At 37.7% G+C, this 72089-nt stretch overlaps 5 protein-coding genes across 6 annotated transcripts in view; 3 read left to right on the plus strand and 2 right to left on the minus strand.

Moving 5' to 3' along the window:
* LOC104086813 (uncharacterized) overlaps positions 1 to 5552 on the minus strand; it is a 13271-nt gene extending 7719 nt beyond the window's left edge. For both annotated transcript variants that reach the window (XM_070192339.1, XM_070192340.1), the window contains exons 1-3: positions 4895 to 5552; positions 2833 to 2933; positions 2150 to 2247 (exon numbers count right to left, since the gene is read on the minus strand). In XM_070192339.1, the coding sequence (XP_070048440.1) occupies positions 2150 to 2247; positions 2833 to 2933; positions 4895 to 5396 (701 nt within the window). In that variant the 5' untranslated portion in view covers positions 5397 to 5552. The remainder of the gene's footprint in view (positions 1 to 2149; positions 2248 to 2832; positions 2934 to 4894) is intronic.
* Positions 5553 to 9250: 3698 nt separating this feature from the next.
* LOC104086814 (uncharacterized) lies at positions 9251 to 9829 on the plus strand. Its single transcript, XM_009591157.1, has one exon. The coding sequence runs from the start codon at positions 9251 to 9253 to the stop codon at positions 9827 to 9829; it is 579 nt and encodes a 192-aa protein (XP_009589452.1).
* Positions 9830 to 18097: 8268 nt separating this feature from the next.
* On the plus strand, positions 18098 to 38202 carry LOC138903353 (uncharacterized). Its single transcript, XM_070191316.1, has 3 exons — positions 18098 to 18236; positions 37394 to 37740; positions 37831 to 38202. Exons 1-3 carry the CDS (start codon positions 18098 to 18100, stop codon positions 38200 to 38202), a joined length of 858 nt encoding a protein of 285 aa, XP_070047417.1.
* A 261-nt stretch (positions 38203 to 38463) lies between these two features.
* LOC138903354 (uncharacterized) lies at positions 38464 to 46894 on the plus strand. Its single transcript, XM_070191317.1, has 4 exons — positions 38464 to 38643; positions 38721 to 38728; positions 38843 to 39419; positions 46664 to 46894. The coding sequence occupies exons 1-4, from the start codon at positions 38464 to 38466 to the stop codon at positions 46892 to 46894; spliced, it is 996 nt and encodes a 331-aa protein (XP_070047418.1).
* A 10965-nt stretch (positions 46895 to 57859) lies between these two features.
* On the minus strand, positions 57860 to 59099 carry LOC104087464 (dof zinc finger protein DOF5.4). The gene has a single exon (XM_070191828.1). It carries the CDS (start codon positions 58998 to 59000, stop codon positions 58110 to 58112), a length of 891 nt encoding a protein of 296 aa, XP_070047929.1. The 5' UTR covers positions 59001 to 59099; the 3' UTR covers positions 57860 to 58109.
* Positions 59100 to 72089: the final 12990 nt, after the last annotated feature.

The following is a 72089-nucleotide window of genomic DNA, read 5'->3' on the forward strand; positions in this document are numbered from 1 at the left end:
TTTTATTTAGGAGGCAAATCTCCCTGTTAGGTTGAAGCCTCTACAAGGTCTTCATTGACACGAAGGGGCACCACCAAATTGTTACAACACATAAAGGAATTATCCCTAAATTCATGAATTAGTATTATTATTTTTTAGTATGTGCTAAATGCTAATATATACTGAGTGAAAAGCCACGTAAAATAGTGTTTAGTGTATACATCTGATCACTAAAACTCAGTTCCTTTCATGATAGGAGACTAAGAAAGTTCATTATGCTTTTTACATCATTGACTTTACTCACTTACAGCAGAAGCCAAAAGGGAAGTAATATGTACTTTAATCTGAGAATATTCTCAGCTTTGCTTTCAGAAACCCTCTGATCCTCTCTTTCGACAGAAAATGTCCCACATCTTGCTTCACTCCTTGCCAGATTCTTTGTTGTACCAGGACAGCATTCAATTCTCTACCGTTATGAGCATATACCACACACTAAATGTACCGACCAAGAACTGAGACAGTTGTGAGGCCATGTGGCAGTGAATGAATTGCTGGTTCACAGATTGTATCGGCCTCAGATAAATGGCATCTATTGCATAATACCATTCTCATATTCTGAAGATTATCTTGTGTGAGAACAACCTCATGCATCAAAGTCCAGCACATTCATTTATTATTTTTAGAAAGAAAACTAGTAAGTCCATTTTAATTGCTCTTGCAGTAGCCCATTCTTTAAGGTTTTTGGTCAAGGTTGTCTTATCTTAAGAGAGATCTACTTTTCATTAACATTGAACGATTATCTCATTTTGGATATTGAAATTAATAAGAGGAAGATCAGTTAAATGTGCTAGATTGAGCTCTAACAAATCTTTACTTGTGGCTTAAGCTCAAGAATGAGTTTTCAAAAAGACATTCCTACATGTCCTGAACAATCAATAGAATGAGTGGGATGTAATAATATCTAGGCTTCTGGTGGTGTAAAGCAGTGAATATCTTTCGGTGAGATACACCTTCAGATTTACCAACGAACTAAGAAGCTTTATTTTCACACTCACATCCTTAGTATTTATTACCACTGGGACAATCACGCCCTCTGTTATTCTACTTTCTTTTTCTTACAAATTTCCTTCTTATCAATGAAGGAAAATGAGAAGAAACGGGTTTAAGAAAGACAACTCAGCTCGTTTCCAACTAGCCAATAGATGCCATGAGCCACACAAGTTCAGAGTCTACCCCCACTTTCATTCATTGCCCGGTAGCAACAGATATCTGGAACATTTTCTTAACCATTTTTGGATTGAAATTGGTCTATGCCTATTCAGTCAGAGAGGTCTATGAAGCATGGGGTCTCAGCAGAGTTGACAAAAAGCCATTAAGCACATCTGGCTTCAGAGGCGTATGTAGTGTTATAGTACCGGGTTCATCTGAACTCAGTATTTTCGATGCGGAGTATAAATTTAGTGTAAAAATTTAAAAAAATTATAGCACATAGTGGGACTGAACCCATAACTTTAAGCATATAATAGGTTAAATACTAAAAACCTTAAAGGTTGAACCCATAGAGTTTAAATCCAGGGTCCGCCTCTATTTGGCTTATGGTGCCTGCCTGTTTTTTTTGGTGTATCTGGATTGAAAGAAACCCCAGATGTTTTGATGGTATTTCAACTTCTAGAAGCAACCTGAAAGCTAAATGTTTGGTTAGCTTTTTAGTTGGGTGAATGTTTTCCCCGTAAATAACTCTGATATGTTTTTGGATTTTGTCAGCTCCTTAGCCTTATGACAATTTTTTTGTATTAGAGCTTACATTTTCCCTCTTTTGTAATATCTGCATCTTCTTGATGCCTTTCTAATGACATTTTACTTACCTTCTATGTTGTGCGGACTCTCCAAAACAGCTGCCGTATCCGTGTTGGATCATCCAAAAATACACTACTTTTGGAAGTCTCAGAGAGGCTAAATTCCATTCTTAATAAACTGTCAAAATATTCACCCCTTAATCCTGACTAAATTAATTCAGCTCTTTCATACTGAACCTATACCCAATTATAAAAGCCAGCATGTTTCTGCATAACCTCACGATGTACTCCAAAAGTACAGATAGAATTAGGTCGGTTTGCGTAAGGAGATCACCATATAAAATAAAATGAAAGATCTCCAGTGAAGTACTTACGGGGCCACATGACTGTTAACTAGAATAAAGTAGATTCTCCAAAACTTCCGCTCCCTCATTATGCGTGGGCATAACTCATACCTTAGTTTTGAGATTTCCTGCAAAAACACCACATGTAATGCTCTTACTAACAATGGCAAATTTGCAAAAGGCACAATTTTATCAGACAATAATTGCACCATTCTGAACAGCCTTTTCCCTTTTCATAGACGTCAAAATTAAAAAGATGTGGTTCATTAGCAAAAGGCAGAATAGGAGATTACAAACTATTCAATATTTCAGTGTACACATCTGCTGAAAGACCAGAACTCAACAAAAATTGTGATGTACCATGAACTTACAAGAGAAGCTGACCAGGACAGTCAGTAGACCTTCTAAACTCAGAACACCAAATAAAGCAACAGATATTGAGACAATAGGTTGATGGACAACTTAAAACTAGTGTAATTATCTTTATATCGAATTCACTAATATGTTCCGACCTTTATTTTATGAAATGAGACTGATTAATATAGCTGACTCCAAGCTAGTTTGGAATTGAGACTTAGTCTATTGATCAGCCGACGCTGAGAGGGTGAATAACACCAGAAGTCATGCCCTCTTTAAAAAAGTCTATCAATCACCTGACCCTGAGAGGGTGAATAACACCAGAAGTCATCCCCTCATTTTTTTAAATGTCATACCTTGACAGATTGAAGAACAAGTTTTGCGTGTTTTTCCTGAAATTCTGTAAGATCCTGCCGAACATTTGAGACTGTAGGAATATCAGAAATCACTGAATCATCTGTGCACATCCAAGACATACTTCAGTTAAGCTAGTTTCTTTTGAGAATAGGTGACTCAAAAGAAATAAACAAGGAACATGTGATTAAGCATAGAAAAATCATTAGAAATTGTAAAAGGAGTCACAATTTTATGATAAATAATGAAAATAACACTGCATGTGAGAGCTTGCTAGATAAAGGAGGAGGATTGCGGTAGGTTGACGGTCGCATAAAACAAGTCTATTTATGATAAAGTCCTCATGATAGCTTACTGAATGGGAATTAAACGGGTCCAAATGGAGTGAAATGGATATTGAGGATGATAAATGAGGGAAATCACAATCTTTAACAAGTATGCTGCCAAAAACTAAAAATGACGTGCTCTAGAAATTATTGCAAGAGATGGGGATCTCAAAAAGATATGAATTCTGTTTTTTTTGTTTTTGTTTTGTTTGCACAGATATTGATGTTTGCTGTTAGAATTCCAGAAATGAGACTAGGAAATAGTAGCTTCTAATACACTTTTTCTTTAACTAACACTTCATGATTTAATCTAAATCGACAAGAGGGGGTTGCTCTAGTGGTGAGCACCCTCCACTTCCAACCAAGAGGTTATGAGTTCGAGTCACCCCAAGAGCAAGGTGGGGAGTTCTTGGAGGGAGGAAGCCGAGGATCTATCGGATACAGCCTCTCTACTCCAGGGTAGGGGTAAGGTCTGCGTACTCACTACCCTCCCCAGACCCCACTAGTGGGATTATACTGAGTTGTTATTATTGATTTAATCTAAATCCTCCCTATACCATTTTAACCTTGAAGCTCATATAAGAGGTGCAACCAACAGTGTCCAACTGCCCATGCCTTGAAATGTTTACACTTTTCAGGCATATATCCTTGTAAGGTGGTGGACAAGGTCTTACCCGATGCATACTGCTAATAGAATTAGACTCTTGCAGAACAGAAATCATCATGTCATGTCATCTGAGACAACAGTTATCCTCTTCAAGTACTCTGGGCTAGAGATAAAGGAGGGAATACTTCTCCGTGGACTTGACATGTTCCACTTGCAATTTTCGCAGGGTGCTTTATCCGGAAACAAACACAATGACATCTATATATCTCATCACCGAGAAGGATGAGTTTGATTAAGTGCACTGCTTTGCTTGACGGAACCATTTGAATGTTAAGAAAATGTAAGAATGGTATGCAATTCGTTGACGAGACTAATAGTTGGACCTGGTGAAGTGAACCTCAGTCATTCATCTATTGTAGATCTAATTTGCACGGTTAGGTTATAGATGAACCAATCTAATGGATTTCAAGGTTAATGCTAAAATGTAATACCACTTTTAAAATTCAAACAAAATGTGCCATCACTCTCAGCATTCTTCAAATGTTAACCCAATGATCTGAATATAAGTTTTTCCTTAACCTAGGAGGAAAATATTAACAAAATCATTCCCTGAACATACTTGGTTTGGCTCTATACACCCTGTCATCATTGCACGTGAAGAATTATAAATGCAGTAATCTCAAATATATAGAATGAAGAGATGACTGACAACAATGAACGTAGAGGTTCAAAAACAATTTGAACATGTTCTCGCCACTTTAATACCCTGAATAACTAAACAACACCTAGTTTCTCTAGAATTCTATCTCTAAAGCTTCTAGTTCCTTCTATTTAATTCTTCGGTCATAAAACATTTTATATGTCTAGAGTTATAATTCCACAAATAGCGAATCTTCTTCGCATTCCCTCCTGTCAGAATTATTAGATTGAAATTGTGACATAGCAAAATGTAATATCTTCAATACTGTGAATTTCTCTTTTACATTTAGCACAGAGAACTCAGTGATCCAATTTTCTATTAATTTTCCTTCTTTCAGCAATCTAATTGAACTCCGAATTGAAAAATATACTTTTTCCAGTACAAGAAATACTACACTTTCACCTCTAATTCAGAAATGTACAACAAATTACCTTCAAGTGGGAAATCCTGAAAGGTATTAATGGTAATCCCCTTAACGAACTCTCTCAAATCATCAGTAACTCCAAATTTCTCGAGATCGGCAAGCGTAGGGGCAGATGACGCCGTTTGAGGAGCAGCCGACGACGAGTCAACAATGTGAGAAAGCGCAGCGGAAGGGATTTGAAACTTGATCTGTTCAGCGCGTTTGAGAGCGTCGACTTTGATCTGATCGGCGCGTTTAGAAGCTTCAGATACGATAACATCGGCGCGTTTGGTAGCTTCGACGGCTATTTCCTTGGATCGTTTGGAAGCCTCGACAGCGATTTCTTTGGATCGCTTTGATGCCTCAACAGCAAATTCCTTAGATCGTTTGGAAGCTTCTAGAACGACGTCGGAGAGCTTGGAGGAACCAATGGTTAGCTCCTGAGAACGATTAGCGGCTTCTTTTGTGAATTCTGTGGTTCGCTTTGCTGCTTCTTCAGCAAAACTCCGAGCCTTTTGCCAGAAATCCATTGAACCTTTTTGGACTAACAAGAGAACAGAAGCTAATCAAAGTAATGGATCGGAGAAGTGTAATGGAGATGCTGCAAATGAGCTTCGGGATTCGGAATAGCGAAGTACTGAGTTTTAAAGACGACAAAGAAGAGAAGAAACAAATGAGGACTTTTTATTAGAGTTACGAAGAAGGAAGCGCCTTATACCGAGAAAATGATAAACATGGTCCCTCAAACATACGGGTACATTTGAAATAGTCCTTAAATATACTTTCGAGCAGTTTTGGTCCATTAAATTTGCTACAAACGAGCACTTTTGATCTTTGTAAAAAATATTGAACAAACTCTGACTGTCGCATTTAACGAGAAATGCAAAAAACATTTGGAGATGTAATTTTTTTATAATTTTTGCTATTTTGGTGTGAGTTGTAAGTTTCTACAGAATTTTTAGTTTAGGTCTGATATTTGATGTTATTTTTAATATTACTTGCTATTTGACAAGATTTTTCTAGCATTTTTGGGTTAAATTCTTTTTCTTATAATTTTTCATTAAATCTAACGGTCAAAGTATGTTTAAATATTTGAGGGAATCAGATAACTCAATTTTAACAAATTTAAAGGATCAAAGTTATCCAAAAATGCATTTTAGGGACAATTTAAAACTATCCTCAAATTTCTATGCTTACATCAAACAAAGAAAACAATATATGTGTCATAATTTGTAATTACTTAATTAGGGAAATCTCACCTTAATTTATGACTTCTAACGTAAAAATTTTAAATTTGGTACAAACCTATATGCCAGCAAGATTTTTCTTAAGAAAGTTAATTTCATTTATTTTCTAACATTTTAGTTTTTCTTTCCTTTTTTGGCAGGGAGGGAGGGGGAGAAATCTGGAATTTTTGAATTTATATATCAAATCAAACTATATTATAAGTGTGAAGACCTAAAGTGAAAATTAAAATACCATAATACCCCTCAAAAGTTGAATGGTTGTTTTGTCCTTCACATAAAAATTAATCTATTAAATGTATAACTTTTGTACCCTAAAGTTTAGTAACTAAACCAATAGTTACGCCTGCACTCTTTTATCTTCTATTAAATGTATTAACTTTTAACTACACTAAACAATAGTAACTCCCGGACTCTTTCATCATCCATCAATTATAGTACAAATTTAATTTAATACGTATCCGTTTATTTTTTATATTTTTTTAACAGTAATAACATTTGTTTATATATGTCTTTTGACTTCCTCTGTTTCAAATTATAAAAGTCTACAATAATGTGTAACACTTACCCCTTTCTCTTCTTCCCGACAATCTATTATTAGTCGGGAATTCTTTCCTATATTAGAACATTGGTCATTTTATTTGATATATCTCATTCCATCTTGTAGTAATATTGTTCCTTGTCATATATAATTTTCGGGAGTTATTATCGTGAAACTGAACATCAAATCGATAAAATTATTTTCCACCTTGAAATTTGAAAGTTGTACTGCCTAACATTATTTATGATTTGTAACTTTTGCAACAATATTATATAAATATTGGATTCCATAATTATTTTTCGATTCTTTTCTTTCTACTGTTGTTGGTATTGATTGAGCTTGGCTTTAATTCGGCATAATAAATTTTAATTATTTATTTTATTTCTTCAAACTATACATACTAGCAACTCTTAAAGTTGACAAACTACTTGGAATAAACAATAAATTGCGAATTTTATTGTCTCTATTATATGATGCCTTGAGAGATTATTTCTTAACCTACACTAATTGTAGTATCAAACTCATTATCAAATTTTAAATATGCAAATCAAATTTAAATCCGAATAATTATATTATTTTTTCCTTACTGTCTGTAGATAATATATTTGTTTTATTTCACAACCTGAATGCAAATTGTTTATTTATGCCTATTATTGAACTTTCACTGCTCATAAATGAAGATATGCTTTTATAAAATTCATTTGAAAGCAATAACAATAAATAAAGCAGAAGGTCAAAATATTTTTTTATTGTTGGCTTGTATTTTTCGCAATATGTTCTCTCACGTGGACAAGTGTGCTTCACTTTCAAGAGCTTTATCAATTGCCACAACAAAAGTTCTGATTATAAAAAATATCGGAATGGTAATACACCAACAACATCGTTTATAAAACAATATTAGCTAGGTGAAACACGATCATATCACATGTTTGTACCAAATAATATCATAATTAATTTCACTCACGTTGTACCTAAGTAACTAAAATTTTTAACTTCATATGTTCAAACGATGCCTAATCATTTTACATTCAAGAACCAAGTCGGCCGAATTAGTTCACCATTCATCAATTTGAACTTGCATTTTCCCCCTCAAATTTAGTGTAACTTATCGCACATATATTCTAATATTATTTATATTAATTAAATATATCAGTATTAATTAACATTCTATACACGTGCAACATACGTATCGAGAAACCAGTTGTTGATATGTAGGCAGGTAAATAGCCCACACAATTAGCTCGGGAGGAAGATTGAAACTATATTAGCTTGAGCTGAGCAACTCAAGGAAAAAAGGGAAAGAAATGTCAAAACTACACATCTAATGAAGTCTGGATTCTAGAGTGAGCATCTACCTAAGAAATGTCAAAGCTATATAAGTCGAAAAATCGAACCAAATCAAAAATCAATTCAAATCGACCAAAATAAAATCAATATCTTTTTAGCTCTTTCAACCGCCGCCTGATCCCTCGACATGCTATCGAACCAAGAGCCATCCAATTTGGTCAATCAAATAAAATTTGAAACAAATTTGATTTGATTAAAAATAATCGGAAAAAATTGAATCAAACTGACCAAAAAAATACTTATTTAAAATTTATTATTACACACACGCACACACATAGACACACATGCACGTACACACATGTCTGTATATTATATATATATACCTGTTGCTCTCCATTCTTTCAGGATTCTTTCCCCTTAAATCTATGCACGACCTTATAAAAGAATATTTATATAACTAAATTACGTAAAAGTATTACAACAATCACTTATAAAAAGTATAATTAGCAATCTTAAAAATAAGATAAATTAAATGATATTATATGTTAAAATATATAAATAAATATAATATTTTTTTACGTACTATCACTATATATAAATTAAATCATTTTCTTAAACAAATTTAACTTGTAAACTAATTTGACGGTTAACTTTTTTTTATCAATGTAGTTCAGACTTACTATAATTAATTGTCTGTCTTATTGTTCATGAGGTAACTAACTTTACTTATTTTATCCACTTGTCTCCCAAGCACCTTGAAAGTACCGCATGTAATGCTAAAACTTTCCCTCCAATCCACTTTAATCGATTTCTTAACCCCACCATATTTAATTTTTTAAATATCAAAAAATAATTAACTTCTTTTTTTAAAAGCTATTCGTGGAGTAAAGAGTCTATGAGTATTTGTTATTTTTTAAGGAACAAATAAAAATTAATTTGATCAATTTTATTAATTAATGTTAAAAGTTGAATTCTCTGTAAAAATAGTCAAAAAAAAATTAATTAAAATGGACCGGAGAGAGTAAGATTTTAAACCTTGCCACATGTCTGAAATCTTTCAAAGCAATATCTCTGGTTTAATCACTCACATAAATTACATCAGCTTAAAGATGTGTCATCCACTTGTCTGTTTATCACCTTGTAAAGTATTCATGCAAATCTTTAACTAGGTTTTTGACCTTTCCACGTGTCCAAAATTTGTGCTAACACAATGCCACTTGTGTTCTGATTCAGTAACTCTCATCTCATACATCAGCTTAAACTTTTTACTAAGAATAACTTGATAAGTAAAATTTTGACTAAATTTGTTAGAATGCATGTACTCAGCATGAAGTGTAAGAGGCAAAGGAGACGAAATGTAAGACTGAGTGAAGTTGGAGATATTCCTGCTGCATGTGGCATTTCCAATATAAATAAGAGAAATTTTGGTAATCAGAAATGGAAAACTAAATGTAAAGATTCAGAGAATAGTCATGTTCTAGCGCTGCCTCAACAAATGTCAAAATCAGTTTCTGATTTGGCTAGTTGTGACAATATTAACAATGCAATATTATGTCTTGGAACCAAATTTAGGGTCATGAAAAGGCAAAAGAAGAGTACATGTAAAACCAAAGTTGGTTCCTTAAACAAGAAGCCAAGAAAAGGGTCAAAAAAAGAAGTGCTCAATGATAAAACAAAAGGTTATAATAGCAATCCAAATAGTGTTAGGAAATGGCTTGAAGAGCTTGGATTTAAGAAGTATGGTTTATTATTTGAAAAACATGAAGTGGATGATGAAACTCTGCCATTGCTTACATTTAATGATCTCAAAGAAATGGGAATTTCTGCGGTTGGAAGTCGGAGGAAGTTGTTCAATGCAATTCAAGAATTAAAGGAAAGGAGAGAAGGGTGATTAGAAAACAAATGGCTTTAAGTATCATTTTGGAAAAATTGATCAACCAGCATATTATAGAGTTACAAGTACATTATGTTATGCTCTTTTGCTGGCTTTGCTAGTTTTGTATATGTCTGGTGCTGGTTGTGAAAATGTAAATTTTTCCTTTGCTTCGTAAATCTAAACAATGTTTAAGTTAGATTCTTCACTTGCTTGCTATTTGACAGCCTATTTCCATGTTGGTTGGCTCTTTATTAAGCTTGTTGGTGATACTCGTTTCATCAAAACAAGGTGTATCATCTATATATATATATATATATATATATATATATATATATATATATATATATATATATATAAAACAATTTAATTTGTCTTCTGTTTGATCACACTTCATCAAAGTGAAACAACCTCTTTATTCTCTCAAGAAACGTAAGGTCAGGATAAATAATACCCTCGTTAAGGTCTGTCTAAACATTACCTTCGTTAAGACACTTATGACTGATGCATTGAACTGCACTTCACTGTTGGGCGAGGACTTACAAAGTGTCTTGGACAAGCAAATAGAGCGGTGCATACCAACTTAATAAACAGAACTCTGACTACCAGGATTGCAGAAATTGAAACCAAGTACATTGTTTTTTGATAAATTATCAAAGACCGGTAATATACTTGCAAATTGGGACTCAAAATAACCAATTGAGAAATATAGGCAGGGGCGGATATACAGTATCGGGTATGGATCCCGAGAACTCAATAACTTTTACCCGAACTTTATACTTATATTAAGAAATATATTAAATGTATAACTATTTTTAGCTTGGAATCTTTAAGCAAAATCAGCTATCGGTCCAGTGGCAATCGGAGGAACCAACTTAAGCGAAGTTCTTGAATATTTGGTGAGGGTTTGAATTCCATTGTAGAGTTTTTAGCTTCACTTTTGTTTTTTTCACAAAACAAAACTAGTATGAACTTTTTTGTTTCTCTTTTTCTTTTAAAAAACAGACGAGCCAACATAAAAAATAAAAACAAATTTACTTGTGAAAGTATTATTTTTGCCCAAAATGCTAGGAACCCATAAGGTTCAAATCTTGGATGCACCTCTGGAATATAGGGACAATAAGTTCATATAGATGTTGAATAAATCCTACAGAAATAGATAGTGAAAATCTGAATAATGTTATAAATATATTATATTATGGATGTTCATTTAGTATTTCGCCGTAAATAAGCTTCCTGAAGAAGCTTATCCATATGGGACTCCACCTTAAATATGTATATCTATTTAGTACTCTATTGGACATAAGCATTGTGAAGAAGTTTATCATTTCGGTACTCCGTTATGGATTAATATTATCTCTGATAGAAGATTATCTATATCTGGTACAGTAGCAGCTTACACAGCAGCTTGCAGTAACAGCTTACAAGCAGCTTGCAGTAGCAACTTCCTTTCTTCTATAAATAGAGGAGAATTCAGTTCATTATGTACATCAGTTTGAGGTTGAATAAAAATATCAATCTCCCTCTATACTTGTTTCCGATTTATTTACTTTACAATCTTTATTTTATAACACTTTATCAACACGAGACTCTGCCATTTTGAGCACTTACTTCAAATTTAATTTTTATTTCAGTGTTCATCTCCGATGTAAGGCGACACTCTTATGTCCGTGGTTAGATCTTGTTCATTCCGAGCATCATAAGGTAGATTATATCCTTGATGTGGTAAGTTTTTCTTCTTGGCAGTAGTGATGTAGATATCACTTACATCTGGAGTGGCCAAATTTGCGTAAACTAATTTGAGCCTTTTGCTTATATTTTAATATCTTTATCATGGCTTGCTTGGTTATATGTTATATATATGGTACCTATTTCGGTATTTGTTTTCATCCTAATTATCCTTATTAGATCCACTTAAACTCCAGTCTCCAGCAGAGTTTGCAAGAAATATACAACCACCAAAAGTGGTTATGTTTCGTATATCTCATTGTAACTATATTTTGTTAACCACTAGAAGTGGTATATGCCTATGACCACCAGAAGTGATGATTTAGACTTTCTATGGATACAATTGAAGATAAGCTAGAGAAATATTCTCTATATTACACGCACGCCTCTATTTACTCCTGAAGTAGTAAATATTTTAAAAGAGATTGAAGTATCACAATTTGATGTGATTAATGCGCGTTCAGATAATTATGTTCGATTTCCTGAAGAAAGAGAATTTTTTATAAATATTAATCTATTCCGTGAAGTGAATGTGATAATATTAATAAAGCCATAAATATGAACGCGCTCTTGATATAAATATATTATAATTCACCTCCAGAAGAGTTAATATAATTAAGAGAATATATACTCAATATTTTGTATTTTAAATTTGCTCCTGAAAAAGTAACACAATTGAAATTTCTCCCTGAATGTAACGACCCGACTTGTCGTTTTAAGAATTAACGTCCCGTTCAACGACTTAAGGTCTCGAGCAACTTCGTAATATGTATTATGATACGTGGGTGTGGTCGAGTTTGATTTTAGAAAGATTCAGAATTTAAGTAAAAGAACAATTCTTATTTAGAAGCTTAAATGGAAAGAGTTGACTTTTGAGAAACGATCCCGGAATAGAATTTCGATGATGAAAATAGCTTCGTATGATGATTTCAGACTTAGGTGTATGTTCGGATTTGGATTTGGAAGTCCGTAGGACAATTCGACGCATTTTGACGAATGTTGAAAAATAAAAGATTTTTGGAAAAGTCCGGTCGAAGGTTGAATTTTTGATAACGAGGTCGGATTTCGATTCTGGAAAGGGGAATAGCTCCATTATGTCAATTATGACTTGTGTGCAAAATTTAAAGTTATTCCGGATTGATTTGATACGTTTCAGAGCAAATATAGAAGTTGGAAGATTTGAAAACTCATAATTCGATTCGATGCGCAATTTGTAATTCCGGCGTTGTTTGACGTGGTTTGAAGCCTCGACTAAGTTCGTATTATATTTTGGGACATGCTGGTATAATTGGTTAAGGTTTCGAGGGCCTCGGGTGGATTTTGGAAGGTTAACAGAGCAATTTGGGCTTGAAGGAAGCTGCTGGAAATTCTGCTATTTCTGGGCAGCACCTGTTGGGATCGCACCTGTGGAATTTGGGCGCAGGTGCGACCTCAAAGAAGTGAGGATTTCGTCGCAAAAGTGAGCTGGGCAGAGCTGGAGGAAGGTCGCAGATGCGGACAGCCTTCCGCACCTGCGCAATCGCAGGTGCGATGTTTTCTACGCAGAGGCGACGAGGCAGCGCAAAAGCGGAAATGATGCGTACCTGCGAACATCGTAGAAGCGAAAATGGCTCCGCAAGTGCGAGCTTTGTGGCTGGGCAGTGACCTCGCAGAAGCATGCATTCGCTTGCAAAAGCGAGCATGCATGTGCGAAAAATTAGTCCACAGGTGCGAAATTGGGCAGAATCATAAGGACCAAAAATGGTTATTTCGCCATTTTCGTTTTTGGACTTTTGGAGCTTGGATTTGGGCGATTCTGGAGAGATATTTCACAAGTTTGGTTGGGGTAAGTGTTCTATATCCTAAAGTGATTATATTTCATGAATCTATGATTATATTCATCGTTTAATTCGGATTTAAATAGAAGAAATCAAGATTTTTGTAAAATCTTCCAAAAACGCAAATTTAAGATTTGGAGGTCGAGTTGTTATTGGAATTCGATAAAATCTTATGGTTGAACTCGTATCGGAATGGATTTTCGGATTTCATGAAAATTATGTCGGGTTCCGAGAGGCAAGCCCCGCGTTGACTTTTTAGAATAAATTTTTAAGTCGATATTTTATTATCCGGAATTATTTCCGATAAATTTTAATAAAGTTATACAATTGAATTGGATATATTTGAGTTGTCCGGAGATCAATTCTAGCAAGAAGGTGATTTTTGGAATATCGGCCTAACTTCAAAAAGGTAAGTATCTTGCCTAACCTCGATTAGGGGAATTTTTCCTTAGGCATCGAGTCTTATGTGCCATTTATAAAATATAAAAAGCCGTGTACGCGAGGTGACGAGTACGTACTCGGGCTTATATGTGCAAAATATATTGAGTTAAGGTCTTAGACATATCGTATATTAAATTGGATATTCGTTGGCATTTATTGAATCATCTGTTGCCATGCCTCAATTCGCATTTATTGAACTTGTTTTTATATGACGATTTGATGTGAATGTTACCTGTAAATTTATGTGAATTCCGTGAGTTTGATGATTTGATATTCTTGGAATTTAATTTCATTATGAATTTTTCCTATGCAAATAATTAATTAAGCAAGCTTAAGAAGATGTGCTAATATAATTATCTAAATTTAGATTTAATGAAGGCTTTGCTTTATGCTGAATAATTTCTATCTCTGTTGATTGTTTTGTGGTGTTATATACATTGCGTGGAGCCTTCGGCTATTTTTTATAAAATTAATTGATTTGATTGTATATTTGGAATTTGGTTGTGGCCATTAGGCAAATTGTGATATGAATTGATTTTGTTATGTTGCCGTGATAATTTTTCATATAAATTATTGTGTTGTGTGAGTTGTTACTTTGAGGATATAAGGGTGGCATTCCACTGTTGATATTATATGGGTATAAGGGTGGCATTCACTGTTGTTGTGTTTATTGGAATATTGTCTGGGCAGAGCGATAATGGTGGTTATATGAGAGATAAGGGTGGCTATTGATATTGTTAGGGCGGAGGGATAAGGGTGGCTTTTATAGGAGTGATAAGATTAGCTATAGGAGAGATAATGGTAGCTATTGTCAGGGATGATATGTGATGTTGTGGAGTGGTTGCATTGGTGATTTTATATGATGTTGTGATTTTGCTTGTGTTTATTTTATACCTTGTGCAATTTGTCTTGTTATTGATAAATTAATAATAGTCTAATTTATGTTGAAATTTGAGAGTCTGTGGCTATTGCCAGGCGGATTATGAAAAGAAATGTGGGCACGAGGTGCCGTGAATAAATAATGATGATATTGGCACGTGAATTGTCCGTGCAGTTGAGATATGAAACGTGGGCATGAAGTACCGGGGAAAATATGATAGTTTTATTATTTGAACGTGAACTGTCCGTACAGATGTGATATGAAAAATGGGAGCGAGGTGCCAGGAAAAATATGAAAAGGGCTGAGACCCATATTTTTGTGATTATAAAATGAGGTGTCACACAACGACTTTTAATTGAAAGAATTATATTTAAAATATTTATTTGGAAGAATTTTTATTTAAAAGTAGTATTTGAAGGAATTATATTTGAAAGTTATTTATTTGAGGAAAATATATTTGAAAAAGATTTATTGAAAGAATTATATTTGAAAGATATTTATTTGAGGAAATTAAATTTGAAAGAGAGTTATTTGGAATAATTATATGTGAAAGATATTTATTTGAAGAATTTGATTTACTTGGGTGTACTTGTATTTATTATTTGTTGAGCAATATTAATAGTGTTCTTGTTGCCATGTCGGGCATATCATTGGTTGATTTGTGTTGCTCTTATTCTTATTTGTTTCCTATTATCTTGATACTATATTGCACAGGTTATTAGACTAGTGAGTGTCTTGATTGTACCTCGTCTCTACTCCATTGAAGTTAGTCTTGATACTTACTGGGTACCGACCGTGGTGTACTCATACTACACTTCTGCATATTTTTGTGCAGAGCCAGATATTGGTGGTATCAGACTCGGACAGAGTTAGAGTGAGATCGCAAGGATTCAAGGTAGAGCTTCTTTATCGTCGTAGTCACTTGGAGTCTTTTCATTTTATTGTATTGTTAATTTTTAATCAAACGGTATTGTATATTCGGTCCTCGTGATCATTCTATATATTTAGTTAGAGTTCGTGACTCGGTACTATCAGTCTTTAGGTTGTTATATTCATATTTGTTCCGCCGTTGATTATGATTACCTATTTAGTTCTTATTAAAAAAAAATGGCTTCGAAATATAATTGAAATCGGCTTACCTAGTCTTAGAGATTGGGTGCCATCACGACGCCTGTGGTGGGATTTTGGGTCGTGACACTGAAGTAGAAAAATATTATAAAAAGGTGTTTTCTTATGCTTAAACAATTATTTTATATTGTTTATTTGATTATGATTTTCTCTCATGATACCAGAAGTGTCTGAGCAACATTTGGTAGTACAAAATTTATCAAAAGCTCCTGAAAAGCTAACTGTTTGTCTGGAAGACACATGACACAAGTAGTGCCTGAATAATATTTGATTGTGGACAATAAATTGAAGGCTCCCAAAGAACTTATACGCAAATTTGTCATTCATATTATTTGACTGTGGTCAAAACATAGGTTGTAATAAATCAGAAGTTTACTAATACGAATGACTATCATATTGAGACTACAAATAATTGAAAGATTGAAAATCTTCATGTTTCCACAATCATAGGGGGTAAAATAATATGTATGTGAGAAGTTACCCACCTTATTCTTCAATTTGTACTACATCATGTATCAGTAAACCAGAAGTTTACTAATGCAAAAGCAGTCACAGTAAATCAGAAGTTTTACTGAGGCAAAAGTAGCTACAGTAAATCAAAAATTCGCTGATACAAAAGTAGCTACAGTAGAGCAGAAGTTTACTAATGCAAAAATTTATGCCATAGTAAACCAAAAGCTTACTAAGATATAGCACATGCCATGATAAACTTGAAGTTTTCGTTTGCCATTTGTAAATAAGCTATTTGAGAATTCAGATAAGCACATACTGAAGAACTAGAAGATTCTTCAAGAATTCTTTTGTGTTGCTTGTTCTCATAATAAATTGATTATACCACCTAAAATTGGGACTAAAACCCATGAATTCTGGAATATATAAAAGGTGAATATGGGCTCATTCACCTATTATGTGAATCACTTATAAATGCATATAGGAGATGGTTACATGTGTCTTTATTGTCAACCTGCAGTTTGGCATGTGAAATTGTCTTTCTCAATTAAGAGCATAATTTTTAGATTATGAAATCAAGATAGTTCATCTTGATGATGTTGTTTTATATCCAAACTAGTTTAGTATTGAATATCTCCTATTAATGGCTAAACTATTGCTTATGAGAACAAATCTTCATGTGTTAGTCTAAGATTTTCTAAATTGCATACAACATCACTTGTATGCATCAGACCAACAAAATATGATAAGTCATCCCCTCACAATTGGTTTAGGATCAGAAACCAAATATTTTTACTATCTAATAACTTTTGATGTGTGGTATATGATTAATTTCTCTACCAATGCACAAAGATAGGCTTCCAAGAGAAGATTAAGGATACGAGTTAGTTTTTCTAACATTTGGGGGATGGAATAAACAACTGAAAAATATGCTATATGAATCGAATTATCATTAATATGATTCTCACTTAGAAGATAATTCAAGTCAAATGCCAGAAGTATTTTCTGATCCAAAATTAAATATCATATTTCAGCTGCAAATGCTCCTATTAAAATTAAATCCATGAAGGATAAAGTTTACTGTACACATGAAACGTAGTAAATCGATCGGTTCCAAAGGTAACAATCCTTGAAAAGGATATGAGCAAATGATCAAAATGATCATAATGAGGAGGAAATGAGCTCTAGAAGAGCCCATGACATAACATTTTATGAAACTGCAGAAGAAATTTAGGTACCTGAAAATAAGGGAAGTGATGAAATCTCAACAAGTTATGTCACTTGCGAACCGATACAAAACGATCGTCGACGATATATTTGATACCATATAGTTCACAATATTGTGAAAGATTATGAGGATCTGACCTGTAGTCCAGACACCTGAAGATGTCGTGCCATCTAAATGCAAGTCATAACCTATATGACTCATTTGATTAAGTCTATATGAAGATCCCTGAAGGATTTAAAATGCCTGAAGCATATAGTTCAAAACATCGTGAAATGTATTCAATCAGATTACAAAGATCTTTGTGCGGTTTAAATCAATCTGGGCGCATGTGATATAATCGCCTCACTGAATTGATGAATGAAGGTTATATAAATGATGGCATTTGTCCATGCGTTTTTACGAGGAAAAAAAAATATCATAGTTTGTTATACTTGTTGTTTATGTTAATGGCATAAATCTCATAGGAACTCCAGAAGAGCTCCAAAGGGAAAAACTTTGTCTTAGTCTGCAAATTGAATATTTAGCAGAAGGTATCTTTATCCATCAATCTATCTATACAGAAAAGGTCTTAAAATGCTTTTACATGGATAAAACACACTCATTAAGTACACCAAATGGGTGTTCGATCACATGAATTGAATAAGAATCTGTTCCGACCTCTAGAAGAGGATGAAGAACTCTTTGGTCCTGAAATACTCTATCTCAGTGCAATTAGTGCACTTATGTATCTTGCTAAAGCTAACAAAGGTGGAGGTATGCAGATGCAAGTTACTTATCCGATCCCCATAAAATTCGTTCTCAAATCGGGTATGTGTTTACACGTGGAGGTACTGTCATATCATGGCGCTTCACAAAGTAATCTATTGCTGCTACTTATTCAAATCATGCTGAGATAATAGTTATTCATGAAGCAAGTAGGGAATGCGTATGGTTGATATATGTGATTCATTTTATTCGAGAAAAATATGGGTTGGAATGTGATAAAATCCCCCACAATATTATACGAAGACAATGCTACATGCATAGCCCAATTAAAGGGATGATTTATAAAATGAGATAGAACGAAGCACATTTCACCAAAATTATTCTATACACATCATCTTCTGAAAAATGGTGACATTGATATGCAACAAATCCGTTCAAGTGACAATCTAGCAGATTTGTTCACTTTACCAACTTCAACTTTTGAGAAGATGGTATACAAGATTAGAATACGGAGACTCAAATATTTGGAACAAGGTTTTCATCAGAGGGAGTGAAATACGCATTGTACTCTTTTTTCCTTACTAAGGGTTTTCCTATGGGTTTTTTCTTGTAAGGTTTTAAATAAGGCAGTTAGAATTGCGTATTACTAAATATGTGTATTCTTTTTACTTAACTGGATTTTTTCCACTGAGTTTTTCTTAGTAAGGTTTTAACGAGGCACAATATCTTGTAATGAACATCCAAGGGAGAGTGTTATAAATATATTATATTATGGATGTTCATTTACAACAACAATAACAACAACCCAGTATAATCCCACTAGTGGAGTCTGGGGAGGGTAGATTGTATGCAGGCATTACCCCTACCCTAGGGTAGAGAGGCTGTTTTCGATAGACCATCGGCTCCCTCCCTCCAAGAACTCTCCATCTTGCTCTTGGGGTGACTCGAACTCACAACCTTTTGGTTGGAAGTGGAGGATGCTCACCATTAGAGCAACTCACTCTTGTCGAAGTTAGTCCAAAACAAAAGGTTAAAAAAACCGCGGGGGGAGGGGGGGGGGGAGAGAAACAAAAACCCAACAGCAAGAATAAACCTATATTAATAACTAATTTTAACACATCCTTCCTAATCTTGTGTTGTAGTGATTTCCTAGCCACAACTCAATCTAAAACAAGAGTGTCCAAATTCTAAGTGACCGCTTCCTGCTACACCAAGCTCCTCATGGTTGGAACAACATTGGAATAGTAATTCCCTTCTCCCCCTAGAAAGGTTCAAGCGTTACGTTAACTAATGTTAGAAAGAAAATTTTCCAAAGCCAAGGAGGTTCCTAGTTTTTTACTGCCCATCACACTTCAAAGCTACCCATCCTCACTTCTCTCTAATGGGCTTCAGCTAATCCTCCATGGCACAAAACTTTGTTAAAAGACATCCTAGAAATCTAACTATAAGTTTAAATTAAACTTATCTATGAGGATAAGCAATTTTAGGACAGAAAGCAGTCCAGCGCAGGATACCCAACTTCCAGTACAAGCATCTTTGTTGTTGTTGTTGTTCATTTACCTTACACATCAACTTACACAACAGCTTATAGTAGCAGCTTACACAGCAACTTACAGTAGCAGCTTACAAGCAGCTTGCAGTAGCAGCTTCCTTTTCTCTATAAATAGAGGAGAATTCAGTTCATTATGTACATCAGTTTGAAGTTGAATAAAAATATCAATCTTCCTTTATACTTGTTTTCGATTTATTTACTTTACAGTCTTTATTTTATAACAATTAAGACTAAAATCGAGTACAATATTTACTTAGCAAAAACCAATATTATTAGTGCAAACTAGTATCAACAGATTCAGCATGTCTTACACTTATTTTGTCAATACACATTCCATGTGTCATAGCACTATTTTGTCATACTCGTAGATATCAAGTTAGGTAGTAGCAAATTTATTTTAATTTACCAACTACGTCATGCAATAAAAAATGACTATGTAGTATTTGAACATAAATTTCACTTAAAAAAATATCGATATTTTATGGGAGAAAATATTATTTACTTGAAAAAGTAATAAATAAGAAGTGGTTATTCTAATATATAACCAAACAATATTTAAAATATTTCTATGGATAAAAGGACTATAACAATGTTTGGTTATAGATTGGATTGATCTTTTAGTTAGTTTTTGATGATGAGTTTTTAAAGTGAAAAGCTTTTCATCTTATAAAACTTTAACTTTTTTTTCAAGTTAAATGTATGTCCAAACATAAACAATACGACGGAAAAGATTGAGGTAAACTAATTGTCACGACCCAAAATCCCAACCTGTCATGATGGCGCATATCTTGATACTAGGCAAGCCGATAATCTCAATAAACCAAAACTTCTCTTTAAGGTTGAAAATATAATATTTAAATACAATATAAACACTCCCTAAAACCTGGTGCCACTGAGTACATGAGCATCTAATATGAATACAAGTCTGGAAAATATAGTCTATAATAGTCTCAGACCAAATACAGTAAACAAAGAGATAGAGAAAGAGAGACAAGGTCTGCGGAATACGGCAGCAACCTCAAAATCTCCTAAAAAGCAACCGCGCGAAAGGATCAACACCTGCTATGTCCGGGAATACCTGGATCTGCACACGAAGTGCAGGGTGTAGTATGAGTACAACCAACTCAGCAAGTAACAATAATAAATAAGGATTTGAAGATAGTAAGTACATAGTTATGGTTCATTTCCAGTAATTCCAGCAAAGAATAGACATGCTATCAAATCTGGAAGTTTAATGTCAAATCAATTTTTATACTGTTCTTGTTCATGTAATCCGTATATCAACAATCTTTCAGAGATTTCACAACAATGACAAATAGCAACTAAGTGCAACAACAAATGAAAATCAAATACAACCTCTTAGGACAACAATCACTCACTAGGCTCCCAGCCCTCATCACTTACTCTCATTGGGTACCCGCGCTCACTAGGGGTGTACAGACTCCGGGGGGGCTCCTACAGCCTGTCACGCCCCGACCTGGAAGCGAGACTGGCACCCGGTGCCTCAACTAACCTAGTGTACCAAATTGCGACTAAGGGACTCTGAACATATAATATCATAATTTGGCCAAGGGGCCACCTTGCAAGACAATTTGCGAAGCAAAATATAAAACTGAATGGAAACTAGCAATGACTAAACATCAATATAAAGTTAGGCCGACAAGGCCGTCATAACTACTACAACTGACAAACCACCAAAATATACATACCAGGCCTACAAGCCCAACATAATGTACTAACTGACAGGATATGTCTACAAGCCTCTACTGATAGATATATTGTGATCGGAACAGGGCCCCGACCTACCCATAACATATATACATACATACAGAAGATGTACACAAAAACCTAGACCCGATAACTCCGAAGGATGTGGAGCTTACCGATCAGGCTGAACTCTGGAAACACCTACTGAGGAGGTATACCCGTCTGTCTATCTGAACCTGCATGCATGAAATGCAGCGTCCCCAAAAAAGGGACGTCAGTACAAAATAATGTACCGAGTATATAAGGCGATAACATAATTGAAAGTTGAAACTGAACTGATAATATAATAACTAAAAGTAATTGGGAGTCAAAGATGATCTGGAGATATACTTACCTGTTGATACTGACTCAACTCCTTCAATATAGTAAGTAAAATAATTGTCCGGCCTTATAAGGCTCGGTATATATAACTGCTCTGCCGTAGTAGGCTCGCTCATAGGCGCTCGGCCATACTAGGCTATGTATCTCGACCATGCTGGGCTTGCTCATAGGCGCTCGGCCACAGTAGGCTCGGTATATAACTTTCCATCTGATCAGAGGTTGCCCAATAGGGGCCTGCCCATCGATTATAGCTCGATGGTAATAAAAATACTGTAATATTGTATATATAGGCTTGCTGCTCTCTTGACTGAAAGAAGACAATACTAAATTGAATATAGAGTCTCGATAAGGAATAATATTATAACTTATGAGACTAGAATAATGTGAATAAATTCATGAATACGAACTTCTCTTTATGTCTCATTACTAACACATGTAGCTACGAGATCATGCCAAAATAAAGGAAGGCTTAGCCTTAACATACCTTATCACACTCTTTTCAATCACCAAGTTGAACTCGCCTCTTCTCACCTTAATCTACAATAACGATAATAATACTATCATTAAGTTATGAAACGTATAACTATTGCACAACGAACGACATGCTTATTTTGTATTAAAACGGACAGCATTTCCCCTATAATCCTTACGTCCTCCAAATTCAAGATAACACCAACAACACCAAAAATAACAATAACAACATATATACATTATTTTACAACCTTATGCACACCACACAATACTACAAAATAGCCCAACACACCCCAATCTCTTCATACACAAAACGACCACCGTAGTAGTGTCAACAACCCGAAAATATTACGACGAACGACCAGCCCAACATCCTGAATTTATGTGGTGTTTCTACATACCCTTCCTCCTCCAAAACTCCACAAAACAGTAGTAAAACACGCAGCTCAACAGCACCACAAAACAGTCCACAAAATAATACACAAAACAGTCCGCTACAAGTGAATAACTCGAACTCACGGCTTCCGATCACCGTCCCGTGAGTTCTTACAAATATAGAACGACTTACTATACATCTACAACACAAAAAAATGGATGAAAGAGAGCAGTAAACTTACCTCATTTGTTGGATAACTCGACTCCTAGCTTGGTTCTTCAAACTCTAGGCTTTACCTCCGATTAGAACTTGAAAGGGGGAGGAAATCAATTGGGGTTTGGGGGAAATATTTGGGAGGAGTTTTGCAGAGAATGAGTCTGGTTATTTTGCCATATTATCAGACTAATATATGAAGGGGATAGGACTTTAAAAAGGCCTCTTTGAACGACCCGGACTGGCCCATTTTTGGACGACCCGACCAGGCCCAGTTTTGGATTCTCGTTTAAGCAAATAGTTGACAGTCTGCGCAGTCTCGCAAAAATGCCCATATCTCTCTACTCAGATATCGTATTGACAAACGGTTTAATGTGTTGGAAAGTAGACTCATAGATCTTTAATTTGATGGGTGGAACACCCCATAAATCTAAGTATATTGGGATAAAATTGCAGTTACATTTGACCCAAAGTTTCAGTAAAACTTATGAATGTAACTTGTGATGACTTTCATCGACTTTTGTTTCACCACTCTCTTGACTTCAAAACATAACACACGACTATCATATGAATAACATAAATCGTAACATAACCTCCTTATCATGTAAAATACCCTAGTCTCATCCCAAAAGTACATGCTATAACATTCCCAATTTGTCGGTTTTCGGCGAAACATTATTTTTTTCAATTCCTTTAGCTTCTAAACCTTCCAACCCTCTTTGTACTTGTTGTTCATGATCTTCAATATTCGTAACTTCTAAGGTAATATGATTAACTTATTTTATATATTTTCAAAGATGATCTCATTTCTTTGGGTCCTACATTAGTTTGCTCACGACGCAGTTTTATTTACGAAAATATAGGGTATAACATCATTCCCCCCTTGGGAACATTCGTCCTCGAATGTTTACTTCTAGAGACTTCGGAAAAAATTTGCAAGAGTTTCCTCCGTACACTAGACTATAATGAACTTGCATGCAGCCAGAAAACATACTATGCATGCCACACATGGCCAATGTCTATAAATAACAACATTTTGCCTCAAAGAGTCATAAATCATAAATACTGAAAGTCAGAAAATAAGAGCTTACCTGATGACCTACTAGCCTGAATAGAGTTGTGTTGTAGCATCCCATCTCGAGCCATATCTTCAGTTTGAAATAGATGGGGGTATTTATACTTTATTTCTTCCTCCGCTTCCCATGTCATCTCTTCCACATTATTGCTTCTCCATAAAACCTTCATGGAGGCTACCTCCTTATTTCGTAGCTTGCGAATTTGTCGGTCTAAGATGGCAACTGGAATTTCCTTGTATGACAAGTCCTCCGTAATTTGTACATCATCTGTGGATACCACTCTGGTAGGATCTCCAATGCACTTCCGTAGCATAGATACGTGAAAAATCGGATGGACTAACTCCAATTCTGAGGGCAATTCTAACTCATAAGCTACTTGGCCCACTCTCTAAATAATCATGTAAGGCCCAATATACCGTGGGCTAAGCTTGCCTTTCTTGCCAAACCTCATCACGCCCTTCATAGGGGATACCTTTAAGAATACCTAGTCATTAATCTCAAACTCTAAGTCTCGTCGCCGCATGTCAGAATATGACTTCTGGCGACTCTGAGCTGTCAACAGTCGCTCCCGGATGAGCTTTACTTTCTCTACGGCCTGCTGAACTAGGTCTGGCCCATATAACCCAGATTCTCCAACATCAAACCACCCTATAGGATATCTGCACTTACGCCCATACAAAGCCTCGTACGAAGCCATCCGAATACTGGAGTTGTAACTGTTATTATATGCAAACTCGACAAGAGGTAGATGTTCATTCCAACTTCTTTTAAAATCTAACACACATGCTCGTAACATATCCTCGAGCGACTGAATTGTGCGCTCGGCTTGGCCATCAGTCTGTGGATGAAAAGCTGTGCTGAGATTCACCTGAGTCCCTAGACCTCTCTGAAATGACCTCCAAAAATGTGCTGTAAATTGAGCCCCACGGTCAGATATAATAGAAACTGGTACTCCGTGTAGCCGCACTATCTCCTTAATATATAAACTTTGCATAATCTTCTGCTGTATATGTAGATCTGACAGGTAGAAAATGAGCTGATTTAGTGAGCCTATCGACTATCACCCATATAGAATCGAACTTACGATGAGAACGAGGTAAACCCGTAACAAAGTCCATGTTTATCGCCTCCCATTTCCATGTCGGGATCTCTATAGTCTGCATTAGCCCTCAGGGGTTCTGATGCTCTATTTTCACCTGCTGGCAACTAGGACACTGGGCGACAAACTCAGCAATGTTCTTCTTCATATCGTTCCACCAGTACACATCCTTAATGTCATGATACATCTTCGTCGACCCAGGATGAATGGAGTACCACGAATAATGTGCCTCTGACATAATCCTATCTCGTAGCCCTGCTACATCTGGAACACACAAACGACCCCTATATCTGAGAACTCCATCTCCCTTGAGCTCTAATAATGGATTCTTCTGCTGCGGAACTCGCTCTCTCAACTCGACCAACTCTGGGTCATCGTACTGCCTTTCCTTGACTTCAGCTATGAGAGATGATTTTGCAGTGTTTTGGAGTACAACTCCACCATCGTCGAAATCTACTAACTGAACCCCCAAACAAGCCAATTGATGAATCTCTCTAGTTAATTGTCTTTTCTCGGCCTTTACATGTGCTAAGCTACCCATAGATCGGCGACTTAAGGCGTCTGCTACAACATTAGCTTTCCCTGGATGGTAGAGAATATTAACATCATAATCTTTCAATAACTCAAGCCATCGCCTCTATCGCAAATTCAACTCTTTTTGCTTGAATATATATTGCAGACTTTTATGATCGGTAAATACATCAACATGAACACCATATAAATAATGCCGCCATATCTTAAGTGCATGGACAACCGCAGCTAACTCGAGATCGTGGGTTGGATAATTCTTCTCGTGCTTCCTCAACTGCCTTGAAGCATAAGCAATTACCTTCCCATGTTGCATCAGGACACATCCTAACCCAACACCGGAGGCATCATAATACACGACATAAACCTCTAGACCCTCTGGAAGTGTTAGAACTGGCACTGAGGTCAACTTGTTCTTAAGCTCTTGGAAACTCCGCTCGCAAGCCTCCGTCCATTGAAACTTAGTTGATTTCTGCGTCAACTTCGTCAATGGTTCCGAAAGGGAAGAAAAACCCTCTACGAATCTCTGGTAGTATCCTGCTAAGCCTAGAAAGCTACGAACCTCTGTCGGAGTGGTAGGTCTAGGCCAAGATTTCACGGCCTCAATCTTTTGAGTGTCTACTTTTATACCTTCATCGAATACAATATGCCCCAAGAATGCTACAGACTTCAACCAGAACTCACATTTAGAAAACTTAGCATACAACTTACGATCACGGAGGGTTTGGAGTACCGCTTGCAAGTGGTCCACATGCTCATCCTCTGAACTTGAATAGACCAGAATATCATCAATAAATAATATCACGAACAGATTAGTCCATAAATACGGCGGGAGCATTCGTCAACCCGAAGGACATGACAAGGAACTCGAAGTGGCCATATCGGGTCCTGAAGGCTGTCTTCGGAATATCTTTCTCCCGAACTCTGACCTGGTGGTATCCCGATCTCAAATCTATCTTTGAAAAGAATCTAGCCCCCTGCAACTGATCAAACAAATCATCAATCCTTGGAAGTGGATACTTATTCTTAATAGTTACCTTGTTCAGCTGCCTATAATCGATACACATCCTCAACGAGCCGTCTTTCTTCCGCACAAAGAGTACCGGTGCACCCCAAGGTGAGGTATTGGGCCTGATGAAACCTTTCTCCAGCAAATCTTTTAACTGCTCCTTCAACTCTTTTAATTCGGCAGGTGCCATTCTATACGGAGGGGTGGATATTGGTTGAGTTCTGGAAGCAAATCGATACTAAAATCAATCTCTCGCTCTGGATGAATACCTGGAAGTTCATCTGGAAACACATCTGCATACTCATTGACTACGGGAATAGACTGAAGTGTAGATATCTCAGCATCTGCATCTCTAACTCGCACAATATGGTAAATGCACCCTTTTGCAATCATTTTCCTCGCCTCCAGATAGGAAATAAACCTACCTCTGGGTGTCGTTGTATTACCTACCCATTCAAGGACTGCCTCACCTGGAAAATGAAATCTAGCTGCCTTTGCTCGGCAATCAACTGTAGCATAGAAAGCTGAAAACCAGTCCATGCCCATGATAGCATCAAAATCCATCATCTCTAACTCAACTAGGTCGGCTGAGGTCTGACGACTACAAACTCTCACCGTACAACCTCGGTAAACCCATCTAGCAATAATCGATTCTCCGACCGGTGTAGATACCGCAAAAGGATCACTTAGTATTTCAGGCATTATACCAAATTTCCTCGCGACAAATGGGGTAATATATGATAAAGTAGATCCTGGGTCTATCAAGGCATAAGCATCGTGAGAGCAAATGGTCAATATACCTGTCACAACGTCTGGTGAAGACTCCTGGTCATGTCGACCCGCTAAAGCATAAATACGGTTCTGATTAACACCTGAACTGGAACCTCTACCTCTGCCTCGACCTCTACCAGCCGAAGATTGAGACTCGCGCCCAGAAGGATGCACAAACATAGATGATCCTGTTGCTGAACATGCTGGTTGTGCCATACCCCCAGAATCTCTTTTTGGGCAATCTCGCACCATATGCCCCGGACGCCCACATGTATAATAAGCATCAGAACCTGCTCGGCATTGTCCCAAGTGTCCTCTACCACAGATGTCACACCGCGGCGGAAATGACCATGTCTGCCTTGGACCTCATTGTCGTTGCAAAACTGACGCCCGCGAGCTCTCACCTAGTCCTGACTGAGTATAGCGGTCATACCTGTAACCCTGCAACTGAGATGGTGGAGGCCTAGGTGGCCGTCCGAAATACCGGGGCCTATAACTACCCCGAGACTTCTCCTGAAACCTAGGAAATCGCTTCCTCTTACGCTGCCCTTGCTCAGTCCTCTCTGTACCCTGATGTCGATGCCTACCCCTTTCTATATTTTGAGCGAATGCCTGAATCCGGGAGATATCCATATTATCATGCAATGCAGCGGTGGCACATGCCTCGGTCAACTCTGTGGCTAACCCTGCTATAAACCTGTGGATCCTGTCATGCATAGTAGCAACTATGGATGGTGCATATCTGGCTAATGAGTCAAAACGGAGACTATACTCTCGAACACTCATATTGCCCTACTTAAGGGCCAGAAACTGATCGACTCGAGCCTGTCGGATCTCCTGCGGTAAGTACTGGTCAAGAAAAGCATCTGAAAAATTCTCCCAACTAGCTGGAGGTGCATCACGTTCCCTGGACCTCTCCCATCCCTCGTACCAAAGGATGGCTATATCTCGGAGTCGAAAAGTTGCTAGCTCAACTGCTTCTTTCTCTGTGGCATGCATAACCCAAAAGATTCTGTAAAGCTTATCTATAAAATCCTGCAGGTCCTCCCTGTGATCTAACCCCGTAAACTCTGGGGGGACTCAAAGCAATAAACTCTCGGACCCTTGAAATCCCAGACCCCTCAGAAGATCCTGCACTAGCTGATGCCCTAGCTTGTTGCTGGGTAGCTACCAATTATGTCAACAAATGCACCGCACTCCTCAAGTCCTGATCTGGTGGAAGTGGAGGGGGCACTGGATGTGCGGTATCCCTAGGAATCTCCTCAGGTGGTGGAGGAGTCGGTAATGGCTGAGTAGGTGTCTCGCCTTGGGCCTCAGACTGGGACCCATCTACTGGGGGTACCCTGCTGGTCCCCTCACCTGTTGTTGTATCTCCCTTCTGGCTAGCCGTAGTCTTCTTAGTCACCGTCATCTGTGTATGAAAACACGAACACGTAAGTTTAACTCAAATTTCCTATAACTCAGTTCTACAGCACGATTTAGATTTGAAAGAAGGGTAACCAACTCCTAAATGCCCTGTAGCTCCCCGCTTATATAATGTGGTGCACAACACATCTATAAATAAGATCCTACTAGACACGGCTTGTAGACTCCCTAGGATAGAACTACTCTAATACCAAGTTTGTCACGCCCCGACCTGGAAGCGAGACTGGCACCCGGTGCCTCAACTAACCTAGTGTACCAAATTGCGACTAAGGGACTCTGAACATATAATGTCATAATTTGGCCAAGGGGCCACCTTGCAAGACAATTTGCGAAGCAAAATATAAAATTGAATGAAAACTAGCGCTGACTAAACATCAATATAAAGTTGGGCCGACAAGGCCGTCATAACTACTACAACTGACAAACCACCAAAATATACATACCAGGCCTACAAGCCCAACATAATGCACTAACTGACAGGATATATCTACAAGCCTCTACTGATAGATATATTGTGATCGGAACAGGGCCCCGACCTACCCATAACATATATACATACATACAGAAGATGTACACAAAAACCTAGACCCGATAACTCCGAAGGATGTGGAGCTTACCGATCAGGCTGAACTCTGGAAACACCTACTGAGGAGGTATACCCGTCTGTCTATCTGAACCAGAATGCATGAAATGCAGCGTCCCCAAAAAAGGGACGTCAGTACAAAATAATGTACCGAGTATATAAAGCGATAACATAATTGAAAGTTGAAACTGAACTGATAATATAATAACTGAAAGTAATTGGGAGTCAAAGATGATCTGGAGATATACTTACCTGTTGATACTGACTCAACTCCTTCAATATAGTAAGTAAAATAATTGTCCGGCCTTATAAGGCTCGGTATATATAACTGCTCTGCCGTAGTAGGCTCGCTCATAGGCGCTCGGCCATACTAGGCTATGTATCTCGACCATGCTGGGCTCGCTCATAGGCGCTCGGCCATAGTAGGCTCGGTATATAACTTTCCATCTGATCAGAGGTTGCCCAATAGGGGCCTGCCCATCGATTATAGCTCGATGGTAATGAAAATACTGTAATACTGTATATATAGGCTTGCTGCTCTCTTGACTGAGAAGAAGACAATACTAAATTGAATATAGAGTCTCGATAAGGAATAATATTATAACTTATGAGACTAGAATAATGTGAATAAATTCATGAATACGAACTTCTCTTTATGTCTCATTACTAACACATGTAGCTACGAGATCATGCCAAAATGAAGGAAGGCTTAGCCTTAACATACCTTATCACACTCTTTTCAATCACCAAGTTGAACTCGCCTCTTCTCACCTTAATCTACAACAACGATAATAATACTATCATTAAGTTATGAAACGTATAACTATCGCACAACGAACGACATGCTTATTTTGTATTAAAACGGACATCATTTCCCCTATAATCCTTACGTCCTCCAAATTCAAGATAACACCAACAACACCAAAAACAACAATAACAATATATATACATTATTTTCCAACCTTATGCACACCACACAATACTACAAAACAGCCCAACACACCCCAATCTCTTCATACACAAAACGACCACCGCAGTAGTGTCAACAACCCGAAAATGTTACGACGAATGACCAGCCCAACATCCTAAATTTATGTGGTGTTTCTCCACACCCTTCCTCCTCCAAAACTCCACAAAACAGTAGTAAAACACGCAGCCCAAAAGCACCACAAAACAGTCCACAAAACAGTACACAAAATAGTCCGCTACAAGTGAATAACTCGAACCCATGGCTTTCGATCACCGTCCCATGAGTTCTTACAAATATAGAACGAATTACTATACATCTACAACACAAAAAAATGGATGAAAGAGAGCAGTAAACTTACCTTATTTGTTGGATAACTCGACTCCTATCTTGGTTCTTCAAACTCTAGGCTTTACCTCCGATTAGAACTTGAAAGGGGGAGGAAATCAATTGGGGTTTGGGGGAAATATTTGGGAGGCATTTTGCAGAGAATGAATCTGGTTATTTTGCCCTATTATCAGACTAATATATGAAGGGGATAGGACTTTAAAAAGGCCTCTTTGAACGACCCGAACAGGCCCATTTTTGGACGACCCGAACAGGCCCAGTTTTGGATTCTTGTTTAAGCAAGTAGGTGACAGTCTGCGCAGTCTCGCAAAAATGCCCATATCTCTCTACTCAGATATCATATTGACAAACGGTTTAATGCGTTGGAAAGTAGACGCATAGATCTTGAATTTGATGGGTGGAAAACCCCATAACTCTAAGTATATTGGGAGAAAATTGTAGTTACATTTGACCCAAAGTTTCAGTAAAACTTATGAACGTAACTTGTGATGACTTTCATCGACTTTTGTTCCACCACTCGCTTGACTTCAAAACATAACACACGACTATCATATGAATAACATAAATCGTAACATAACCTCCTTATCATATAAAACACCCTGGTCTCATCCCAAAAGTACATGCTATAACATTCCCAATTTGTCGGCTTTCGACGAAACATTATTTTTTTCAATTCCTTTAGCTTCTAAACCTTCAACCCTCTTTGTACTTGTTGTTCATGATCTTCAATATTTGTAACTTTCAAGGTAACATGATTAACTTGTTTTATATATTTTCAAAGATGATCTCATTTCTTTGGGTCCTACATTAGTTTGCTCACGACGCAGTTTTATTTACGAAAATATAGGGTGTAACACAGCCCAAGCGCTATAATCTGCACGGACAACTCACGTGCCATAATATAAATATCTGGATCCGCACGGCCGACTCACGTGCTATAGTATAATATAAGGATTCGCACGGCCAACTCACATTCTATAGTATAAAATAAGGATCTGCACGGCCAACTCACATGTTGCACGGACAACTCACGTGCTATGATATCAATATCTCACAATCAGGCCATCGGCCTCTCTCAGTCATAAATCTCTCCACTCTCTCGGGCTCTCATTAATCATGAAATTAGCCCAAACAACAATGATATGATGTATCAATAATAATAACAGAGACTAAGATAAAATGTGCAAGTAAAAACTGAGACTGAGTACATATAGCATTTAGCACGAAATTCAACAAGTACGCGACCTCTGTGGGTCCCAACAGTACTATCACATAGCCTAAGCATGATTTCTAACATGATTTATAGTCAAATTTTTATCAACACATAAAGAACATATAGCTAACAACAAATTATTCAACTTTACAGTTTTTCAGGACGGACCAAGTCATAATCTCCTCGGTGCACGCCCACACACCCGTCACCTAGCATGTGCGTCACCTCCAAAATAATCACATGATACCAAAATCCGGGGTTTAATACCCTCAGGACCAGATTTAAAACCGTTACTTATCTCAAAATGTGAAACTATTTACTCTGCTATGCCTTTGCCTCGCAAATCGGCCTCCGAATACCTCGAATCTAGTCACAAATAATTCGTTTCAATCAATAAAATTTATTGGAATTATACCATAAGAAAATACTAATTTTTCATAAAAATCCTAAATTTAGCTCAAAAATTGCCCGTGGGGCCCACATCTCGGAACCCGACAAAAGTTACAAAATCCGAAAGCCCATTCAACCACGAGTCTACCCATACCAATTTTACCAAAATTCGACCTCAACTCGACCCTCAAATCTACAAATCTTATTTTCAAATTTCTAAGTTCCAATCTCCGATTTACACCTCAAAATCATATAATCTAGTCGGATTATTCGATGATAATTCAATATTATGGAGTAGAAATGATCACAAGGGACTTACCTCAAGTTTTCCTTGAAAATATATCAAAACTCGCCTCTCCTCAAGCTCCAATTTGTCAAAAATGACGAATGGACGAAATCCCTATTTTTATAATTCTGCCCAGACAACCTCGGTTCTGCCTCGATCTTGGCCTTCGATCGAGGTCCTTAATCCTGGGCCTCGATCATGGACCTCGATCTTGGTTCTCGATTCTAGGCCTTCGATCATGTCTTCGACCCTGCCTTCGACTGTGACCCTCGACCCTGGGCTCGATCATGCGCTCGATCATGGAATTGATCGTGGCCCTCGACCCTGGGTTCGATCTGGGCTCACATCTGAGCTCGATTTCTGGGCTCGATTCTGAGAGATTTCTGAGCTCGATTCTAGCAGAAGAAATTTCCAACATAAGGAAATTGCAACAGCTGTTGTAGTTCAATTTTTGATCCGTTAACCATCTGAAACTCACCCGAGGCCCTCGGGACCTCAACCAAATATACTAACAAGTCCTAAAACATCATACGAACTTAGTCGAATCCTCAAATCACCTCAAACAACGCTAAAACCATAAATTACGCCCCAATTCAAGCCTATTGAACTTTGAAATTTCTAATTTCTACAAATAATGCCGAAACCTATCAAATCACGTCCGATTGACCTCAAATTTTGCACACAAGTCATAAATGACATAACATACCTATTAAAATTTTCAAAATCGGATTTCGACCCCGATATCAAAAAGTCAACCCCTCTGTCAAACTTCCGAAAAATTTAACTTTCGGCATTTCAAGTCTAATTCCTCTACGGACCTCTAAAAATTCTTTCGGACACGCTCCTAAGTACGAAATCACCATACGGAGCTATTGGAATTATCAGAATTCTAATCCGAGGTTGTTTACACATAGGTCTATATCCAGTCCACTTTTCTAACTTAATTTTTTCAATTATGAGACTAAGTGTCTCATTTCACTCTGAATTCCTTCCGGACCCGAACCAACTAACCCGATAAGTCATAAATCAATAGCAAAACATAAATTGAGCAGTAAATAGGGAAATAGAGTTATAATATTCAAAACGACCAGTCGAATGAGTGAAAAAAAATTTGATGATTAGAATATCCCACGATATGCACATATTATATATGGAAATCTATCGTAAGGTTTGCAAAACTACATGCTCTCAGTCTCTCCTGTCATTGGCCACTACTTACCATGAATAGGACTAAAAAAGTAAAAACTTATATTGGGCTATAGTACAAAGTACAAACTACAAACTACAAAGGAGAGAAAAGATGTGAGCGTGCAACAATATATATATATAGCACGTTTGGCCGAGATGCAAAAATCAGCTTATTTTGAAAATCGATTTTTCCCAAAAGTGTTTTTCTTAAAAATCAATCAGATTGAAGCGTGACAAGGACGCATTTGATTGGTCAGAACATGTCACTTGTACATGTGGCATGATTTCACTAGTCTTTTAATTTGACTTGGCATGCCTTATCATTTTAACATGTGGCGTGATCCTATTGGCTCTACAGTTTGACTTGGCGTGCCACATCACTAGACACGTAGTATCAAATTGGGCCTCTAGGATGATGACATCTTGGGCTTAATGAAGTGGACTCATCACTTCTAGCCCAATTAAACAGGCTACCCCAGTCAATATTTATGGACTTGAATAATTAATCCAATTATATTAGGCCATAATATTTATTTAGACTAATATATTTTAAATTTAAATTATAATCCAAATAATTTTATGGACTTAAATCCAATAAAATTTAAATTCCTACAACTATATTAACTTATTTCAAACCAAACGAGCACTAAATACATACACCCGATTTTCATATTATCTTATTCTCAAACCAAACGAGGATTAAATACACACACCACGTTTTTCAAATCATCCATTGATGCGATCTAGTGAGAATCCAATAGAGAAAATTTCTTTTCTAATTATTTCTCGATAGAACGATTTCTTATGAGCAAAGAAACAGAGAACCCAAGCTGTAAGTTATCACGACCAGGAATTTTTACCTTCGGGACCGTGATGACGTCTAATATTTTACTAGTTAGGCAAGCCAACGTTAGATATAGTTATTAACCAATCCAAATCAATTTACCACAATAAAACTGAATAGTCTGAAATAAAGAGATAACGTAATAAATGACGAAATCTAAATACAATCCTAGAACTGGTGTCACGATTACATGAGCGTCTAGAATACTACAAATAATAGTTTGAATAAAAACAAAAGTGTCTAAATCCAAATAAACAACTAGGATGGTATAGAAGGGGGACTTCAGGGCTGCGAATGCCGTGCAGCTATACCACAAGTGTTCGCCAGTAGCTAGATCTGGGCGACCTCACTAAACGATGTTGGGACCAACTCTGGTATCTCACAAAAAGTGTAGAGTATAGTATGAGTACAACCGACCCCATGTATTATGTAAGTGTCGAGTCTAACTTCGACGGAGTAGTAACGAGGCTAAAGCGGGCCATTTACAATATCATGTACGCAGTAATAATAATAATAACAGAGAAAGAAAACAGGAAATGAAAGTAAAACGGTTATTCTATGAAAATGAATTCAAATCTCACCATGAGAAAGGCTAGAATAACAAACCTCTTAATCTCATATAAAAATATTGAAACTAACACAACAACAGCAACAACAACAACAAGTATAACACACATAATCTGTTGTGGCGCACAACACGATCCCACCTCATCACCATTTATCAATATCATAATCCTCCCTTATTCCACCATATTATCATTAATCAATATCAAGTATCACGTATACAATCAGTTGCGATGCGCAATCCGATCCCACCATATCATCATTTATGAATACCAGGTCCTCCCTTATTCCACCGTTTCAATTCATCATCTTTCAACTTTCGTTGCGGCGTGCAACTAGATCCCCAATCAATTTCAAATAACATAAATAATCCAATAACTCAATTTATAAGAATTTCTACATCAAAGAGTATGAGTGCAAGACAATAAAGAACAGCATAATAATCAAAGGATGCAACAAATATTACAAAAATAATAGGACAAGTAAAGCATGTGGCAATTAAGGTGTGCAAGTAAAACAATTAAGGCAAGTAGCAAATAAGCACGGAGTCATGAAAGGGACGAACAATTCAAAACAGAAATAATTAAATGACAAATAACAATTACGACATAGAAAGCAATTAAAGCATGTAACAATTAAGGTATGGAATAAGATAAATCATGAAATAACGAAAAACATGGAAACAAATATCTTAACAACGTATAGACACTGCCACCATGCATATACGCCATTTTCTCACATAATTCACATAACCAGTGGCAAAGCTACAGTGCTCCAAGGGTGGTCATGCGCACATTCTTCGTCGGAAAATTGTACAGCGTATATAAGTAAAATGTTGTTTTATTTTAATATATACAATAGCTTGCACACCCTTGACACAACCTGGTGAGGTTGTCCAGTGGTGAAGGGTGTGCAAAATGTTCCACTGATTGTAGGTTCGAATTTCAATGCAAACTTTTGATACAATCTAATTATTTTATATTATTATATTATCAAGAAGCAATGCAAGTGTAACCTTCAGATCCACGTTTTCCTTTCCAAAGTAGAAGTATCGTTCTTTTCTAAATTCCAACCAACCTTTGACTTTCTTTTTCTTTTTTAATTTTTCAATAAATAATATTAAAGATCATTATTTAATTGAAGGTAACTTAATAAAAATTTCTAACAGCTCTTTACTAGACCTAAACCTAAATTTGTCAAAATAGAAAGAAGAAACACAGAGTAGAAAAATAAAAGACCATCCCTTGCTTTTTGCCTTGATAGCTTGTTGCGTTATTGTCGGATGCCCGTGAAATCTTGCACTCTAACTCGAAATTTAATTCAACTTCAGGTTAGACTCTTATGTCTTTCTCTCTCTTTTTTTTTTTGCTCAATTTATAATCTGAATTTTATTGTTAGAGACTTTAGAGATTGAAAATTTACTAAATATTTCTAAATCTCTTAACATTTACAACTAGAATAAAATAACTGACACTTAGATGACCCGATTCATCATTCCTGAATATATATTTGTTCTTTAAAAAAGAAAATAAGAAAATATTTGGTGGATGTGTATATGAATTTGGGACATAGTTTGAATTTTCAGATTTTGATTTTCATCGTTCATTATATTATAAAGGCATTTTACATGGCACGAGATGGAGACAGTAGAAGTTAATTATGGACTTCTTCTATGATGATAACTCTCTGAAAGGATATTGATTAGGAACTATCTGATTTTTAAATATTTCCTTCATGATGCCTAAACTCATATTTAAGAAGTAAAACTTGTATATTGCTCTTGGATCCTGCTAATTAAGCTGGAGTGGTGGTAAAGTGTAGCTTTTTTGACTTGTGTAGTACTACAGTGAGTACTTACGGTGCTTTTTAATAGATGTTCTTTCTATTTTTAATTAGTGTGATGCACTTGACTATTATTTTAGTTTGATTTGAAGTTTCAATGGACTTGAAGAATTTTTTTACTAACGTACCAAAAATAAGTTTTACATCTCACAAAATCAACCTAATCGAGAAAAAACTGTAGACCAATCAGAAATATCGTCGCATTCTGCTCAGAGACAAAAACTTGATTTAAATTCTATAAATCATGATCCACCTGAAAGAATTCCAATTTTGAATTATCATCCAAACCATCGTGATGAAATAAGGAGGGAATACCTTCGAATTGGTCCTCGCCAACCTCGGAGTCATGACTTCCTCAATCTGACTTTTCAGGATCAAAGCGTCGTTTTCTTTCTAAATGGTTTGATGATTATGGTGACTGGTTGGAATACAGTGTGAGTACAAATGCGGCATATTATTTACCTTATTATTTATTTAAAGGTGATAATATTCATCAAGGTAGAGGTGATGTATTTTCAAGTAAAGGGTTTAGAAATTGGCATAAGATTAAAGACAGCTTTTCAAAGCATATTGGTAGGCCGAATAGTGTTCATAATCAAGCAAAAAGAAATTGTGTAGATCTAATGCAACAACAACAGTCCATTCATGCTTCATTTGACAAGCAATCTGATCAATTGAATTATGAATATCGGCTTCGCTTAAATGCTTCAATTGATGCGGTAAGACTTCTCTTGAATCAAATCAAGGATTGGCACTCTATGGTCACGATGAAAGTGAATCGTCATTGAACAAAGGTAATTTTCTTGAAGTTCTTTCGTGGTATCGAGATAGATGTGAAAAGATTAAGATTTTTTTATTGTAAAATGCTCCAAAATAATAATAAAATGACTTCTCTAGACATCCAAAAAGAAATTGTGACTGCATGTAAGATAGAAACAATTAAGGCTATAATAGAGGATCTAAATGGTGACTACTTTTATTTATTAGTTGATAAATCTTTTGATGTCTCACGAAAAGAGCAAATGGATATTGTTTTAAGATATGTTGATAGAAAAGGATTTGTGATGGAAGTATTTATTGGACTTGTTCATGTTCCTGATACTAGTGCTTTATCCCTAAAGAAAGCAATTGTTAACGTACTTGCTCATCATTCATTAAGTTTATCTTCTGTACGTGTATAATGTTATGACGGGGCAAATAATATGCAAGGTGAGATCAACGATCCTAAAATGTTGATTAAACAAGAAAGTAGATCGGTTCATTCTATTCATTGTTTTGCTCACCATCTTTAATTAACTCTTGTGGAGGTTTCAAAAAAGTGTGTTAAAGTGGGAGAACTTGTGCTATTGGTTTCAAATATTTTGAATGTGTTGGAAGCTTCTTTTGAACGTATGGATGAACTTCGAGAATCTCAAAAATAAAAACTCCAAGAGGCATTATATATGGGTGATCTAGAAACAGGTAAAGGCTTGAATCAAGAGCTTGGTCTTGTTAGAGCCGGTGATACTCGTTGGGGGTCTCACTACAAGTCGTTTGGAAATTTTATACTTTTGTTTGACTCGATTATTGATGTACTTGATACTCTTGTTGAAGATGCAAGTACTTTAGATGAAAGAGCCAAGGCAACATGATATCTTAGAAGTTTCCAAACGTTTGAGGTTGCTTTCATGTTACATATGATCTTAATATATCGCTTCAGAAAAAGGAGTAAGATATCGCTAATGTCATGATACTTGTTGAAGTAGCAAAATAAAGGCTTCAAGAGTTAAGAGTTGATGGATGTGATCCATTTAAAAATAAGGTATCTACATTTTGTATCAGGCATGATATTCTGATACCCAATTTTGATGAGCCATGTGCTAACTCTGAAAGATTACGACGTAAACTTGTTGATCATACTACTTTACATCATTATCGCGTGGATGTGTTTTATAAGATTATTGATTGGCAACTTCAAGAACTTAACGGTCATTTCAATGAGGTGACAAGTGATTTATTTCATGGAGTAGCTTGCATGAATCCAGTTGATTCATTTTCTAGTTTTGACATCACGAAGATAGTAAGAATGGCTAAATTATATCCTGATGACTTTGATGAATTTAATTTGCGTGTCCTTGAGAATCAACTTACTAATTATATTGTTGATGTACGTGATATTAATCAAAGGTTCTCCAATTTAGGTGGACTTGATGAACTTTCAAAAAAACTAGTTGAGACAAAGAAGTATATTACTTATCCTCTTGTATTATGCTTAGTGAAACTTGCTTTGCTTCTCCTAGTTGTCACTGCAACCGTTGAAAGAGTTTTTTCTGCAATGAAGTTTATCAAGAATGACTTGCGGAATCGAATAAATGATGAATTGTTGGACGGTTGCATAGTGCCTTATGTAGAAAAAAAAGTATTTCGTATTATTTCTAACGAGGTTATTAGAAAAATTGTGCTTTCAGTAGTAATATTTTTTTTGTTGATTCCTTTATATATAAGTTTTGATTTATACAATAGTTAATTATGTTAAAGTGTTTTTATGATTTAGCAAAATATTGTGTATTTTATTATAAAAACATTCGGTGCACCCATTCATAAAAAAAATTATTTACTTATCCAAAGGTTGAACACCCTCCGTGAAATTTCTAGCTACGCCACTGCTGACATAACACATAATTCAAATTTCCTAATTCCCTCAAGTCAAGGTTAAATCCAATACTTACCTCACTCCGCAATCAAATCAAAGATCAACCAGGGCATTTTCTTTAAAATTAGCCTCCAAACCAATCAAATCTAACCAAATATAGTTCAATCAATTCAAAATAAGCTTTAGAAAGTACTCACGAGTGAAAAAGATTCAATCTTTAATAATTTTGAAAAAAGTTAACAAACTCGGATCCGCTTGGTCAAAACCCGAGACCAAAAACCAATTACACATTTACCCCCGAACCCGATTATGTGATTAGTTTCAAAAATCCGACCTCAATTTGAGGTATAATCTCAATTTCTCAAAATTTTAATTTTTACCTAAATCTCTAATTTTTACCATGAACAAGCATAAATTAAAGGTTAGAAATCAATAGGTGTTTATGGAAATGGAAGAAAACAAGTTAAAATCTACTAACTTATGAGGTTGGGATGAAATTTCTCTTTAAAATCGCCTTTAGGCCAATCTCAAACTTGGAAATGGTGAAAATATGGGACAATCCTGATTTTTAGAAGTTTTAAAGACTAGGTGTCAAGTATTCATCGCATTCGCGAGACACATGATGCGATCGTGAAGTAATACAGGCTACTGGCCTTCGCGTTTGCGAGTTGTTGTATGCGATCGCGATGGTCTGCCCCCCTGGCCTTCGCGTTCACGTAGAACAACATACCAACTCACTTCCCATGCCCTATAACCTTCGCATTCGCAACCACTTCTCCGCATTCGCGTAGAAGAAAACCCACCTCACCCCAAGTTACCATTCGCAATCGCGAGAGTAGCTTTGCGATCGCGAAGAACAAAGCACCAGATATCAAAAAAAAGTGAAAACCAGTAATCTTTTCAGTCCAAAATCAATCTGTAGCCTATCCAAAACTCACCCGAGCCTCTTGGGCTTCAAACCAAAGATGCACACAATTCTAATAACATCATACAAACTCGCTCGCACAATCAAAATACCAAAATAATACCTAGAACTACGAATCAGACATCAAAATGTATGAATTTTTCAAAGAAATTTAAGAACTTTCAAATTCACAACCGAGCGTCCGAATCCTACTAAATCAACTCTGTTTTACATCAAATTTTGCAGATAAGTTGTAAATAGTAAAATGAACCTATACCAAGTTCCGGAACCTAAATCCAAACTCGAAGAAACAAAGTCAACATACTGTCAAATTTCGGAATTCTTTAAACCTTCCAATTACTAGTTTTAACAAATCACGTTAAATCAAGTTAAGGACTTCCGAATTCAATTTTGGGCATACGTTCAAGTCCCAAAATATGATACGGACCCATCGGGACTGTCAAAATACTGATCCGAAATCATTTTGCATAAAATGTTGACACTAGTCAACCCAAATCATTTTTATGGCAAAAATTCACATTTTCTTCCATTGTCACATAAAGACTTTCCGGAACAGGTCACAGACTGTGCAGCAAGGATGCTAAATGAAGCTAATCAAGGTCTCGAAACATGAAAATAAAGGCTAAAACTCAATATGACCTATCGGGTCATCACATAAGTACGAATCATACAATAAAAAATCTTAGGCCAATAAGCTATGACTACGAAATGAATTGGATTCAACGCTTAAAAGCTATCAAAGAAGAGTCAAAGGGGAGATTCCATAAGTCTTATTTGGAAGCCATTAGTTTAGATCTTTCCTCCTCTTTTTTTTTTCTTTAAAAGTTAGATGGCTGGTTTTATTAATGTAACGATCCGACTGGTCATTTTGAGTATTACAGCCCTGTCCCCCCATTTACTACTCAATTTATGCATTAAAATTATTATGTGACTTGTTAGGGTAATTGGTTAGGGTCCGGTGAGGTTTTGAAATGAATTGAGATACTTAGTCTCCAAAATAAAAACTTAAGTTGAAAAGGTTGATCGGATGTTGACTTATATGTAAACGATCCCGGAATAGAATTTTGATGATTCACATAGCTCCGTATGGTGATTTTGGACTTAGGAGCGTGTCCAAAAAATTATTTAAAAGTCTGTAGTTAAATTAGACTTGAAATGACTTAAATAGAAATTTAAGTTTGGAAGTTTGACCGGGGAGTTAACTTTGTGATATCGGAGTTAGAATCTGATTCTGAAAATTAGAATAGGTATGTTATGTCATTTAGTACTTGTATGCAAAGTTTGAGGTCAATCCGACTTGATTTGATAGGTTTCGGCATTGAATGCAGAAGTTAAAATTTTTTAGTTTCATTAAGCTTGAATTGGGGTATGATACATGTTTTTAGTATTATTTGATGTGATTTAAGGCTTCGACTAAATCCGTATGATGTTTTGGGACTTGTTGGTGTATTTGGTTGAGGTCCCCAGGGCCTCGAGTGAGTTTCGGGATGTTTCAGATCATTTTTCCTTGTTTTGCAACTGCTGGAACTGGTGTATGGTGTTGTTCTTCGCGAACGCGAAGGATCTCACGCGTTCGCGAAGAAGGATTTTTGGGTTGTCGGGATTTGCCCATCGCGAACATGATGAAGGAGACGTGAACGCGAAGAAGAGGCTGGGGAAACCTACCCGAACGCGAATGGGCGGACACGAACACGAAGAGGAAGGGGAGTTGGGGGCCTGCCTGGCGTTAAGCCTTCGTGAACGCGGCTCGTAGCTCGCGAACGCGGAGGGCTGAGGTCGAAGGTTTCGCGAACGTGACGAAGAAGGAAATTTTGGCAGCAATTTTTGTGCTTCGCGAACGCGAAAAAGAAAAGCATGGGCAGAGAGTTTAAAATCTGAAAATGGGAATTCGTCCCATCTTCCATTTTTGACGAATTGGAGCTCGAAAAAAAGCAATTTTCGGGATATTTTCAAGGAAAATAATGGGGGTAAGTGTTCTTAACTCAATATTGGTCAAATTACCCGAATACATGGTTGTTTTTAATATTTAATTGGTGATTTAAATTGGAAAAATTATGAAAATTCCTCTTAGTTTAATTTGAAAATTTGAGGGTCGGGTTGATGTCGAAATTTGGTAAAATTTGTATGGTTGGACTCGTAGTTGGATGGGCGTTCATATTTTTAAACTTTTGTTGGGTTCCGAGATGTGGGCCCCACGGGCGATTTTTTGAGTGCAATTTCGGATTTTGTTGGTAAATTTGTACTTTCATATGGAATTAAATCCTTTAATTTGTATTAACTAAATCGAATTATTTGTGACTAGATTCAAGCCGTTTGGAGGCCGATTCGCGAGGCAAAGGCATATAAGAGTAAAGAATTACACGGTTTGAGGTAAGTAAGAGTTCAAAATTTAGTGTTGAGGGTATGAAACCCTAGATTATGTATTATGTGATCGGTTTTGAGGTGACGCACATGCTAGGTGACGGGCTGTCACGACCCAAAAATCTTACCCATCGTGATGGCGCCTATATCAATTCTAGGCAAGCCGACAATCTCAATAAACTCCCATATCTTTTAAGTTTTAAAACATAATGATTAAATTCAGCGGAAGAAAATTCACAAATACATATAGAAACACTCCTAAAACCTGGTGTCACTGAGTACATGAGTATCTAATATTAATACAAGTCTTGAAAATACGGTCCATAATAGTCTGAGACCAAATGCAGTAACTAAGAAGATAGGGAAGGAGAGGCAAGGTCTGTGAAATACGGCAGCTACCTCAGAATCTTTGAAAAATTAACTGTGCGAAAGAATCAACACCCGTTATGTTCGGGAATACCTGGATCTACACACGAAGTGCAGTGTGTAGTATGAGTACAACCAACTCAGTAAGTAACAATAATAAATAAAGAACTGAAGATAATGACGAGCTACACAGTTATAGTTCACTTTCAGTAATTCCAGCAAAGAATAGACATGCTTTCAAATCCAGCACGGACAACTCACGTGCTATAATATCCTGCACGGACAACTCACGTGCTATAATATCCATACCTCACCGACAGGCTCTCGGCCTCACTCAGTCATCATCCTCTTTAGTCTCTCGGGTTCTCGAAAATCACAAAGATCAGCCCAAACAAAGATAACATAGTGTATCAACAAAAATCAAGAAAGACTGAGGTATGATATGCAAGAAAAATCATGACTGAGTACAAGACAGCAATTAGCAAATAATTCAACAAGTATGCGACCTCTACGGGTCCCAACAGTACTATCACATAGCCTAAGTATGATTTATAGTCAAATTTCTTTAACACATAAAGAGCATATAGCTAACAACAAGTTATTCAACTTTACAGTTTCACGGGACGGACCAAGTCACAATCCCCTTGGTGCATGCCCACACGCCCGTCACCTAGCATGTACGTCACCTCCAAAATAATCACATGACACAAAAATCTGGGGTTTCGTACCCTCAGGACCAGATTTAAAACGGTTACTTACATCAAACCGTGAAATTCTTATTCCGCTAAGCCTTTGCCTCGTGAATTAGCTTCCAAACGCCTCGAATCTAGCCACAAATAGTTTGATTCATCAACCCTCCGAAACTCACCCGTGGCCCCCGGGACCTCAACCAGATATACCATCAAGTCCTAAAACACCTTACGAACTTAGTCGAACCCTCAAATCAAGTCTGATTGACCTCAGATTTTGCACACAAGTCATAAATGACATAACGTACCTATTAAAATTTTTAGAATCGGATTACAACCCCGATATCAAAAAGTCACACCCTCAACCCCCCGTCAAACTTTCCAAAAATTCGACTTTCGCCATTTCAAGCCTAATTGCACTACGGACCTCCAAATATTTTTTCGGACATGCTCCTAAGTCCAAAATCACCATACGGAGCTATTGGAATTATCAAAATTAAATTCCGAGATTGTTAACACATAAGTCAATATCTGATTTCAATCTTAAGTTTTCAATTATGAGACTAAGTGTCTCATTTTACTCCGAAATTCTTCCGGACCTAAACCAACTAACACGGTAAGTCATAAAATAATTGTAAAGCATAAATTAAGCAGTAAATAGGGAAACGGGGTTATAATACTCAAAACGATCGGCCGGGTCGTTACACTCCCCCCTTTTAAACAAACATTCATCCTCGAACGGGTTTAGAATAATACCTGGAGTCTCAAATAAGTATGGATATTTGCTCTGCATCTCTTGATCAATCTCCCAAGTAGTTTCTCTAACTGGCTGGCCTCTCCACTGTACCTTCACTGATGTTATATCCTTTGACCTCAGCTTTCGAACCTGCCTGTATAAAATAGCCACCGGCTCCATATCATAAGATAAATTTCCGTCCAACTGCACTGTACTGAAATCCAGAATATGAGACGGATCCCCGACATACTTTCGGAGCATGGATACATGGAATACTGGATGAACACCTGATAGACTAGTTGGCAAGGCAAGTTTATAAGCCAACTCTCCAATTTTCTTAAGTATCTCAAAAGCCCCAATATACCGAGGGCTCAACTTACCCTTCTTCCCGAACCTCAACACACCCTTCATGGGTGAAATCTTGAGTAGAACCTTCTCCCCAACCATGTAAACAACATCACGAACCTTCCTGTCGGCATAACTCCTCTGTCTAGACTGCGCCGTGCGAAGGCGTTCCTGAATCACTTTGACCTTCTCTAAAGCATCCTGAACCAAGTCAGTACCCAACAATCTAGTCTCACCCGACTCAAACCAACCCATCGAAGACCGATATCGTCTCCCATACAAAGCCTCATATGTAGCCATCTGAATACTCGACCGGTAGCTATTATTATAAGCAAACTTCGCGAGTGACAGAAACTGATCCCAAGAACCCCCGATATCAATGACACAAGCACGTAGCATATCCTCTAATATCTGAATAGTGCGCTTGGACTGTCCGTCCGTCTAAGGATGAAATATTGTGCTCAACTGAACCTGTGTGCCCAATTCTCGCTGCACTGCTGTCCAAAACTGTGATGTAAACTGCGTACCCCGATCTAAAATGATGGACAGTGGCACACCGTGTAAGCGAACAATCTCGCAAATATAAATCCCAGCCAACCGCTCAGAAGAATAAATAGTATCAACTAGGATAAAATGCACAGATTTGGTCAACCGATCTACTATCACCCAAACAACATCAAACTTTCTCAAAGTCCATGGGAGCCCAACTACGAAGTCCATGGTCATACGCTCCCACTTCCACTCCGAAATTTCAAGTTTCTGAAGTAATCCGCCCGGTCTCTGATGCTCATACTTTACTTGTTGACAATTTAAATACCGAGCTACAAATCCAACTATATCTTTCTTTATTCGCCTCCACCAATAGTGTTGCCTCAAATCCTGATACATTTTCGCGACACCTGGATGAATAGAGTACCGCGAACTGTGAGCTTCCTGGAGAATCAGCTCACGCAAACCATCTACATTAGGCACACATAGCCTGCCCTGCATCTGTAATACACCATCATCCCCAATAGTGACTTCCTTGGCATTACCGTGCTGAACTGTGTCCTTAAGGACGAGCAGATGGGGATCATCATACTGGCGTTCTCTTATGCGATCATATAAATAAGACTGAGAAACCACACAAGCTAAAACTCGATTCGGCTCAAAAACATCCAATCTAATAAACTGGTTGGCCAAGGCCTGAACATCCAAGGCTAAAGGCCTCTCTACTACCGATAAGTATGCTAAGCTGCCCAAACTCTCCGCCTTACGACTCAAGGTATCGACCACTACATTGGCCTTTCCGGGATGATAGAGAATGGTGATATCATAATCCTTAAGTAACTCTAACCACCTCCGTTGCCGCAAATTAAGATCTTTATGTTTGAACAGATGTTGTAGACTCTGGTGATCGGTATAAACCTTATAATGGACACCATACAAATAGTGCCGCCAAATCTTCAAGGCATGAACAATAGTTGTTAACTCAAGGTAGTGGACTAGATAATTCTTCGCATGTGCCTTTAACTATCTAGACGCATAGGCAATCACCCTACCATCTTGCAAAAGCACTGCGTTGAAACTGATACGTGACCCGTCACAGGCCGCACTTGCTACTTCTCAGGCCGGGAGAAGTACTCATACCCCTGTTGCCCGTACTCCAGACCAGGTAGTACAAGGACTTCAGATACCAGAGGCACTACCAGCCCAGCCAGCTGCAGCTGCTCAGGCCCCGGTAGTTTCTGTTATGGCAGAAGATAAACAAAGGAGACTTGAGAGATTTGAGAGGCTTCAACCTCCACCATTCAGCGGTACTGAGTCAGAGGATGCTTAGGGTTTTCTGGATAGGTGTCAACGGATGCTTCGGACAACGGGTATTCTGGAGACCAGTGGGGTCTCGTTCACTACTTTTCACTTTTTTGGGGCTTCCTTCAGATGGTGGGAGGCTTACGAGAGGCGTAGGACTATCAGTGTAGCACCCCTTACCTGGCAGCAGTTCTCCAGTCTATTCCTGGAGAAGTTCGTGCCTCAGTCCTGTAGAGAGGAGCTGCGTAGACAGTTCAAGCAGCTTCGTTAGGGTGATATGTTCGTGATGCAGTATGAGATGATATTTTCGGAGTTGGCCCCTCATGCTATCTGGTTGATTTCCACAGACAGAGAAAGGATCGGGAGGTTCATAGATGGCCTCACATTTCAACTACGATTACTCATGACTAGAGAGAGAGTGTCTTGTGCCACTTTCGACGAGGTGGTCGACATTGCTCGTCAAATTGAGATGGTTCGAAGTCAGGAGCGGGTTGAGAGGGAGGCTAAGAGGCCTCGTAGTTCAGATGATTTTAGTGGTGTTCCTTCAGGGGGTCAGTTTTACCGCGGTAAGGGTCGTTCTTTCAGACACACTCAGGCGACTCGTCCAGCTCATCGTGATGCATCAGCTAGCCACGGTTCTTACAATGCTCACTCAGGCCAGTCTTCATTCAGTGCACTACCGGCATAGAGTACTCATCATGCCTCATCCACTCAGGCTTCTACAGGTAATTCCTCGGGTTATTAGGAGCATTAGTTCTGTCAGAGGAGGGGTTGTTTCGAGTGCGGAGAATTGGGTCATTTCAAGAGAGATTGTCCTATGCTGTTGAGTGGGGATCTACAACAGAGTTCTCGACCAACGGCACCAGCACCAACAGTTACACCACCCGTCCAGCCAGCTCGGGGTGGGGGTCAGGCAGCTAGGGATCGCCCAAGAGGGGGAGGCCGGTCAGGTGGCAGTCAGGACCGATTCTATACTTTTCCTGCCAGGCCAGATGTTGTTGCTTCAGATGCAGTGATCACATGTATTGTTTCAGTGTGCCACAGGGAGGATTCTATATTATTTGACCATGGATCCACTTATTCATATATATATCATAGTATTTTGCTCATTATCTGGACATGCCCTGTGAGTCCTTAGTTTCACCTGTTTGTGTGTCAACACCGGTGGACGATATTATTACTGTAGACCTTGTGTATAGGTCGTGTGTGGTAACTATTGGGGAACTGGAGACTAGAGTTGATCTCTTATTTTTTGGTATGGTTGATTTCGATGTAATCCTGGGTATAGATTGGTTGTCTCCATGTCATGCTATTCTGGACTGTCACACGAAAACCGTGACGTTGATGATGCCGGGTTGCCAAAGGTTGAATGGAGAGGTTCTCTAGATTTTGTTCCTAGCAGGGTAATTTCTTATTTGAAGGCCCAACGTATGGTTGGAAAGGGATGTTTGTCATATTTGGCCTTTGTGAGAGATGTTGATGCAGATACTCCTATTATTGATTTAGTACCGGTCATGCGAGACTTTTCGAATATATTTCCTGCAGACCTGCCGGGTATGCCACCCGACAGGGATATTGATTTCGGTGGGCAAAGAGAAACGTTCACTCATGGCTCATATTCCATTTCTCAGGAAATGGCAAGTCATCGGCAGGGATCAGGTCCGAGGTTTTGATTCGAACAAAACGGCCCATCCAACCCCGATCCCGGGTCTCGTCTATGCTCAAGAATGGCGCTTTGGTTGCTCGGCGAGCAAGCTTGATCAACCCTCCTCGATAAAGTCGGGGACTGTAAAGGCGCATAAGATGATCGAGGGTGAAGATACGCCCCTCGACCTTGCTCGAGAAAAATCGAAGAAGAATCACTATCCTCCAAAAGGAAGGGTGAATTTGGCCGAGGGTCACATCGTACCTCTTACAAAAGGCAACGATGACAGGGTCTAAAGGTCCCAACGTGAAAGGATAAGTGTAAACACTTAAGAACCCTTCGATGTGGGTAATAATTGATTCATCAGGTGATGGGATTACTATGAGTTTATTATCCCAGTTGCATTTTTGTATGACTTTATCGAGAACTTTTTCGGTAATTGAACATTGATACCTCGACATCGGCTCACACTGACCCGGTATCGGAGAAGGCTTTTCAATTTTAAAATTGCCTACAGTCGAACACCCTACCAGAACAAATTCCTCAGGGCAGGGCTCTTCCACATCCTCGCCACCAGCAGGTCGAGATGAAGAAGCGGTCTCTTTTGCATAACAGTTTTAGACGTTTTTGCCATTTAAAATTTCGTGAACAAAGAACGGAAGTATTTGGTGTTTTAAGAATGAGTTTGCAGTAAAACTCACAGATTTACAGGCAGAAAACTAGAAGAGACGAAAAGGAACTTAAAAAAATTGGAAGGTTGAAGACGTAAAGTATGAATGATGGAAGGAAATGCTATTTATAGATTGAAGCAATGGCGGTTCAATATCAGAGGTGACCGACCACCGTCTGACACATTAAATGCCTTAGTAAAACCGAACCGATGGGACAACTATCACATACGTCATGGTCGAGATCGATGTAAACGTCAGTATATATCTGATCGAGCTGTTAGGAAATTATATCGTTTCTCGCCACATCCTTTTTCGAGAAACGAGGGGACTATCAGTGTGCGGTCAGAACCGATTGAGTCAGTCGTACGGACTGATCGAGAGGCAATACTTCGATCGAAAGGTATCTACGTAAGGTCAGTTCGAGTCTGAAGAAAGGGGCTTCAGGATTCGAACTCCAAGTCCAATAAAAGATCAGCTCGGTATCATTATCGGGCCTATGACCAAATCGAACCACGAAGCAAAAGGTTGTCGGAGATGCACAGACCGATCAACACCCACCCCGAATATCAAGACTCCGAGTCAGGATCGAGCTCGAGTCAAGCCCAATGGCTTGACCCGATATCGAGTTTGAGTCAGTATCGAAGCTCACAGACAAGGCCGTTATAGCCGCACTAAGAGAGAGAATCATGGCGGGAAGTAGGGAAAAGACAATACATCATGGGCTCTCTACTACGTATTTTTTATTGTTGTATATAAAGTAGGATCTCTCTACTATAAAGGGGGGGGGGTGGATTGTAAGCAGGGCGAGATTGAAATAAAAGATTTCTTCTCATATTGAAAGATATCCCCTTGTGTTTATTTCCCTTTATCTTATTCGTTCTTCTTCTCACTATTCTCATTCTCATAGTCAAGAATACACGTATTTCTATTTCTCTATACGATTTGTATCAAATTATATCACATATCCTTAGAACCATACACAAATTTAACTCTATCCAATTTTTCGGGTAAATAGCAGTAGAGTATTTTTCTTCCCAATTCCCATTTGTAAATTCAACACGAATACAAATCAATTAGTCGGACTAATAAATATTTTATAAATTAATAAATAAACTGGTACTATAGATTCTATCCAAGAAACCGACTCAAATGTCCACCTACACGATCACATCGTCCTAGCTACGTACACCCACGAGCATTAACAGCAGCCTTTCATGGTCCCACGCAGAAGCAGAGCCCCCTGGTATAATAGAAAATACTCTGGCCTGAGTCAAACTCTCGAACAGTTCAATTATACGGATCAAAGCATCCTAAACAACAAATAAACCTCGAGAATATACAGGATAGGAACACTCCTTCTATTGTTCGGTAATTTCTTGACACATGTACCTCTAACTTGGTCCAATTGTAGTCAAATAAGCTCTTGTTGAACTGTTTCACATCCCGACTGATGCGCAACCCATTCTCATGCCCAAGTACTTTACTTTGGTTTATCCTATTCATAACATTTGTGCATGGCACCCCAATTTGCCACTATTCTCAAGTACAACTTTCGTCTGACCCCCAAAGTGCAGTTACGTAGTACTTAAGTCATGTCAGTGTATGTGAGACTTCAATAAACTAGTAACCGCTGATTGTTCTCATTTTTACTACATTTTATACATGGTGTTTGATAAGACAAAAATATATATAGCATGTAAAATTATATAGATGAAGCATATATTTGTTCTTTTTAAATATTTTCCTGCAATCTTTGTTCGGATTATAGGAGGATATTGGAAAATGAAAATCTGAGAAGATGAAGATTTGGTTAGAACGCAATACTATATATGACACAAGCTCTTATGCTATAACTGCTGCTAAACCCTTGCAAATGAAGGAATTCGGACTAAAACAACTACTACTGAGTACTGAACAATGAGCCATTAACTTGTTAACAACAATTTGGTGTTAATTCTATTAGTTCCGCCAATATTGTTGTATTTATAAATAATAATTCTGCAAAATATAAGTTAACGTAATGAAACAGTAATTAATTCGAACCCACTGAATTCACAGTGTTTCCTTAAGGAATTTAATCCCCTCTTAGTACCTAAGGTTATGAATTATTTCCTCCCAGGATAGAACGAATCACACACTGGTGTAGCGGTACTTCAAACCCCAGTGTTTCAGCGAACACAAAGTTCGGTAGCAAATCACACTTACAGTTGCTTTGTTTGAAGTTAAAAACAATACAGAACGAGGGAGTAGAAACTCAGAAAATCGTATAAAAATACTGAGAGGAAGGAGTGCAATGTATAGCCAAATCTGTTGAGCGATTTTCAGTTTGTTTCTTGTGTGTTGTGTGTTGTGTGTCTTTCTTCAACAGCTGCTGCACATATATATAGCAGCCAGTGTTGAAGAAGACCAATCTTCCACCCTCCATGGTGGAGCAAGCATTAGCTTGTTTGTGGAGCAAGCACAATCATGGTGGGAAGAGCATTAGGCGGCTACCTTGTGGTCAATACACGGATTGGAAAATATCCGTTATAAATGCGGATAATCTTACGTTAATATTTACTATTAACAAATAAATTTGGTCTAAAAAATTAATCAATCAATCGATCATTTGACCAAATCCAAATACAAATCCGAAGCCGAAGCCGAAGCCGAAGCCGTAGCCGTAGCCGAAGCCGAGCGAGCGACGACGACGACGGCGCGAAGCTTGCTTTCTTCTTAACTCTTTAAGAGCTATAAGAAGAGCAATTATATATATACCTACCAAAAATCTCTTCCTCTTTCAATATGGGAAAATGTCTCATTGTCAAGAGGGAAAAACTTAAAATTTTACTCAAAAATTTCATTTTTCCTCCATTTTCCATTCACCCTCATTTTAAGACTATTTCATCTTAAAAACAAAAACCTCAACAATCCCCCACATGAATGGGGAATGGCTATATCACGGAAGTATGCATGGAAAAACTATGTGATTTACAAGCAAGGATTAATCGCATCTGGATAAGTAGGTTTCCCTTTGAACTTTTCGTAGTAAACTTATGTCGGATATACTCGGTCAATCGGTAGATTTGATATCTTTGAACCGTCGATCTTTGGTGTATACCTAGACAACCATAAGTCACACAATCAACCCTTAACCGTCTTTGGTTCTCATTGTTGTGTTCGTTTCAGCCATGAACACCGCCTGGTTTCATAAGTGCGTAGAGAACTGGCCTTACAAAGTTCTCCTTGAAGCGGCTAACACTTCACACTTACATAGGTGATTCCTAAACGTGTCATCCTGTAGATACACTATTTGATATACCCCGTATCAAATTTAGAAATCATTAAAAAGCCTTAATGCTTTATCCTTGGTACTGAACATTGTCTCATCACGAGAACGGACTAAAATTTTATTTGACAATGTTGAACCGTCATTAATGACTTTGTTTGATCTCCTTGAACCTAGATCTTGGGATCTCCAGTCTTCTAGGTAGAGTTACCGCCACAATGACTTGTTCTCGGCCATAGCCCCATTTTCCTTGATGATTTCTCAACTACCTCTCTAGTTAGGCCTTTTGTAAGTGGATCCGACACATTATCACTTGACTTTACATAGTCAATCGTGATAATTCCTCTAGAGAGTAATTGCCTAACGGTTTTATGTCTTCGTCGTATATGACGAGATTTACCGTTATACATAACGCTCCCAGCCCTTCCAATTGCCGCTTGACTATCACAATGTATGCATATTGGTGCCAACGGTTTGGGCCAAAATGGAATGTCTTCCAAGAAATTCCGGAGCCATTCAGCTTCTTCACCGGCTTTATCTAAGGCTATGAATTCAGCCTCTATTGTAGAGCGGGCAATACATGTTTGTTTGGACGACTTCCAAGATACCGCTCCTCCACCAATAGTGAATACATATCCACTCGTGGACTTAGAATCAGTTGAACCGGTGATCCAATTTGCATCACAGTATCCCTCAATCACCGCAGGGAAATTACTGTAGTGCAATTCAAAGTTCTGGGTATGTTCTAAATATCCCAAAACTCGTTTCATTGCCATCCAATGAGATTGGCCTGGATTGCTCGTATATCGACTCAGTTTACTTATAGCACAAGCTATATCTGGTCGTGTACAATTCATGATATACATTAAGCATCCCAACACACGAGCATAATCCAATTGTGATATGCTTTGGCCTTTGTTCTTTGCTAATGCAAGATTCACGTCAATTGGAGTCTTTGCAACTTTAAAGCCCAAGTGCTTGAATTTTTCAAGTACTGTCTTAATATAATGAGATTGTGACAATGCCAAACCTTGAGGAGTCTTATGGATCTTAATTCCCAGAATTAAATCAGCAACTCCCAAGTCTTTCATATCAAACTTGCTATTGAGCATACGCTTAGTAGCATTTATGTTGGCAATGTCATTACTCATTATCAGCATATCATCCACATATAGGCAAACAATGACTATGTGATTTGGAACATTTTTAATGTACACACATTTATCACATTCATTTATCTTAAAACCATTTGACAATATTGTTTGGTCAAATTTCGCATGCCATTGTTTGGGTGCTTATTTTAGTCCGTAAAGAGACTTAACAAGTCTACATACCTTCTTTTCTTTACCTGGGACCACAAACCCTTCAGGTTGTTCCATGTAAATTTCTTCCTCCAACTCTCAATTTAAGAAGGCCGTCTTAACATCCATTTGATGAATTTCAAGACCATACACTGCAGCTAATGCTACTAACATCCGTATGGACGTAATTCTTGTAACTGGAGAGTATGTATCAAAGTAGTCTAGACCTTCTCGTTGTCTATACCCTTTGACTACGAGTCTTGCCTTGAATTTATCAATAGTGCCATCATCTTTGATTTTTCTCTTAAAAATCCATTTAGAACCCAAAGGTTTATTTCCAGGAGGAAGATCAACCAATTCCCATGTATGGTTGTTCAATATGGATTCTATTTCACTATTGACTGCCTCTTTCCAAAACAATGATTCCGAAGAAATCATAGCTTCTTTAAATGTTTGAGGCTCATTCTCCAATAAGAAAGTCACAAAATCTGGTCCAAATGAAGTAGACGTTCTTTGACGTTTACTACGTCTTGGATCCTCCTGATTACATGTACTTTCTTTTGTTTCTTCCTGAGGTCGTTTAGATCCTTCACCAAACGACTCACATTCCTTTTTATACGGATATATATTTTCAAAAAACTCAGCATTATCTGATTCTATAACCGTATTATTATGAATGTCGGAATTTTCTGATTTATGAACCAGAAATCGATATGCTTTACTATTTGTCGCATATCCTATGAAAACACAATCAACGGTTTTCGGTCCTATCTTTACCCTTTTGGGTTTAGGAACTTGCACTTTTGCCAAACACCCCCACACTTTAAAATAATTCAAGTTGGGCTTCCTTCCTTTCCATTTTTCATATGGAATGGATTGTGTTTTGCTATGGGGCACTCGATTTAATATTCGATTAGCCGTAAGAATGGCTTTCCCCCACAAGTTCTGTGGCAAACCAGAACTTATCAACAACGCATTCATCATCTCCTTTAATGTGCGATTCTTTCTTTTCGCAATCCCATTAGATTGGGGCGTGTAAGGGGCTGTTGTTTGATGAATAATTCCATATTCTAAACATATTTCTTCAAAAGGAGATTCATATTCACCACCCCTATCACTTCTTATCATTTTTACTTTCTTGTTAAGTTGCGTTTCAACTTCATTTTTGTATTGCCTGAATGCGTCTATTGCTTCATCTTTACTATTCAGTAAGTAAACATAGCAATATCGAGTACCATCGTCAATAAAAGTTATGAAATACTTCTTTCCACCGCGAGATGGTATTGACTTCATGTCACAAATATCTGTGTGAATTAAGTCTAAAGGATTTGAATTCCTTTCAACTGACTTATAAGGATGTTTAACATACTTAGATTCCACACATGTTTGACATTTTGATTTTTCGCATTCAAACTTGGGCAGTACTTCCAAGTTAATCATTTTTCGCAAGGTTTTATAATTGACATGACCCAAACGTACATGCCATAAATCATTTGACTCAAGTAAGTAAGAAGAAGCTAAAATATTATTATTATTTTCCACAACCATTACATTCAGATTGAAAAGGCCCTCGGTGAGGTAACATTTTCCTACAAATATTTCATTCTTACTAATGACAACCTTGTTGGACACAAAAACGCACTTAAAACCGTGCTTAACAAGAAGTCCAGTAGAGACTAAATTCTTTCTCATTTCGGGAACATGAAGGACATTGTTCAAAGTCATGACCTTGCCAGAAGTCATTTTCAGAAATATCTTCCCATATCCTTCAACTTTTGCTGTTGAAGCATTTCCCATATAAACTGTCTCTCCGGGTCCAGCAGGAGCATAAGTAGCAAAAGCTTCTCTAACTGCACAAACATGGCGAGTGGCTCCTGAATCAAACCACCACAGTTTAGGATTTCCCACCAAGTTACATTCAGAAAGCATGGCACACAAGTTATCAACATCATCATGGTTTACTACCATGTTTGCTTGACCCCTTTTCTTGTCTTTCTTCGGAGCACGACACTCCGTAGATTTGTGTCCGGTTTTCCCACAGTTGTAGCAGTTTCCACTGAACCGCTTCTTGCTTGGGTTGTATTTCGGACCAGAAGCCTTCTTCCTCTTTTTGTTAGCTTCAACAATATTTGCTCCCATTATTGTTGAATTTCCACGGCCTCTCCTTTCAGCAGCTTTATTGTCCTCTTCGATTCTCAACCGAACAATGAGATCTTCAAGGGACATTTTCTTTCGTTTGTGTTTCAAATAATTTTTGAAGTCCTTCCACAACGGAGGCAACTTCTCAATCATTGCTGCTACTTGGAATGCTTCGTTGATGACAAGACCTTCAGCAAGTAGATCATGAATAATCACTTGCAATTCCTGGACTTGGGTAATAACAGACTTGCTATCTACCATTTTGTAGTCCAAAAATTTTGCGGCAACGAATTTCTTCATCCCGGCATCTTCAGTTTTATATTTCTTTTCAAGCGCATTCCACAATTCTTTTGACGTCTCCATGCTACTGTATACATTATACAGATTATCATCCAGTCCGCTAAGAATATAATTCTTGCATAAAAAATCAGAATGCTTCCACGCTTCAATCACGAGAAAGCGTTCATTCTCTGGAGTTTTATCTGGCAGATCAGGAACATCTTCCTTGATGAACTTCTGTAGACATAACGTAGTTAAGTAGAAGAACATCTTCTGCTGCCAGCGCTTGAAATCAATCCCGAAAAATTTTCCGGGTTTTTCTGCCGGTGCCAACGCCGGTGTTCGGCTTGTCGATGCGTTGGCAGTCACCATCGGAACAGCTTGGTTTTCGCTTTCAGTCGTCATTTTTCTGTAAAAGAATGACACAAACAAACGTTTAATAAACGTTTTCAAACTGGAGTAAAAATCACGTAGATTTTAATCTTCCAACAAAACGCCACGAAGGCTTTACTCTCCAAAACGGGAGTACACAAAACCACAAAGGTTTTAGTTTGCAGAATAATAAGAATAACACAAATACAGAAATAAATATTAAATTCCTTAAGATTGTTAGTTCCGCCAATATTGTTGTATTTGTAAATAATAATTCTGCAAAATATAAGTTAACGTAATGAAACAGTAATTAATTCGAGCCCACTGAATTCACAGTATTTTCTTAAGGAATTTAATCCCCTCCTAGTACCCAAGGTTATGGATTATTTTCTCCCAGGATAGAACGAATCACACACTGGTGTAGCGGTACTTCAAACCCCAGTGTTTCAGCGAACACAAAGTTCGGTAGCAAATCACACTTACAGTTGCTTTGTTTGAAGTTAAAAACAATGCAGAACGAGGGAGTAGAAACTCAGAAAATCGTATGGAAATGCTGAGAGGAAGGAGTGCAATGTATAGCCAAATCTGTTGAGCGATTTTCAGTTTGTTTCTTGTTTGTTGTGTGTTGTGTGTCTTTCTTCAACAGCTGCTGCACATATATATAGTAGCCAGTGTTGAAGAAGACCAATCGTCCACCCTCCATGGTGGAGCAAGTATTAGCTTGTTTGTGGAGCAAGCACAATCATGGTGGGAAGAGCATTAGGCGGCTGCCTTGTGGTCAATACACGGATTGGAAAATATCCGTTACAAATGCGGATAATCTTACATTAATATTTACTATTAACAAATAAATTTGGTCCAAAAAATTAATTAATCAATCGATCATTTGACCAAATCCAAATCCAAATCCGAAGCCGAAGCCGAAGCCGTAGCCGTAGCCGAAGCCGAGCCGAGCCGAGCGAGCGACGACGACGACGGCGCGAGGCTTGCTTTCTTCTTAACTCTTTAAGAGCTACAAGAAGAGCAATTATATATATATATATACCCACCAAAAATCTCTTCCTCTTGTCAAGAGGGGGAAACTTAAAATTTTACTCAAAAATTTCATTTTCCCTCCATTTCCCATTCACCCTCATTTTAAGACTATTTCATCTTAAAAACAAAAACCTCAAAAAATTCGAGGTGTCAAGCGATTTAATTAAGAGCATAATCGCATAAGTTAAGAAAGACAACAATGAATGCATGTATACTCTGTTATAGAACACTGTATAATATTATAACACCTAGCTCATTGCTACCTCAATAGATAATTAGATACTGAAGTTAACTTCATCACTTCATAATGCACATAAATCTTTACACCAAGTCACGAAAACCTAATATACATAAGCGGGAAAGTTAAAAAAAAAAAAAAACAAGCATGGAGGTCAGGTGCATATTAAACTTAAGTGACACTAATATACATAATAAAACAGTTTTCCTTTTTTTTTTGTTGCACTTTTTCACCTTTTACTTCTTTTAAGTATTGTACCTCGGCAATAATTTCAAGAGTTAAACAAGAGCAGAGATCAAGGGAGGTAATTAAAGGAGTGATCATTTTCACCCCATTGTCTTTGACACCAGTAAGACTGATGATCACTGTTATCCATCATACCAAACAGCCCACCGTCGCCGCCTCCGGTCTGCCAATCCATCGGAGCCAGTCCACCGTCGTTTGCCCTTCTCCCTGATAACTCAACGTGAACCGTCCGATCAAAGAAACACGCAGCACTCATCTCATGCATCTTCATACCATCCGCCGGTCCAGTACCTACAATCTTGGGCTGCTGATTCCACTGCTGATCATTTGAGTTTTGGTACATTGAAATGTTGTTCACATTAAATGAGTATGTCCCAATATTCTGAAATATTTGCTCTTCTGTTGTATGTCCAACTACCAATTGCTGATCAATACAATCTCCCTTCGTAGTTTCAGTTACTAAAAAGCTTGACTCCGGAAAATCGGGCAAATTCGAATTAAATGAATTGCCTGAACCAACTTCTGGAGTCATAGCAACAGATGTGTTCGCTGCAGCAGCTGCGGACGACGTAATAGCAGTAAGACTAGAACTTTCACTGCCGGAATTGGAGTTGGATTTGGACATATTTTCCTGAGAAGTTTCATCAGCAGTAGAAACAGCCGACGGGTTGGACTTGGACCGTTTGCTTTTCCGGCAACCACCGCCAACGGGGATGTTACGGAGGATACCGCCTTTAGTCCAGTACCTCCGGCAACTCTTACAGAAGTGACGCGGCTGAGAGAGATTATAATTGTTATAGTAGCAGAATTTTGTGTTGAGAGAATCACAACGAGGGCACTTTACGGCTTGGGGTTGGTTAAGCCTTAGTCTTCTGTCACCTCCACCACCGCCGTAAAACCGCCCTCCGCCACCTCCAATAATTGAATGTATATCTTGCATAGCTTATTCAAAATTGAATGTGCAAATTTGAATTGGGATTTTTCCGGCGAGATTCTACATTCGCCGACTTTGGAAGTTCAGATGGTACGTATAGCAGCTTCTTCTGAACACAAACTGTCTGATAAAATATCCCATTAAAAAAACTTGAATTTTAAACAGGTGAGTTGAAAAAAGACAGAAATAGCCCCATTTAGAAGTCAAAATGACTGTGGAAGCCACGTTACTGCTACGTTGGGGGGACGACTCTACAAGGTATGTGTAGTCTATTTCTGGTAACAGACAAAATATCTTTAGTATATTCTTAATTTATATATACCATGACAAGGTAAAAGAAGTTTCCCCCTCTTTCTGAATTATTAACATGGCAATCAAATTCATCCATATAGATGACCTACGATCGAACCACCCCTCAATATTTTCTGGGTTGAACCTGTCGCATAGGGTTTGCCTAGTGCGGTTTATATTTCTTGTGTGGTTTGCAGGCTATTACACAGGGAGAGGTTTACCCAGTGCGCACAAAGTGCTCACCACAGAGTACTCACCCGAAGGATAGAGGTTGTGGCAGAGATTATAGCGGCTGCTGTGAGCACCTAATTTTTGACCGTGCTTGAATATTTCCTGCTTCCCAGGCGTGTCCCCACTCAACTTTTCTTTGTCCCCCATGCTTGTCCCCCCCACCCCCTCCCCCCACTTTGCTCCCTACTCTACTCTTCATTGTTCTCCACTCTTTGTCCCCCATGCTTGTCTCCTATCACAAATTTCATACCCTATTTTCAGCCATTAAAACACACACATAAAACACCAAAAAAAGGGGACCGGGGGACGACTCTCTTCTTGAAACCTAGCCGTTTCCACCTTTCTCCAACGCCTCCCTCACCAAACCGGCAGCAACCACCACCATGGACGCCGCTTAAAGCTCCAAAATTAGTCCACAACAGCCCCAGTAGCTTCCTAAAAACCACCAACAAAACAGTCTGCTTCCAACATTAAAAAGAGGGGAAAACTCCCATCTTCATTAACCATCGAAACCTGCCGGGAAACTCCATGAAAGAGCTTTGAAACTCCATGAAAAACAGTAGAACATAGCTTCCATTCCTCCACCAAAAATGGCCTTCAAGACATCCTCAAAATCACCCCGAAAACCTTCCCAAAACGCAGCAAAATCTGCCACCTTTTAGCTCCTAAAACTAGTTGCTTTCCTCCACTTAAAACTACCCCGACACACTGCTGAAATACCAACGAAACTCTAGCAAAACTTCACCCAAAAGCCCCATTAAAAAGCTCAACCAAATAGCACCAAGTTTCCTCCATGAAACTCACTAAAAACTCCATTGAAACCAGCCAACTAAAGCTCCAAAAATGCAGCTCGAAAAGGGACAAAAATAGTCTCAAAACCGACCCGAAACAGTCCCGAAATCACTGCGTTTCAGTTATAAGGAAAGTGCCTAGTTTGTTTTCTTTTCATTTCGGGTTTTTGACGAGTTTTTTGGCTTCCAAAGAAGTTGTTATGAGGTCTGTTTGAAACATTGAGGTTCTCTGGTTGGTGCATCCTGTCCGCTATGTTTGAGTTTCAAATTACCAAATCAAAGCTCAAATTCGAGCTAAGGTTCGATCTCTGCCTGTTGTTATTTCATTAGCTTTGAATGTCATCTTCTTGCCTCTGTTCTATTGTGATTGTTTTATTGAAACTTATGTTGGATTTCATTTATTTTTTATGTTTTTGATTGAACGTAGAAAGGCATTATTTTGATTCCTTTGAGATATAAGAACATAGAGCCGTTTGATTCCTTTAATCTAAAACTTAATCGTGCTATGATTGATACTTGTTGGTAAAATTTCATATAAATTATGTACTGTGTGATATCATTGATTTCATGCTTAAGTTTAAATTGTTTAGCATTTTTCTATTGTTAAACTCTTTGATTGCCGATCAATTTGAACAAGCATAAATTTGGGATTTAGCCAAATGGGCCTTCATATTTCTACTTCAAATGATTGGGCAATTGGGCCAATTTTTATTTAATAAAGCTAGTCTGCATGTTAAAATTAGTAGATATCAAAATAACTCAAAAGATAGAATAATTGTAAATATATCTAAAGGTGAATAATTTATCAATACTCTAAATAGCTAAAATATTCCTTGGCCTCCAACAGTTCCACATCCATAATTTTAAGCCTCACAATAAATCTCAAAGTAGCTTAGGTGACTCAAATCGCTAGTATGCTTTAGACACTCTAATTAATCGAATCATCGTGATTATGTATGCGTTCGCGTGACATAATTATGATCCCAAAAAAATAAATCAAGGTATGTGTTCGCGCAACTTTGGACAAAACAATCTTAATAATAATAAAGTGTTATTAGTTGTGTACACGTACTCGTGACATGATTTTGGCACAATAAACAAAACGGATTCACACACGCGATTCGTTTCAAAGATAATTTTATATTTTAATAATAAAAGCGGACATAAATGGAAATCAATAAATCACAGTTTGTCCAAAATTAATTCAAGCCAATTTTAGTCAATAAAAGTGACCGTGCTAGAACCACGGGACTCGGGGAATGCCTTACACCTTCTCCCCAGTCAACAGAATTCCTTACCCGGACTATGTTTTCGCAGACCAACATGAATAGAGTCAATCATCCTTTGAATAGAGATTCAAATAAAAGGTGACTTGGAACACCCAAAAAAACCAATGCCAAGTGGCGACTCTGTAAATAAAATAATCCTTATTCAAGTTTGTCACTTTAATTGGAGAAACTCTTTAACCCACCATCCATAACACACATTATCTTTTGGGGGTAGAAAAGGGGTGTGACAGCTATGGCGACTCTGCTGGGGACTTCAAGAATTCGAGCTTGTACATTGACTTTATTTGGCTTTATTAATTTTTGTATATATTGTGATTTATTTGGGACTAATGTGCTACTTGTCCACTTTTTACTATCTTGATATTGTTGAACTGTACATATAAACTGTATCCTCTCTCGCATCCCACTAAGTCTTCTGATAATTAGTTATGTTGTGTTTGCCTACCAGCATCACAAAATTTCTGTCTTGAGATAAAGCCAGTTAGCCTACCAGCTTCTGGTGAAGGATTTAGTCACACATGTTTAGGCGGGAGAGCCGTTAGCTAGCCAGTGTTATTCTACTACTGGTAATGCTTGATGCTCCTCGGCTCGGGTTGTCCGCCCGGGTAAACCAAGTCTAGATACCATCTCCTTTAGGATTTACAAACTTAGAAGAACAAGCCACAAGCAATGAATATCCCTAGTAGGCTACGCTTTATTTGCATCATGTGCATTTGACTTAGCAGCGTTCGACTCATGGGCCGAGTTCTGTTTTAGGACAGGTACCTTGTTGAGACCATTATGTCATGTTATGTGCTACTTGTTGCATTATTTGGGAGGTTTGCATGTCGACCGACTTTAGCATATATCGGTTGAACAAAAAGAGAAAAAATGATATGGTTTAGTGCATATGGTTTTTAAAGATTAATTTTCATATAAAAAAAGAAGAAGAACATAGTCAATTTTGACCGAACTACGCGGGTCTGATTCTCACCGGATGTGAGATACGTAGGCAAACCTCATCGGTTCTGGCCCCCTATTTTCAAAAATTCAAAACAATTATTTTTTCTTTAATTCCTTCTTTAGAAGTCTTTATTTGATGTCAAATCCAAAAATATTTTCTTCTTTAAAAAAAAGTCTTTCTACCCAAAAAAAAAAAAAAATCCAAAAAAACTATTTGCTGACTTTTTAAATTTACAAAAAAAAATGAAAATTCAAAATATTTTCTTTATTTTTTTAAAAAAAATCTTTCTTTCGAAGATTCCAAAAAAAAAGCAAAATAAAAAAAATTCAAAATAAAGAAAAATCCAAAATATTTTCCTTGTTAAGAGCTTTTGTAATCTGTTTTGTATATGAAAAAAAAAGTTAGTTTATTTACTTTATTCCTAATCTTCGTGAACTACGTAATGATCTGATTCATGCGGCATCATGATACGTAGGCAATCTCCATCGGATTCGATCATAGCCATAAATAAATTGAGTAAAAAAAATCAAAAAAAAAAATTGAGTGAAAAAGAAAGAAAAGAGTGACAAAAAATAACAAAGAAAAACAAAGAGCGAAAAACAACAAAAAGAGAAAAAAAATCAAGATATGAAAAAAAAATCAAAAAAAAAGGAAAAAAAAGAAGAAGAAGAGAGAGAGCCTCCCGAGATGGATTACCCCTGTTGGTGAATCATACTCGATCTTGTTCCAAAAGCTAGTCAGGCTAGGTCTACTGTGGCCAGTAGTCCCGAACCGGCCAAACCCTGAGTCTCATTCGCACCAGGCTAATGCTAGATGTGAATACCACTCTGGAGCAGTGAGACATGATACAGAAGACTGTTAGACTCTTAAGAGAGCAGTGGAAGACCTCATCAAGGTCAAGGAAATAGTGCTTAGGGATGAAGAGGCCCCTAATATGATGAACAATTCTCTGCCTACTCACACCAATGAGCCAGTAATCGGAATGATCTGTGAAGATGAGGAATTTGATCTGGCACTGAAGGCTATTGCAGCCATTGCCGAGACAGCAGAGAAACCTAAAAAAATGGTCGCCAAGCCTGAAAGTCCCCCAGCAGACGGGAGTCTCGGTAGCCAATCTTGATATCCTTTCTGTGTTCGAATTTATCTCAGGGTGTGATCCGGATATTTTACTTTATTGTCTTACTTTCTGATGTAAACCCTTCTATCTTTAATTTTTTTTTTAATCAAATCAAATGAAATTAATATTTCGTTGAATATTTCTTTTCTTAATCTTGTCACCTTTCTTATTCTCTTTTCAGTTCTGTCAATGCAGATTTTAATGACATGACATGCTTGCGGACTTCATGCTTAGATCCTAAAAATGCTGTCAGATCTCAAAATAATGAATCAAGAAGCAGAATATATTTGAAGATAAGGCTTGTGATAAAATAAACAAAGAATTGGAATAGTAGGCCTAGGCCAAGTCTAAATGAAATCAGAAGAAGTTGAAATTCCCTCTCTTCGGATCATTGTTGAAGCCGAGATTGAGGATAAAAATTGGGTCAAGAATCGATTGGAACAATTGACACTGATTGATGAAAAGAGATTGACCGCAGTTTGTCACAGGCAGTTGTACTAACAAAGAATGGCTAGTGCCTACAACAAGAAAATACGGCCTAGGAAATTTGAAGTGCGGCAACTCGTTGTGAGATGTATCCTCCCGCATCATAAAGAAGCTAAAGGAAATTGATGTAGTCAAAAAGGTACTATGTTTGACCCTTTACGCACCTTTAATGCTCTTTGATTGGGATGACGAAGGCTTTCATTCTCCCTACCCAAACACCATTAACCCTTTTTGCCAACCCATTGAGCAGGTTACCTTTCTTTGATTACCCTCTTTGGAACCTGAAGGAGTTATTGAAAAAAAAAATAGTTCATGTTACCTTGAACTACGTTCGACTTGATTCCGAAAGGATACATAGGCAGCCTCTATCTAGGGTTCAGTCACACCAAAATAAAAATCCACACTCCCAAAAAAAAATTAAAACTGGGGCAGATGTTACAATTGGTTCGGCGATGGTTTCGCCTGAAAGGTTCCAAAGTTGTAATTCAATCCAAATCCTTTTCACCCAAATCCTTCTTAAGTCCTTCCGATCAATCACCAAGAATGTTCAAAATGGGAGGATACAGTTACTTGGATTTGATGCAATCAAATGAGAGAAATAAAATGAGAGAGTCTTATTGGTGAAAACTCGCACGGGCATCATAGGGCGATGACGAGCAGAGCAAATAAAAATGAGAGAGTCTTGTTAGTGAAAACCCACAAAGGGCACTATAAGGTGATGGTGAGAAGAGAAATGAGAGAGATCAGCTGTTGAGAACCCACAATGGCACCATTGATCGAAAAAGGTTCCTTACAGCCATTTGCATCGACACAGTTCGGGGCAAGGTTTCTCGGTTTCGAGGCAAAAGATGTGATAAATTTCTAAGAGCCGGACGGTTTACACGGATCAGGCATCTAGTCCAAAAGGCATGTCATGTTCATTGAAGTCCGCATGTAATCCAGATAAGTCCTTCTTTCCTTTTCCCGAAAGGGACACCTCTTGTTTAAACTCAATTTCCATTCTATTGTTTGTTTTTCTTTGAATCCATTTCGGTCTAACTTTGTTCCAAAATTAGGCAAAGAAGGGATAACAAGACTGATTTACAGGGCTTTCGTTTGATACAAAACTAATATTCAAGAGGCACCCAGCCTTGTCAGAGGCATCAAGTCAACCCCGACTGGCCATGGTGGCTGATACTTTGAAATCAAAAACTCTCGAAAGGAGAAATTCAAAATGAAAGTGCCTACAAGGCAAAATGAAGTTGAATAGGTTAAGTCCCAAGTGGTTAACCGTTTTGGCAAAGTTTGAAAAGTCAAAGGTTCCCCAATGCTCTGAAATTGAAAGTTGTGGAGTAAAGAAGTCGAAAGTGAGATGACACAAAGGCAAAATAAAGTTGAAAAGGTTAAGTCCCACCCGACCAACCGTCATGTAAAAGTTTGAGAAGTCAAAGGCTCTCTGGGGCCAGAAATGCAAGTGGTATTCAGGAAACATCTAGTGGTAGGTTGAAATCATCATCAAAAGAAAGATGGGCACAAAGCCAAGCTGCCAAAGACGTAGAGGCCACAAACTGACCACCACTTTAAAAACTCACAAATTTTCTTTGTTTGAAGTAGGAACAAAGCAGTGCAGAATGGCGGTTCTCAAAGGACGAATGTCACCAAATGTAAGCTCCTTAAAATCTTCAGCATGCATCACTACTGTCCATACCTTATTTTCGTAGCTTAACCCATGTAGAACCTTTTCGCCTAGGGGGATCCAGCTCAAAGTTCCGGGTAGAATTACTCTTCGCCCAAGCTATTTTTCGTTGCTTAACCCAGGTAGAACATTTTCGCCTAGGGGGATCCAGCTAATATTTTCGGGTAGAAGTACTCTTCGCCCAGGTTGTTTTACGTAGCTTAACCCAAATAGAACATTTTCGTCTAGGGGGATCCAGCTCATAGTTCCGGGTAGAAGTACTCTTCGCTCAGGTTATTTTACGTAGCTTATCTCAGGTAGAGCCTTTTCGCCGAGAGAGATCCAACTCATGGTTCCGGGTAGAAGTACTCTTCGCTTAGGATATTTTACGTAGATTAACCCAGGTAAAACCTTTTCGCCTAGGGGGATCCAGCTCATGATTCCGGGTAGAAGTACTCTTCGCTCAGGTTGTTTTACGTAGCTTAACCCAGGTAGAACCTTTTTCGCCTAGGGGGATCCAGCTCATAGTTCCGGGTAGAAGTACTCTTCGCTCATGTTGTTTTTCGTAGCTTTTAACCCAGGTAGAACCTTTTCGCCTAGAGGGATTCAGCTCATAGTTCCGGGTAGAAGTACTCTTCGCTCAGGCTATTTTTCGTAGCTTAACCCAAGTAGAACCTTTTCGCCTAGGGGGATCCAGTCAATAGTTCCGGGTAGAAGTACTCTTCGCTCCGGATGTTTTACGTAGTTTAACCCAGGTAGAACTTTTTTGCCTGAGGGGATCCAGCTCATAGTTTCCGGGTAGAAGTACACTTCGCTCAGGTTGTTTTACGTAGCTTAACCCAGGTAGAACCTTTTCGCCTCAGGGGATCCAGTCAATAGTTCCGTGTAGAAGTACTCTTCGCTCAGGATATTTTACGTAGCTTAACTCAGGTAGAACCATTTCACCTAGGGGGATCCAGCTCATAGTTCCGGGTAGAAGTACTCTTCGCTCAGGATGTTTTACGTAGCTTAACTCAGGTAGAACCATTTCGCCTAGGGGGATCTAGCTCATAGTTCTGGGTAGAAGTACTCTCCGCTCAGGTTACTTTTTGTAGCTTAACTCAGGTAGAACCATTTCGCCTAGGGGGATCCAGCTCATAGTTCCGGGTAGAAGTACTCTTCGCCCAAGCTGTTTTACGTAGCTTAACCCAGGTAGAACCTTTTCGCCTAGGGGGATCCAGCTCATATTTCCGGGTAGAAGTACTCTTCGCCCAGGTTGTTTTTCGTAGCGTAATACAGGTAGAACATTTTCGCCTAGGGGGATCCAGCTCATAGTTTTGGGGTAGAAGTACTCTTCGCCTAGGCTTGTTTTTTGTAGATTAACCCAGGTAGAACCTTTTCGCCTAGGGGAATCCAACTCTTAGTTCCGGGTAGAAGTACTCTTCGCTCAGGATATTTTACATAGCTTAACCCAGGTAGAACCTTTTTGCCTAGGGGGATCCAGGTTATAGTTCCGGGTAGAAGTACTCTTCTCCCAGGTTTGCTTAATTTGGTTTAATCCGGGTAGAAGTACTCTTTGTCCAGTCTTGTTTTTCATAGTTTAACCCAGGTAGAACTTTTTCGCCAAGGGGATTCAACATTCTTTTTCCCAGTAATATAAGGTGTCAACCCTTGGTTACATTTCCTTCTCAGTACTACATGGCACCAACCCCTGATTACATTTCCTTTTCAGTAATACAGGGCACCACCCCCTGGTTACATTTTCTTTTCAGTATAGGGTACACCAATCCCTGATCTCCTTACCAGTATAGGCTACACCAATCCCTAGTTGTGTTCTCCAACATAGGGTACACCACTCCCTAGTTAATTTGATTTTAAATGTAGGATACACCACTCCCTGGTATCATTGCCAATATAGGGTATCCCATTACCTTGCCACATTTTCCCAACATAAGGTACACTAATACTTAGTTGAGACATTCTTCTGGGATCGTGACCTTTTCAGGGTACACTATTCCTTTTCTTTTATTTCTTTCAATAAAGAAGTAGTTTAGAATTTTGTTACAATAACTCACGAAATTTTTCTAGTGAAAACTGGGGCAGCAAAATTTCATTCGTTTGTTTGTTGTGATGTCTGAGCAGGTTTTACCTCGAGGCACATGGTTCGAGATGAACAAAAGAAGAAGTCTCAATCCAGAATAAAGAAAAGAAAAGGAAAAGAAGTGAATCCAAATGCAGAAGCAGATAGAAAGGAATATCGACTGCTCAAGACACGACTGAAGTTACGAGCTTCACATTTTTCGTTTTGCTCAGAAGAAGCCGTAGAAGAATGAACTAGCACCTACAGCTAGCAAGCATCAAGGTTCAGATCAGAGTTTGCATGAACAACTGGTCAAGTTTCAAGATCAAGCTTCAAAAGACTTATAGATAGGAATCTTGTAACTCATAGTTGATAGGCTTGTTTAGTTTCTTTCAATTTTGATGTAATAGCAAGACCACAGCCTCGACGGAACCTCACTCGACTCTCCAACTGATCATTCCATCACTTTTCTTGAACTACACGCGACCTGATTCCCTTATAACCCGGGATATGTAGGCTCTCTAAAATCAGGACTCGGTTACACCTTTTTCTTTTATTTTTTTCCTCTTTTGAATAACGATATGGTCAAAACTTAGTCACACGGCTCACTTTATCTTTGCCTGAAAACTTTTAATGTTTCCAAGCAAAGAGGGGCATGCTGTGAGTACCTAATTTTGACCGTGCTTGAATATTTCCCGCTTTCCAGGCGTGTCCCCACTCAACTTTTCTTTGTCCTCCATGCTTGTACCCCATATTTGTCCCCCCCACACTTTGCTCCCTACTCTACTCTCCATTGTTCCCCACTCTTTGTCTCCCATGCTTGTCTCCTATCACAAATTCTATACCCTATTTTCAGCCATTAAAACACACACATAAGACACCAAAAAGGGGGACCGGGGGACGACTCTCTTCTTGAACCCTAGCCGTTTCCACCTTTCTCCAACGCCTCCCTCACCAAACCGGCAGCAACCACCACCATGGAAGCCACTTAAAGCTCCAAAATTAGTCCACAACAGCCCCAGTAGCTTCCTAAAAACCACCAACAAAACAGTCTGCTTCCAACATTAAAAAGAAGGGAAAACTCCCATCTTCATTGACCACCGAAACCTGCCGGGAAACTCCATGAAAGAGCTTTGAAACTCCATGAAAATCAGTAGAACATAGCTTCCGTTCCTCCACCAAAAATGGCCTTCAAGGCATCCTCAAAATCACCCCGAAAACCTTCCCAAAACGCCGCAAAATCTGCCACCTTTTAGCTCCTAAAACCAGTTGCTTTCCTCCACTTAAAACTACCCCGACACACTGCTGAAATACCAATGAAACTCTAGCAAAACTTCACCCAAAAGCCCCATTAAAAAGCTCAACCAAATAGCACCAAGTTTCCTCCATGAAACTCACTAAAAACTCCATTGAAACCAGCCAACTAAAGCTCCAAAAACGCAGCTCGAAAAGGGACAAAAATAGTCTCAAAACCGACCCGAAACAGTCCCGAAATCACTGCGTTTCAGTTATAAGGAAAGTGCCTAGTTTGTTTTCTTTTCATTTCGGGTTTTTGACGAGTTTCTTGGCTTCCAAAGAAGTTGTTATGAGGTATGTTTGAAACATTGAGGTTCTCTGGTTGGTGCATCCTGTCCGCTATGTTTGAGTTTCAAATTATCAAATCAAAGCTCAAATTCGAGCTAAGGTCCGATCTCTGCCTGTTGTTATTTCATTAGCTTTGAATGTCATCTTCTTGCCTCTGTTCTATTGTGATTGTTTTATTGAAACTTATGTTGGATTTCATTTATTTTTTATGTTTTTGATTGAACGTAGAAAGGCATTATTTTGATTCCTTTGAGATATAAGAACATAGAGCCGTTTGATTCCTTTAATCTAAAACTTAATCGTGCTATGATTGGTATTTGTTGGTAAAATTTCATGTAAATTGTGTACTGTGTGATATCATTGATTTCATGCTTAATTTTAAATTGTTTAGTATTTTTCTATTGTTAAACTCTTTGATTGCCGATCAATTTGAACAAGCATAAATTTGGGATTTAGCCAAATGGGCCTTCATATTTCTACTTCAAATGATTGGGCAATTGGGCCAATTTTTATTTAATAAAGCTAGTCTGCATGTTAAAATTAGTAGATATCAAAATAACTCAAAAGATAGAATAATTATAAATATATCTAAAGGTGAATAATTTATCAATACTCTAAATAACTAAAATATTCCTTGGCCTCCAACAGTTCCACATCCATAATTTTAAGCCTCACAATAAATCTCAAAGTAGCTTAGGTGACTCAAATCGCTAGTATGCTTTAGACACTCTAATTAATCGAATCATCGTGATTATGTATGCGTTCGCGTGACATAATTATGATCCCAAAAAAATAAATCAAGGTATATGTTCGCGCAACTTTGGACAAAATAATCTTAACAATAATAAAGTATTATTAGTTGTGTACACGTACTCGTGACATGATTTTGGCACAATAAACAAAACGGATTCACACACGCGATTCGTTTCAAAGATAATTTTATATTTTAATAATAAAAGCGGACATACACGGAAACCAATAAATTATAATTTGTCCAAAATTAATTCAAGCCAATTTTAGTCAATAAAAGCGACAGTGCTAGAACCACGGGATTCGGAAAATACCTTACTCCTTCTCCCCAGTCAACAGAATTCCTTACCCGGACTATGTTTTCGCAGACCAACATGAATAGAGTCAATCATCCTTTGAATAGAGATTCAAATAAAAGGTGACTTGGAACACCCAAAAAAATTAATTCCAAGTGGCGACTCTGTAAATAAAATAATTTCTATTCAAGTTTGTCACTTTAATTGGAGAAACTCTTTAACCCACCATCCATAACACACATTATCTTTTGGGGATAGAAAAGGGGTGTGACAGCTCCGAGTTTCACCTTTTACCAACAAAAATATATGGCAATCAAATTAGACTTATTGGACTATTTACCACTCATATTACTTTTAAATAATTTGATAATGTAAAATATTCTAGATATTCGTTTATAGGGACTAGGGAGTAAAGATATGACCATACAATTGGGGCGATAGATGAGCTAGGGTGATCGAATATCAGCGAATGTTAGTAGTATTCCACCCGTTTCAATTTACGTGAAGAGTTTAATTTTGCACTGAGTGGTTTTTTAAAAAAAAGATTTTTTTTGACATTTATGACCTTAAAAGGGTAAAAACTTTTCGTGAGGCCTTCACTTTTATGATTACTAGCCTTAGAGTATGCGCTTTGCGCGTGTAACCTGTCTCAATGAATTATATGCTTTTTATAGTAAAAAATATATTTAAGTTACAAAAATAAAAGTTTACAAAAAATAGAATTCTTGAAAATAATAATTGTTGATCCTATTTAGTCAATTACCCAAGAATGAAGAAATTCTGCCCCATAGAAGTTCTCAATCCAGCATCTCAATTACTCTGTTCAACTTAATATTTCTCCCAGTTTTATAATTTTATTACTTCAATTTCACAAATTATCATGCTTTCTTTTTAATTTCAACAAGAACATATAACCTTATTGGAGATTTAAAAGTTAATTAAAAATAATTAGAAAGTTATATATTCTCAAGCTCGTTCAAAAAGACATAAATTAACTGACATAAGAGGTCTATTCAATTTTATTTTTCTTAATCGATAAAAAATATTGTAGAATTTATTCCAACAGATTAAAAAAACTCAGTATCGCAAAATAGCATCCATAATCTACTCTTTTTTTTTCTTTCTAGAGAGCTTTCTTTCTCCATCCATAACCATGCATCTAGATTCTACATCTAAATATATCAAATGTTATCTTTTGTATTTATCGAGTTTTATGGACAAGCAAATGTTGTCTTTTATCTGCTCCTGATTGCCATCGCTCGATCACTTTCTTTTCTACTAAGTGATTGCTTAGGGATCTTAACGTACGATTTGGGTTATTTTTCTCTCAAATTTGGACCTTAAAACTCAAAAACATTATCTGTACAAACGATCTAGGCATGTATTCGGAGTTTCCTTAGGGTTGGTAAGGCGAAAGGAGGCCACCCTATTGTCTATAGCCGTGCATTTGTCCTTCATGCTAGATAGCATAATATGAAAAATAATTTTCAATGTATCTTCTAATAATTGCTTATAGCTTTTTATACATTAAACCAAAATGAATATAAAAATATATAGATCGACTCATGAAAGTAGAAGATAGAAAATTTATTGTATATATTCAT

Source organism: Nicotiana tomentosiformis, chromosome 12 (genome assembly GCF_000390325.3).
Source record: "Nicotiana tomentosiformis chromosome 12, ASM39032v3, whole genome shotgun sequence".
Lineage (NCBI taxonomy): Eukaryota > Viridiplantae > Streptophyta > Magnoliopsida > Solanales > Solanaceae > Nicotiana > Nicotiana tomentosiformis.

Bases quoted from the DNA above. Each gene is read 5' to 3' on its own strand.
- LOC104086814 (XM_009591157.1), top strand. From the start codon at position 9,251: ATGCATGTACTCAGCATGAAGTGTAAGAGGCAAAGGAGACGAAATGTA.
- LOC138903353 (XM_070191316.1), top strand. From the start codon at position 18,098: ATGGGTGTTCGATCACATGAATTGAATAAGAATCTGTTCCGACCTCTA. The intron at 18,237-37,393 runs GTATGCAGATGC...CTGACTTTTCAG, and splicing joins TAAAGCTAACAAAGGTGGAG to GATCAAAGCGTCGTTTTCTT. The intron at 37,741-37,830 runs GTAAGACTTCTC...ATTTTCTTGAAG, and splicing joins TAAATGCTTCAATTGATGCG to TTCTTTCGTGGTATCGAGAT.
- LOC104087464 (XM_070191828.1), bottom strand. From the start codon at position 59,000: ATGCAAGATATACATTCAATTATTGGAGGTGGCGGAGGGCGGTTTTAC.
- LOC138903354 (XM_070191317.1), top strand. From the start codon at position 38,464: ATGGGTGATCTAGAAACAGGTAAAGGCTTGAATCAAGAGCTTGGTCTT. The intron at 39,420-46,663 runs GTATTTCGTATT...GACCCGTCACAG, and splicing joins TGCCTTATGTAGAAAAAAAA to GCCGCACTTGCTACTTCTCA.